The 72,089-nt window shown below is 43.2% G+C and overlaps 1 long non-coding RNA gene across 1 annotated transcript; it reads right to left on the bottom strand.

Moving 5' to 3' along the window:
- Positions 1 to 35,003: 35,003 nt before the first annotated feature.
- Positions 35,004 to 50,296, bottom strand: LOC115894333. Its single transcript, XR_004054440.1, has 3 exons — positions 50,164 to 50,296; positions 37,267 to 37,899; positions 35,004 to 36,306 (listed from the first exon to the last, which is right to left on the bottom strand). It is a non-coding gene; the product is annotated as an uncharacterized LOC115894333 (long non-coding RNA).
- Between the last annotated feature and the right edge of the window lie 21,793 nt (positions 50,297 to 72,089).

Raw genomic sequence — 72,089 nt, 5'->3', positions numbered from 1 at the left:
AGGCATTAAGTCAGCTTTCACATGGTCCATTTCCTGTATGATGTTTCCAGCCTCAACTCGACCTGGTGCTCCCAGCCAGAGACCTTCCATCCCTCTCCAGAGAATAAAACCTCTGATTTCTGCTGGGGAGGTGGTGGTGGGGGGTTGTATTGGGGGGGTCTGGGAGTTTTCTAGTCACTTTTTACTCCCTCCCCTCGACACTCCCTCTGCCATTTCCCTCCTTTCCTTCCCTCCTTTCTTCCCTCCTTTCCCTCCCCTTCCCTTCCCTTCCCTTCCTTTCCTCTGCTCTTTCCTCCCTCCCTTCCTTCCTGAATAAAGGGTCTGAAATGATTGAGTAGGTTGTCTAGGACAAGAGTCCCCAACGTTTTTGGCACCAGGGAAATCTTCTGTGGATTGGGGTGGGGGATGGTTTGGGGGTGATTCAAACGCATTACATTTTTTGCAAACTTTATTTCTGTTATTATTACACTGTAATATATAATGAATAATTATACAACTCACTATAACATGGAATCAGTGGGAGCCCTGAGCTGGTTTTCCTGCAACTAGACCATCCCATCAGAGGGTGATGGGAGACAGTGACAGATCATTAGATCATCAGATTATCATAACGAGTGCACAACCTAGATTCCTCGCATGTGCAGTTCACAATAGGGTTCCTGCTCCTATGAGAATGTAATGCTGCTGCTGATCTCACAGAAGGTGGAGCTCAGGTGGTAATGTGAGTGATGGGGAGTGGCTGTAAATACAGACGAAGCTTTGCTCACTTGCCTGGTGCTCACCTCTTGCTGTGCAGCCCAGTTCCTAACAGGCCACAGACCAGTACAGTCTATGTCCCAGGGACTGGAGATCCCGGTCTAGAATCTTCAAGTATACCATAGATGTCAATTATTTCTTTCTTTGCTAGTTGATTAAAATCTGTTTTGTGTGTTTTTTTTTCCCCACATAATTCTGACATGATCTCACAATCTTACTCCTTTTTTCCCCCAAACTTTTATTCTGAAATATCTTAGGCCATCCCCCAGGAAAGTTACTGGTATAATAAACACCCACATTACTTTCACCAGGTTCGTCAGTCACTATCATTTCATTATATTTGTGTCCCACTCCTTCTCTTCCTTGCTGAGCTATTTGTGAGTTAGTTGCAGAGGGCATGGGATCTTAGTTCTAAACAGGACCATATGTATTCCTGAAGGCAGGAGCACTCTCCTACATAGTCACAAAGTGATGAAGCTTCTTAGCTTGCTGTTGCTGTTTTAACAAATTGCCACAAACTTTATGGCTTAAAACACAAATTTATTATCTCACAGTTCTGGGGGTCAGAAGTCTGAAATGGATCTCACTGGGCTGTGCTGCTTCCTGGAGGCTCTTGGGGGAGACTCCCATTTCTTGGCTTCTGGGGGACGCCGGCATTCCTTGGCTTCTGGCCCCTTCCATATTCAAGCCCAGCAGTGGCTGAAGGACTTCTCCCACCATCTCACACTGACTGGGACCCTTCCATCTCTCTTTCATCTTCGTAGGCTGCTGATGATTATATGGGACCCACCTGGGTAATCCAGGTACAAAGCCCAGCTTAAGGAAGCTCAGCTGATGAGCTCTGTAATCTTAACTCCTTGCCAGGCAACGTCACATATCCACAGGTTCGGGGGATTGGGATTTGAACATCTTCGGGAGGCAGCATTGTTGTGTCTGTTGCACTAAGGAAATGTAATGTTGTTCTAATGTAGCTTTTTAATATATTTCCCCAGGTGATACAATAATGTTCTTTAAGGCTGGCTTTTAGAAATTCAGATGAACGGGGGGCTAGGTGTTGTGGCTCACACCTGTAATCTCAGTACTTTGGGAAGCTGAGGCAGGCGGATCACTTAAGGAGATCAAGACTAACTTGGGCTACATGGTGAGACCCTGTCTCCACAAAACATACAAAAATTAGCTGGACGTGGTGGTGCCCACCTATAGTCCCATCTACTCAAGAGGCTGAGGTGAGAGGGTTGCTTGAATGCAGGAGGTAGAGGCTGCAGTGAGTTGAGATTGCACCACTGTACTCCAGCTGGGGCAACGGAGCAAGACCCTGTCTGAAAACCAAAAAATCTGATGAACCATCGTGCAGTGCACTTCACTCTCGTGTCTCTTTTTGTGTAGGACGTTTCCTCAGCTTCTGTTGTCTTCCATGACTGACGTTTTGAGGGATGTAGGTCAGCTGTTTTACGGAGTCCCCAGCTTAATATTTTGATTTTTTTTTGTAATTGATTCAATTGTCCAGACATAAACCTGCTGTTGTTTATTTAGCTTTCAAGAAACTATATGCCTTTTCTTATAGGCATATATATAACCTGGAACCACTCCCCATGTGCTCACCATGCCCTGGCTAAGAAACGTGAGCAGAGTGCAAATTGTGGCAGTGAGCAGGGGTGTCTGGAGAGTTAGCCACAGTCAGGGTGTTTTATTCTATGTGGCTGAAATGTCCCTTTTGTCCCCTGAAGTAGTATGTTGTCAAATAGTACACAACATTGTTCAGGTTGGTTCCCCTGCTGTTCCACATTTTCACCAACATACTAGTAATTTCTTCAGATTCACAAGAAAAGCCAAAGAACTCTCACATTGGCAGTTTGCCTGATGCCACCGTATTCCCTTATCTCTTCTTCTCCATCCCCTCATTTTGTTGACTGCTCTTCTTGTTTTCAAGACTATTGGAGAGGAACATTTCTTCTCTCAATTTCCCATTTCTTTCTTTTTTTTGTGTGTGTCTTGCTGTGTTGCCCAGGTTGGAGTGCAGTGGTACGATCTCAGCTCACTGCAACCTCCGCCTCTTGTGCCTCCTCGGTACAGGTGATTCTCCTGCCTCAGCCTCCCAAGTGACTGAGACTATAGGCACATGCCGCTGTGCCCGGCCAATTTTTGTATTTTTAGTGGAGTTGAGGTTTTGCCATGTTGGCCAGGCTGGTCTTGAACTCCTGACCTCAAGTGATCCTCCCACCTCGGTTTCCCAAAGTGCTGGGATTACAGGCGTGAGCCACCTTGCCTGGCCTTCTCATTTCTTTATATGGTTAAAAATATCGTCCATGATTATTGATTTTATCTGATTCCTTTAACTGGCTAAATCTGTGTGTGTGTGTGTGTGTGTATAAATGATATATGCATTTATATATATATATATTTGTCTTTATACTTGTCACATATATATATTTGTCTTTTTTGGTATGGGAAAACTATTTGTCCTCCATGATTTGCTTTACTAAAATATTTAATTTGCATTTGTTTGATAAAGAAAGTGAAAGTTTTCCATGTTTTCCTCTCAAGGCTTAATGACAGTTAATGCTGAAGTGACACGTGGGGTGGGTTATTCAGGGTGACACTGGCTAGCAAGTTGAAACAATAGCTCACCTTTGCTGCAAACCTGTTCTGAGCGAAACACTGAGCTGTGAACCTGGCATGTTGTTTCCAGCCCTCATGCTGACCCTGCCAGGTAAATGTGAGCAGCTCAACCTTGCTCCCAGGTAGACGTAAAGAGGCTCCCGAGCTCCCACCAGGGGTTCCTCTAGTGAGTGGTGGAGCCCGGGCTGCCCCCTCCTCATAGGACTGCTAGCACCTGGCTGCCCCTTGCATGAGGGGCTTGTGTCACAGGTCTAAGGCACACACTTTTCTTTTTCAGTTGGGTTAAAACTGTTTCTTGATAACATAACCATTTTTTTTAGATATTACAGAGTTTATCACACTCAAAAATATTCCGCTAGATGAATTCTAACTTTTAAAAGCATGCATCTGTTTTTTGTTTTTGTTTTTGGTGAGTTGGGGTTGCTTCTATGATCTAAATCTTGACAGCAGTATGATTAGGTAGAACCCAGCCAGCACCTGCAAGTCAGGTCTTTCCACGGCCTTTGTTTTTTCATGGGAAAATGGCAAATTAGGAGAAAAGAACTCATGTTAGGAACTTAAATCGCTGTTTTGAGTTAGTCCTGTTCTGAAGACAATTTCAACTCCATTTCCCAGCTCCCTCGCTGTGCACCTAGAGCCTGGCTGGTCTTATGTATGGCTGAGGGAGGCTTTCCCAAGGCATTAAATAGGAGCTCCTAGCCTGGGTTCTGCCCAGAGCTGGTTAGAGACGCATGTCATGTTTCACATGCTCATATGCTGCTATGGCATTTCTAAGTAGAGGATGGACAGCTCTCAAAGACCAGAAGGCATGGGACCCCGAAAAGGTGAATGGTGACTGCATTTGAAGACACTGCTCTTCAGCAGTCCATGAAACTCACGATATGCTGTGTGTGAAGTAGGACAGTGCAGCTACACACTCCGGGGATGAAACAAAGTCACTTTACTGTGGCAACGCTTTCATCCGAATATAACTTTCCCTATCCACTCAGTCAACAAATATTCATCGAAAATTGTCTTGTGGTTTTCTTAGACCGCAGGCACTGAGCAGTGAGGATACAGTGGGCTTAGTTCTAATGGACCCATGGCCAAGTCGGGGACGAAGACAGGATCACATGGGGGCACAGACAGATGTCTCATTGCAACCTGAAATTAATGCAGTGGGGTGAGGCAAAGATGGCCTAATCTATAAGATAAGAAGAAAGGCCATGGAGGAAGTGACTTTGGGGTTAAGATTGATGAGGGTGAGGGTGAGTTAACAAGATGGGCAAGGGGGGCAGAAAGGACTTTTGACAGAGGAAGGAGATCAGTGCATAGGAGGAACCCTCCTACACTGACTCAGACTTGCTTTAACAAGTAGAAGTTGTCTGAAGCCACGCTGTACAGGTTCCCAGCCTAGGCCTCACGGAGTTCTGGACAGCTTCTGCCTTCGAGCTCTCAGAAGCCCCAAGTCTCCAACTAAGAAATCCAGCTGCACCACTGGGACCATGTGGAAAGTCCTCATAGAAAGAGCTGGGCGAGGGATTCCATGGGAAAGGGAGCCATTCCACTGTCCAGCCGGCCCTGCCAGGGGTCAAGGCACAGGACCCCACCATTGTAGACACTGCAGGTCACATGAGCCCCAGGTACCTGCAACCACCGCTGACCTCACATGGAACAAAAGTGCTGCCCAGCAGAGCCCAGCCTACCCAGAATCGTGAAAGATAACAAAATAGGCCAGGCACAGTGGCTCACGCCTGTAATCCCAGCACTTTGGGAGGCTGAGGTGGGCAGATCCCTTGAGGTCAGGAGTTTAAGAGACCAGCCTGGCCAACAGACACAACCTCACTCTATTGCCCAGGCTGGAGTACAGTGGCAAGATCTCACTGCAACCTCTACCTCCTGGGTTCAAGCAATTCTCCTGCCTCAACCTCCCAAGTAGCTGGAATTACAGGCACCTGCCACCATGCTGAGCTAATTTTTTGTGTGTGTGTGTGTGTGTTTTTAGTAGAGACAGGGTTTCACCATGTTGGCTAGGCTGGTTTTGAGCTCCTGACCTCATATGATCTACCCATCTCAGCCTCCCAAAGTTAGCTATATTTCTAAGTATTTTATTTTTTTTGGAGCTATAGTAAAAGGGGTTGAGTTCTTATTTTTTTCTTCATTTCTTCTAAAAAAAACAAAAACGCGATACATGTGTGAAATGTGCAGGTTTGTTACATAGATATATGTGTGCCGTGGTAGTTTGCTGCACCTATTGGCCCCTCCTCTACGTTCTCTCCCTTCACCCCCCAACAGGTCCTGCTATGTGTTGTTCCCCTCTCTGTGTCCATATGTTCTCAATGTTCAGCTTTCACTTACGAGTGAGAACATGTGGTGTTTGGTTTTCTGTCCCTGTGTTAGTTTGCTGAGAATGATGGCTTCTAGCTTCAACCATGTCCCTGCAAAGGGCATGCTCTCATTCCTTTCTTTGGCTGGATAGTATTCCACAGTGTATATGTGCCACATTTTCTTTATCCAGTCTATCATTGATGGGCATTTGAGTTGGTTCTATGCCTTTGCTATTGTAAATAGTACTGCAGTAAACATATGTGTGCATGTGTCTTTATAGTAGAATGATTTCTTTTCCTTTGAGTATGTACCCAGTAATGGGACTGCTGGGTCAAATGGTATTTCTGGTTCTAGATTCTTCAGGAATCACCATACTGTCTTCCACAAAGGTTGAACTAATTTACATTCCCACCAGCATTGTAAAAGCGCTCCTATTTGTCCACAGCCTTACCAGCATCTACTGTTTCCTGACTTTTTAATAATTACCATTCTAACTGACATGAGATGGTATCTCATTGTGGATTTGATTTGCATTTCTCTGACGATCAGTGATATTGAGCTTTTTTTCATATTTTTTTTGGCCACGTAAATGTCTTCTTTTGTGAATTGTCTGTTTATATCATTTGCCCACTGTTTTATTATTTTTTCTTGTAAATATATTTAAGTTCCTTATAAATTCTGGATATTAGACCTTTGTCAGATGGGGAGATTGCAAAACTTTTCTCCCATTCTATAGGTTGCCTGTTCACTCTGATGATAGTTTCTTTTGCTGTGCAGAAGCTCTTTAGTTTAAGTAGATCCCATTGGTCAATTTTGACTTTTGTTGCAAATGCTTTTGGCATTTTTGTCATGAAGCCTTTGCCCATGCCTATGTCCTGAACGGTATTGCCAAGGTTTTCTTCTAGGGTTTTTACGGTTTTGGGTTTTACATTTAAGGCTTTAATCCATCTTGAGTTAATTTTTGTATAAGGTGCAAGGAAGGGGCCCAGTTTCAGTTTTCTGCATATGGTTAGCCAGTTTTCCCAGCACCATTGACTGAATAGGAGATCCTTTCCCCATTGCTTGTTTTGTCAGGTTTGTCAAAGATCTGATGTTTGTAGGTGTGTGGTGTTATTTCTGAGGTCTCTGTTCTGCTCCATTGTTCTATATGTCTGTTTTTGTACCGTACCGTGCTGTTTTGGTTACTGTAGCCTTGTAGTATAAAGTCGGGTCACGTGACGCCTCCAGGTTTGTTCTTTTTGACCAGGATTGTCTTGGCTATATGGGGTCTTCTTTGATTCCATATTAAATTTAAAATTGTTTTTTCTAATTCTGTGAGGAGTGTCAATGGTAGTTTGATGGGAATAGCATTGAATCTAGAAATTACTTTGGGCAGTATGGCCATTTTCATGATATTGATTCTTTCTATCCATGAGCATGGAATGTTTTTCCATTAGTTTGCATCTGCTCTTATTTCCTTGAGCAGTGGTTTGCAGTTCTCCTTGAAGAGGTCCTTCACATCCCTTGTTAACTGTATTTCTAGGTATTTTATTTTCTTTGTAGAAATTGTTAATGGGAGTTCATTCATGATTTGGCTCTCTGCTTGCCTATTGTGGATGTAAAGGAATCACTGTGATTTTTGCGTATTGATTTTGTATCCTTAGACTTCGATGAAGTTGATTACCAGTTCAATAAATTTTGGGGCTGAGATGATGGGCTTTTCTAAATATACAATCATGTCATCTGCAATCAGAGACAACTTGACTTCCTGTCTTCCTATTTGAATACGCTTTATTTCTTTTTCTTGCCTGATTGCCCCGGCAATAATTTCCAATACTACGTTGAATTGGAGTGGTGAGAGAGGGCATCCTTGTCTTGTACCGGTTTTTAAAGGGAATGCTTCCAGCTTTTGGTCATTCAATATGATATTGGCTGTGAATTTATCATAAATAGCTGTTATTATTTTGAGATATGTTCCATCAATACCTAGTTTATTGAGACTTTTTAACATGAAGGAATGTTGAATTTTATCAAAGGACTTTTCTGCAGCTATTGAGATAATCATGTGTTTTTTGTCTTTGGTTTTGTTTATATGATGGATTATGTTTGTTGATTTGTGTATGTTGAACCAGACTTGCATCCCAGGGATGAAGCAGACTTGATCATGGTGGGTAAGGTTTTTATGTGCTGCTGGATTTGGCTTGCCAGTATATTATTGAGGATTTTTACATTGATGTGCATCGGGATATTGGCCTGAAGTTTTTTTTTCTTTTAATTATACTTTAAGTTCTAGGGTACATGTGCACAACGTGCAGTTTTGTTACATATGTATACATGTGCCATGTTGGTGTGCTGCACCCATTAACTCATCATTTACATTAGGTATATCTCCTAATGCTATCCTTCCCCTCTCCCCACTCCCCACAAAAGACCCTGGTGTGTGATGTTCCCCTTCCTGTGTCCAAGTGATCTCATTGTTCAACTCCCACCTATGAGTGAGAACATGCGGCATTTGGTTTTCTGTTCTTGCGATAGTCTGCTGAGAATGGTGGTTTCCAGTTGTGTCCATGTCCCTACAAAGGACACAAACTCATCCTTGTTTATGGCGGCATAGTATTCCATGGTGTATATGTACCACATTTTCTTAATCCAGTCTGTCACTGATGGACATTTGGGTTGATTCCAAGTTTTTGCTATTGTGAATAGTGCCGCATTAAACATACGTGTGCATGTGTCTTTATAGCAGCATGCTTTATAATCCTTTGGGTATATTCCCAGTAATGGGATGACTGGGTCAAATGGTATTTCTAGTTCTAGATCCTTGAGGATTCGCCACACTGTCTTCCACAATGGTTGAACTAGTTTACAGTCCCACCAACAGTGTAAAAGTGTTCCTATTTCTCCACATCCTCTCCAGCACCTGTTGTTTCCTGACTTTATAATGATTGTCATTCTAACTGGTGTGAGATGGTATCCCATTGTGGTTTTGATTTGTATTTCTCTGATGGCCAGTGATGAACATTTTTTCATGTGTCTGTTGGCTGTATGAATGTCTTCTTTTTTTTTTTTTTTGAGACAGAGTCTCGCTCTGTCACCCAGGCTGGAGTGCAGTGGCCGGATCTCAGCTCACTGCAAGCTCCGCCTCCCGGGTTTACGCCATTCTCCTGCCTCAGCCTCCCGAGTAGCTGGGACTACAGGCGCCTGCCACCTCACCCAGCTAGTTTTTTGTATTTTTTTTAGTACAGACGGGGTTTCACCGTGTTAGCCAGGATGGTCTCGATCTCCTGACCTCGTGATCCGCCCGTCTCGGCCTCCCAAAGTGCTGAGTTTACAGGCCTGAGCCACCGTGCCCAGCTGAATGTCTTCTTTTAAGAAGTGTCTGTTCATATGCTTTGCCCACTTTTTGTTGCTGTTTTTTTTTTTTTTTTTTTTTTTTTTGTCTTGTAAATTTGTTTGAGTTCTTTGTAGGTTCTGGATATTAGCCCTTTGTCAGATGAGTAGATTGCAAAAATTTTCTCCCATTCTGTAGGTTGCCTGTTCACTCTGATGGTAGTTTCTTTTGCTGTGCAGAAGCTCTTTATTTTAATTAGATACCATTTGTCAATTTTGGCTTCTGTTGATGTTGCTTTTGGTGTTTTAGACATGAAGTCCTTGCCCATGCCTATGTCCTGAATGGTATTACCTAGGTTTTCTTCTAGGGTTTTTATGGTATTAGGTCTAACATTTAAGTCTCTAATCCATCTTGAATTAATTTTCATATAAGGAGCAAGGAAAAGATCCAGGTTCAGCTTTCTACTTATGGCTAGCCAATTTTCCCAGCACCATTTATTAAATAGGGAATCCTTTCCCCATTTCTTGTTTCTCTCAGGTTTGTCAAAGATCAGATGGCTGTAGATGTGTGGTATTATTTCTGAGGACTCTGTTCTGTTCCATTGGTCTATATCTCTGTTTTGGTACCAGTACCATGCTGTTTTGGTTACTGTAGCCTTGTAGTATAGTTTGAAGTCAGGTAATGTGATGCCTCCAGCTTTGTTCTTTTGGCTTAGTATTGTCTTGGCAATGCGGGGTCTTTTTTGGTTCTATATGAACTGTAAAGCAGATTTTTTTTCCAATTCTGTGAAGAAAGTCATTGGTAGCTTAATGGGGATGGCATTGAATGTATAAATTACCTTGGGCAGTATGGCCATTTTCACAATATTGATTCCTCCTATCCATGAGCGTGGTATGTTCTTCCATTTATTTATTTATTTATTTTATTTATTTTATTTTTTGAGACGGAGTCTCGCTCTGCTGCCCAGGCTGGAGTGCAGTGGCCGGATCTCAGCTCACTGCAAGCTCCGCCTCCTGGGTTTACGCCATTCTCCTGCCTCAGCCTCCCGAGTAGCTGGGACTGCAGGCGCCCGCCACGTCGCCCGGCTAGTTTTTTGTATTTTTTAGTAGAGACGGGGTTTCACCGTGTTAGCCAGGATGGTCTCGATCTCCTGACCTCGTGATCCACCCGTCTCGGCCTCCCAAAGTGCTGGGATTACAGGCTTGAGCCACTGCGCCCGGCCTGTTCTTCCATTTATTTGTGTCCTCTTTTATTTCACTGAGCAGTGGTTTGTAGTTCTCCTTGAAGAGGTCCTTCACATCCCTTGTAAGTTGGATTCCTAGGTATTTTATTCCCTTTGAAACTATTGTGAATGGGAGTTCATTCATGATTTGGCTCTCTGTATGTCTGTTACTGGTGTATAAGAATACTTGTGATGTTTGCACATTGATTTTGTATCCTGAGACTTTGCTGAAGTTGCTTATCACTTAAGGAGATTTTGGGCTGAGACAATGGGGTTTTCTAAATATACAATCATGTCATCTGCAAACGGACAATTTGACTTCTTCTTTTCCTAACTGAATACTCTTTATTTCTTTCTCTAGCCTGATTGCCCTAGCCAGAACTTCTAACACTATGTTGAATAGGAGTGGTGAGAGAGGGCATTCCTGTCTTGTGCCAGTTTTCAAAGGGAATGCTTCCAGGTTTGCCCATTCAGTATGATATTGGCTGTGGGTTTGTCATAAATAGCTCTTATTATTTTGAGATACATCCCATCAATACCGAATTTATTGAGAGTTTTTAGCATGAAGGGCTGTTGAATTTTGTCAAAGGCCTTTTCTGCATCTATTGAGATAATCATGTGGTTTTTGTCTTTGGTTTTGTTTATATGCTGGATTACATTTATTGATTTGCGAATGTTGAACCAGCCTTGTATCCTAGGGATGAAGCCCACTTGATCATGATGGATAAGCTTTTTGATGTGCTGCTGGATTCAGTTTGCCGGTATTTTATTGAGGATTTTTGCATCGATGTTCATCAGGGATATTGGTCTAAAATTCTCTTTTTTTTGTTGTGTCTCTGCCAGGCTTTGGTATCAGGATGATGTTGGCCTCATAAAATGAGTTTGGGAGGATTCCCTCTTTTTCTATTGATTGGCGTAGTTTCAGAAGGAATGGTACCAGCTCTTCCTTGTACCTCTGGTAGAATTCGGCTGTGAATCCGTCAGTCCTGGACTTTTTTTGGTTGGTAGGCTATTAATTATCGCTTCAATTTCAGAGCCTGCTATTGGTCTATTCAGGGATTCAGTTTCTTCCTAGTTTAGTCTTGGGAGAGTGTAAGTGTCCAGGAAATTATCCATTTCTTCTAGGTTTTCTAGTTTATTTGTGTAGAGGCGTTTATAGTATTCTCTGATGGTAGTTTGTGTTTCTGTGGGGTTGGTGGTGATATCCCCTTTATCATTTTTTATTGCATCTATTTGATTCCTCTCTCTTTTCTTCTTTATTAGTCTTGCTAGCGGTCTATCAATTTTGTTGATCTTTTCAAAAAACCAGCTCCTGGATTCATTGATTTTTTGGAGGGTTTTTTGTGTCTCTATCTCCTTCAGTTCTGCTCTGATCTTAGTTATTTCTTGCCTTCTGCTAGCTTTTGAATGTGTTTGCTCTTGCTTCTCTAGTTCTTTGAATTGTGATGTTAGAGTGTCAATTTTAGATCTTTCCTGCTTTCTCTTGTGGCCATTTAGTGCTATAAATTTCCCTCTACACACTGCTTTAAATGTGTCCCAGAGATTCTGATATGTTATATCTTTGTTCTCATTGGTTTTGAAGAACGTCTTTATTTCTGCCTTCATTTCGTTATGTACCCAGTAGTCATTCAGGAGCAGGTTGTTCAGTTTCCATGTAGTTGAGCGGTTTTGAGTGAGTTTCTTAGTCCTGAGTTCTAGTTTGATTGCATTGTGGTGTGAGAGACAGTTTGTTATAATTTCTGTTCTTTTACATTTGCTGAGGAGTGCTTTACTTCTAACTATGTGGTCAATTTTGGAATAAGTGTGATGTGGTGCTGAGAAGAATGTGTATTCTGTTGATTTGGGGTGGAGAGTTCTGTAGATGTCTATTAGGTCCGCTTGATGCAGAGTTAAGTTCAATTCCTGGATATCCTTGTTAACTTTCTGTCTTGTTGATCTGTCTAATGTTGACAGTGGAGTGTTGAAGTCTCCCATTATTATTGTATGGGAGTCTAAGTCTCTTTGTAAGTTTCTAAGGACTTGCTTTATGCATGTAGGTGCTCCTGTATTGGTTGCATATATATTTCGGATAGTTAGCTCTTCCTGGTGAATTGATCCCTTTACCATTATGTAATGGCCTTCTTTGTCTCTTTTGATCTTTGATGGTTTAAAGTCTGTTTTATCAGAGACTAGGATTGCAACCCCTGCTTTTTTTTGTTCTCCATTTGCTTGGTAGATCTTCCTCCATCCCTTTATTTTCAGCCTATGTGTGTCTCTGCATGTGAGATGGGTCTCCTGAATACAGCAAACTGATGGGTCTTGATTCTTTATCCAATTTGCCAATCTGTGTCTTTTAATTGGACCATTTAGTCCATTTACATTTAAGGTTAATATTGTTATGTGTGAACTTGATCCTGTCGTTATGATATTAGCTGGTTATTTTGCTCGTTAGTTGATGCAGTTTCTTCCTAGCCTCGATGGACTTTACACTTTGGCATGTTTTTGCAATGGCTGGTACTGGTTGTTCCTTTCCATGTTTAGTGCTTCCTTCAGGATCTCTTGTAGGGCAGGCCTGGTGGTGACAAAATCTCTAAGTATTTGCTTGCCTGTAAAGGATTTTATTTCTCCTCCACTTATGAAACTTAGTTTGGCTGGATATGAATTTCTGGGTTGAAAATTCTTTTCTTTAAGAATGTTGAATATAGGCCCCCACTCTCTTCTGGCTTGTAAAGTTTCTGCTGAGAGATCTACTGTTATTCTGATGGGCTTCCCTTTGTGGGTAACCCAACCTTTCTCTCTGACTGCCCTTAACATTTTTTCCTTCATTTCAACTTTGGTTAACCTGACAATTATGTGTCTTAGAGTTGCTCTTCTCAAGGAGTATCTTTGTGGCATTCTCTGTATTTCCTGAATTTGAATGTTGACCTGCCTTACTAGGTTGGGGAAGTTCTCCTGGATGATATCCTGCAGAGTGTTTTCCAACTTGGTTCCATTTTCCCTGTCACTTTCAGGCACACCAATCAGATGTAGATTTGGTCTTTTCACATAATCCCATATTTCTTGGAGGCTTTGTTCATTTCTTTTTACTCTTTTTTCTCTACACTTCTCTTCTCGCTTGATTTCATTCATTTGATCTTCAATCACTGATACTCTTTCTTCCAGTTGATCAAGTCGGTTACTGAAGCTTGTGTATTTGTCATGTAGTTCTTGTTTCATGGCTTTCATCTCTATCAGTTCTTTTAAGGTCTTCTCTGCATTGATTATTCTAGTTATCCATTCATCCATTCTTTTTTCAAGGTTTTTAGTTTCTTTGCGCTGGTTACGTAGTTCCTCCTTTAGCTCTGAGAAGTTTGATCGACTGAAGCCTTCTTCTCTCAACTCGTCAAAGTCATTCTCCATCCAGCTTTGTTCCGTTGCTGGCGATGAACTGCGTTCCTTTGGAGGGGGAGATGCGCTCTGATTTTTTGAATTTCCAGCTTTTCTGCACTGCTTTTTCCCCATCTTTGCGGTTTTATCTGCCTTTGGTCTTTGATGATGGGTGACGTACTGATGGGGTGTTGGTGTGGGTGTCCTTTCTGTTTGTTAGTTTTCCTTCTAACAGTCAGGACCCTCAGCTGCAGGTCTGTTGGAGTTTGCTGGAGGTCCACTCCAGACCCTGTTTGCCTGGGTATCAGCAGCGGAGGTTGCAGAAGATAGAATATTGCTGAACAGTGAGTGTTGCTGTCTGATTCTTGCTCTGGAAGCTTCGTCTCAGGGGTGTACCCAGCCGTGTGAGGTGTGACGTGTCAGTCTGCACCTAGTGGGGGATGTTTCCCAGTTAGGCTACTCAGGGGTCAGGGACCCACTTGAGGAGGCAGTCTGTCCGTTCTCAGATCTCAGCCTCCGTGCTGGGAGAACCACTGCTCTCTTCAAAGCTGTCAGACAGGGACATTTACATCTGCAGAGGTTTCTGTTACTTTTTGTTTAGCTATGCCCTGTCCCCAGAGGTGGAGTCTACAGAGGCAGGCAGGCCTCCTTGAGCTGTGGTGGGCTCCACCCAACTCGAGCTTCCTGGCGGCTTTGTTTACCTACTTAAGCCTCAGCAATGGTGAGCGCCCCTCCCCCAGCCTCACTGCCACCTTGCAGTTAGATCTCAGACTGCTATGCTAGTAATGAGGGAGGCTCCATGGGCGTGGGACCCTCTGGGCCAGGTGTGGGATATAATCTTCTGGTGTGCCGTTTGCTAAAGTGCAGTATTAGGGTGGGAGTGACCCGATTTTCCAGGTGTTGTGTGTCTCAATTTCCCTTGGCTAGGAAAAGGAATTCCCTTCCCCCTTGCGCTTCCCAGGTAAGGCAATGCCTCACCCTGCTTCAGCTCTCGCTGGTTGGGTTACACCTGCAGACCAGCACTGACTGTCTGACTCGCCCCAGTGAGATGAACCCGGTATCTCAGTTGAAAATGCAGAAATCACCCGTCTTCTGTGTCGCTCATGCTGGGAGCTAGAGGCTGGAGCTGTTCCTCTTCGGCCATCGCCCCGGCCTGAAGTGTTTTGTTGTTGTTGTTGTGTCTCTCTTCCCTGTTTTGGTATCAGAATGATGCTAGCTTCGTAAAATGAGTTAAGGAGGAGTCCCTCTTTTTCAATTGTTTGGAATGGTTTTAGAAGGAATGGTCCCAAAAACTTCTCTTTGCATTTCTGGTAGAATTCCGCTGTGAATCCATATGATCCTAGGCTTTTTTTTTTTTTTTTGGTTGGCAGGCTATTAATTACTGCTTCAATTTCAGAGCCTATTATTGGTCTATTCAGGGATTCAACTTCTTTCTGGTTTAGTCTTGGTAGGGTGTATGCATCCAGGAATGTATCAATTTCTTCTAGATTTTCTAGTTTGTTTGTGTAGAGGTGTTTATAATATTCTCCGATGGTAGTTTGTATTTCTGTGAGGTCAGAATATATATATATATATTTTCCCCCCATAAAACTAGCTCCTGGATTCCTTGATTTTTTGGGAAGGTTTTTCATGTATCTATCTACTTCAGTTCTTCTCTGATCTTAGTTGTTTCTTGTCTTCTGCTAGCTTTTGGATTAGCTTGCTTTTGCCTCTCTAGCTCTTTTAATTGTGATGTTAGGATGTTGATTTGAGATCTTTCTAGCTTTTTGATGAGAGCATTTAGTACTATAAATTTCCCTCTTATCACTGCTTTAGCTGTGTCACAGAGATTCTGGTATGTTGTCTCTTTGCTCTCATTGGGTTCAAAGAACTTCTTGATTTCTGCCTTAATTTCATTATTTACCCAAGAGTCATTCAGGAGCAGGTTGTTAGTTTCCATGCAATTATATGGTTTTGAGTGAGTTTCTTAATCCTGAGTTCTAATTTGATTGCACTGTGGTCTGAGAGACTGTTTGTTATTATTTCCATTCTTTTGCATTTTCTGAGGAGTGTTTTACTTCCAATTATGTGGTTGATTTTAGAATAAGTGCTGTGTGGCACTGGGAAGAATGTATAGTATGTTGGCTTCGGATAAAGAATTCTGTAGATGTCTACTAGGTCCACTTGATCCAGAGCTGAATTCAAGTCCTGAATATCCCTGTTAATTTTCTGTCTCATTGATCTAATACTGACAGTGGGGTGTTAAAGCCTCCCACTATTATTGTGCGGGAATCTCTTTGTAGGTCTCTAAGAACTTGTTTTATGAATCTGTGTGCTCCTCTATTGAGTGCATAGATATTCAACATAGTTAGCTTTTCTTGCTGAATTGTTCTTTTTTACCACTCTGTAGTGCTCTTCTTTGTCTTTTTTGATCTTTGTTGGTTTAAAGTCTGTTTTTTCAGAGACTAGGATTGCAACCTCTGCTTTTTTTTTGCTTTCCATTTGCTTGGTAAATTTTTCCTCCATCCATTTATTTTGAGCCAGTGTGTGTTTTTACACATAAGATGGGTCTCCTGAATATAGCACACCATGAATCTTAACTGCTTATCCAATTTGCCAGTCTGTGTCTTTTAATTGGGGGCATTTGGCCCATTTATATTTAAGGTTAGTATTGTTATGTGTGAATTTGATCCTGTTGTCATGCTGCTATTTGGTTATTTTGCACACTAGTTGATGCAGTTTCTTCATAGTGTCATTGGTCTTTATATTTTGGTATCTTTTTGCAGTGACTGGTACCGGTTTTTCCTTTCCATATTTAGTGTTTCTTTCTTGAGCTCTTGCAGGGCAGGCCTGGTGTTAACGAAATCCCTCAGCATTTGCTTGTCTGGAAAGCATTCTATTTCCCCTTTGCTTGTGAAGCTTAGTTTAGCTGGATATGAAATTCTGGGTGAAAAAACTGTTTTCTTTAAGAATGTTGTATACTGACCCCAGTCTCTTCTGGTTTGTAGAGTTTCTGCTGAGAGGTCTGCTGTTAGTCTGATGGGCTTCCCTTTGTATGTGATCTGGCCTTTCTCTCTGGCTGCCCTTACCAGTTTTTCCTTATTTCAACTTTGGAGAATCTGATGATTATATGTCTTGGGGTTGATTTTCTTGTGGAGTATCTTAATGGTGTTCTCTTTGTTTCCTGAATTTGCATGGCCTGTCTTGCTAGGTTGGGGAAGTTCTCCTGGATAATATCCTGAAGTGTGTTTTCCAGCTTGCTTCCATTCTCCCTGTCTCCTTCTGGTACTCCAATCAATTGTAGGTTCTGTCTTTTTACGAAATCCCATATTTCTTGGAGGCTTTGTTCATTCCTTTCATTCTTTTTTCTATTCTTGCCTGCATGTCTTATTTCAGTAAGGTGGTCTTTAAACTCTGATATTCCTTCCTCCACTTAGTCGGTTTGGCTGTTGATACTTGTGTATGCTTCATGAAGTTCTTGTGTTGTGTTTTTCTGCTCCATCAGGTCATTTATGTTCCTCTCTAAACTGGTTATTCTAGTTAATGATTCCTCTAACCTTTTATCAAGGTTTTTAGCTTCTTTGCATTGGAATAGAACATACTCCTTTAGTTCATTGTAGTTTCTTATTACTCATTTTCTGAAGCCTGCTTCTGTCAATTTGTCCATCTGATCCTCCATCCAGTTCTGCGCCCTTGATGGGGAGATGTTGCAATCATTTGGAGGAGAAGAGGCACTCTGGCCTTTTGGGTTTTCAGCGTTTTTTTGTTGATTCTTTCTCATCTTTGTGAGTTTGTCTAGTTTCAGTCTTTGAGGCTGCTGACCCTTGGATGGGGTTTTTATGGGGGCCTTTCTGTTGTTGTTGTTGTTGTTATCGATGCTATTGTCACTTTCTGCTTGTTTTTCTTTCAATAGTCAGGTCCCTGTTCTGTAGGGCTGCTGCAGTTTGTTGAGGGTTCACTTCAGGCCCTATTCATCTGATTTGCATCTGTGCCTTGAGATGTCACTCAAGGAGGCTGGAGAGCAGCAAAGATGGGTGCCTGCTCCTTCTTCTGGGACCTCTGACAGCAAGGGGCACCAATCTGATGCCAGTAGGATCGCTGCTATATAGGGTATCTGACAACCCATGTTGGAGGGTCTCATCTAGTTGGGTGCCACGGGGGGCAGGACCCTTTGAAGGAAGCACTTTGTCCTTTGCTGGAGAGGGTGTGTTTTGCTGGGGGGAAACCCACTCACCTGGGATGCCTGGATTCCTCAGAACTACCAGGAGGACAGGCTAAGTCTGTTGGTCCATAGAGACTGTGGCCGCCCCTCCCTCTAGGGGCTCAGGCCCAGGGAGATCCAAATTCTGTCCTTGAGCCTCTGGCTGGAGGTCCTGCAGGGAAGCCCCATCCACCAGAAAGGATGGGTCAGGATTAGACTTGAAGAGGCACTCTGGCCACACACTGCCACAGCCGGTGTATTGAGTTGTGGGGACAAGTCTTGGGACCAATTTGTCCAGCCTCCCTGGCTTCAGCAGGGGAAAAGCACAGCCTGGAGCTATAGAAATGGGTGCTGCTCTTCTCCTGCCCAGGAAGCTTAGCATGTTAGGCAGTTGGGAGTGCCAGTGCTGGCTGCTGCCCTTCCCCCAAGGAGCTCAAAGGGCTTAGACAGCAGGCAGCCACAGCAGGTGCTGGTCGCCCCTCCCCCTGGGAGTTCTGCAGGCTTAAGCAGATTCCAGCTGAGAGACTGTAAGAATCTGTGAGTTCTGGGCCTTGGTGGTGTGGGTTTGTGAGTGGGATCTTTTGATCTGTGGGTTGCACAGTTTCCCCAGCTGGGTAGCATGCTCACTCACTGCTTCCCTTGGCTGCGGGCGTGGGGTCCTCTTCCCTGTGTGGCTCTCAGGTGGACCCCATACCACACCGCTCTTCTTCTCTCCATGGGTCACGTCAGCCTTCTAGTCAATTTTAATGAGAGAACCTGGATACCTTGGTTGCCGGTGAAAGAGTCACATGTTTATAACTTTTTTTTTTTTTTCTGATGAGAACCTCCAAATGACTCTGCTTCCAGTTGGCCATCTTGGCCCTGCCCCCTTGGGGTTGAGTTCTTAATGTGATTCTCAGCTTGGTTGCTGCTGGTGTATATAGCAGGGCTACTGATTTGTGTACATTAATTTTGTATCCTGAAACTTTACTTAATTCATTTACCAGCTCTAGGAGCTTTTTGGATGAGTCTTTAAGGTTTTGTAGGTATATGATTATATCACAGCAAACAGTGACAGTTTGACTTCCTCTCTACTGATTTGGATGCCCTTTCTTTCTTTCTCTTGTTTAATTGCTCTGGCTAGGACTTCCAGTACTATGTTGAATAGAAGTGGTGAAAGTGGGCGTGTTTGTCTTGTTCCAGTTCTCAGGGGGAATGATTTCAGCTTTTCCCTGCTCAGTGTAATGTTGGCTGTGGGTTTGTCATAGATGGGTTTCATTACCTTAAGGTGTGTCCCTTTTGTGCTGATTTTGCTGAGGGTTTTAATCATAAAGGGATGCTGGATGTTGTCAAATGCTGTTTCTGTGTCTATTGTGATGATCATGTGATATTTGTTTTTAGTTCTGTTTATGTGGTGTATTACATTTATTGACTTGTGGATGTTAAACCATCCCTGCATCCCTGGTATGAAACCACTTGGTCTTGGTGGATTATCTTTTTGATATGCCATTGGATTTGGTTAGCTAGTATTTTGTTGAGGATTTTTGCATCTATGTTCATCAGGAATATTGGTCTGTAGTTTTCTTTTTTTGTTATGCCCTTCCCTGATTTTGGTATTAGGGTGATACTGACTTCATTGAATGATTTAGGGAAGATTCCCCATTTCTCTCTGTTTTGGAATAGTGTCAATAGGATTGGTATCGATTCTTCTTCAAATGTCTGATAGAATTCAGCTGTGAATCTGGTCCTGGATGTTTTGTTGTTGGCAATTTTTAAATTACCATTTCAATCTTGCTACCTATTATTGGTCTGTTCAGAGTTTCTATATCTTCCTGATTTAATCTGGGAGAGGTGATACATTTTTTTTTTAAAGCAAATTAATAGATGTCAATGAACAGACACTAATGCATGCCATCATAGGCCTCCTATTGGCACCCACAACAAATGACTCTCGGGAACTGCATTCCAGATGTTGTTACTTAAATCCTGCTCTAAGTAACCCTGAAATCTGAAAATGAAAGGAGGAATAGAAAAAGGTTGAGATTTTCTATTTCCTGTTGTGGGTTGAATTAGAATCCCCAGAGGCAGCAGGTTCCACTACCACCATCATCTAAATTTCAAATATATTGTACTTAAGTCCTTTTTTTCTTCTATTAAGAATGCAAGGTGTTATAACAAACAGTAACACTGTTAAGGCAGGGTGAGGAAGCCCGACTCCAGGAGCCAGGTGGGCAGGTGGGCAAGTGGGCAGGGGCTGTTGGAGGCAGACAGGCTGCAGTGTTGCTTCCCGTGCTGCCTGCAAGGCCCGGGCGAATTCCCAGGGGTGCGCGTGCCCCAGTCCCTCCAGGCCCAGCGGGCATATGAGGCTGTGGGCCTTGCGTGTCCTAGGTCACTGCATGGGGCCACAGCTGTCAGCCCTCCACCGGGTCCCCAGATGGCTTGTCCTATAGGCTGCAGCTGCATACTCTCCCCCTAGAGCCTGGAATCGCGGACCCAAGGAACTGAGGACTGAGCTGCCGCCCTCCTCCCATCTCTGAGGGCCGCCGCGTCCACCGTGGGCTTGGTGGTAGTCTCTGTGCCAGGCCTGGAAGCGAGCCTTCCAGGTCCTGCTCTGGAGGTTGTGCTACCTACTGTAGGCACACGGAGCCCAGGGCATGGGCCCACCTCAGCACTGGAGCCTCCTGGCCTGGCACGCCCTGCCCCACCGCCCTGCTTGGATGGCCAGGACTCAGCCTAGGCTTCATGGCCACGCAGGGCTCTAGACAGCAGCGCTGCAGAGCTTCCTGAGGTCGGCGAGGGCCGGGGAGTGACGTACTTACACTTCTCCCTCTGCCCAATCGCTCCCTGCTACCTGTACCGATACTGACACCAAATGAAGTTCTACCCCGGACTCCCTCTCTGGGTGCCCACAAACAGCTAGACTTTTGCTTTCTTGTCCACCCTGTATTCTAAGCTCCCTGGGCCAGGGTCCGCCTGTTCCTCACCTGTGTTTCCTGTGGGCCCAGTGGCTGCTGTTGCACACCTGGGGAGAAGAGACTCCAAGAGGGGACACTCGCTGAGCTCCCTTGCAGTGCGCCCTTGGGGTGCGTTTCCTCACCTTGTCCTCACTACCCTCTGAGGTAGTACAATTAGCTGGATGTGTGGATGATCCAACTTAGAGTGATTAAGTAACTTTCCCAAAGACACAGAGCAGGTATAGGGTGTTAGTTTGCCTCTAAGTCATTCTGACTCCAACACACCCATTCTTAACCACTGGACTATTCCATCTCTTGCACTGCGGGCTGCCCAGATCTCTCAAATGTGAGCTGAGATCCACGACAGCTGACTTATTCTGAATGTGTACGTGTAAAAAGCAGGGTAAGTTTGTGAAACATGAAAGACCTGCTGGGGCAGCCAAAGACAAAAACACTCCTTTTAACAAAAAAAAGAAATACTAGACCCCTAGTGTCACTTCAACGCCAAACCCTCTCTAGACACGACAGCCAGACTGTCTCGATTTGATCAAAGAAAGTGAAATTTCATCCTCAGGTCTTCAGAAATGCAGTGTTGGAATTTGATTTCATAAAACAGAACAAAACAAAACAAAACACGTTCTTTATATTGAACCATAGAAATAGGAATATAGAAATCTGTCCATAAGTTTCTACCTGTAGAAAATTTATTTCAGCATAAGGCAATGGACAAGTTTTTAATCTTTGCCTTAAGAAATTCTAAGCCCAATGAATGAATCAAAACAACACCCCAAATTCCTTCCTCCTCCCCTCCTCCCTGAAGCCACGGCACACACAGAGAGCCCTCAGGAGGGGACTCACTGGAGATCAGGTTCCAGAGAAGGCACCTCCCTGTCCTTGCCATTTCCCTCCCATCCTTCCCCAGGCCATTGGTGTTTCCAGGCAATGCCAGAATTAACAGGGCCCCAGCTCTCCACTTAAGCAAGGTGCCCTCAGAGGACGGGGAGTTCTGAAGAGGAAGATTAAATCAGCAAGTGAGGATAACGTCACCGTCACTTTGCAACATAAAGTGAAGTGGTATTGAACCATTGCCAATTACCATGTCAAAAGCCTAATTCATTTTGTTTTATCACATTTTCATGGTGCAGTTGTCTCAATGCCTGCAAAGGAGCTAAGGCTAAATAAATGTTGATTTACAGGGACTAATATAATAGACCAAGAGGACTCAGAGAGGCTGTTTTGCTCCACTGGATACATCATATACATTTTCTTTTTTCAAAAGCCCCACACCTCCATCTATACATGATAGACTACAGTACTTTCAAAAGAGCTGTCGCAGTCAGTCTATCAGGTAGCTAATATGCATTTTAAAAGTTTTCTAAATATGTGCTCTTATGATAGATGGTACCTGACACATAAATAATTTCTGTTATGAAAGACCCTAAATGCACTACATAAATATGATGTTTATATTTTAGCTTTTTGTATCCAGCCAGGGGCTCATCATGATTACTTTGGTTGGAGAAATTGCCTTCCTAACACCTTGTCAGCACTAAGCACACATAGCTGCATGTGCTAGTTTATAACACGGCCTCCTTGGGGCCGCGCCTGCCCTCCTTTGCCCTCACATGCTGATTGGATCTTTTTATAAACAAAGAGCATATATCCAAATATCATTCCTGTCAGAATCAAATTGTTCAATATGGAAATGTGTGCATTGTGATAGTACATCCAGAGAGCTGGCCAATAAATAAGGAAAGATTTTGACAACTCTGGAAAGAAAATTAAATTAGATTGTCTGATGCCGAATTGGCGATAGGAATCACAATCAGGGTGGCGAGATCCATATTTTATTGTAAATACATTCCCCTGCTTTGTTCAAAATCCACAATATGTTGACTTTGTCACCAACCTTGCACCATAGCCAATATAAGGGAGCCTTTGATGTATAGAAGCCATAGCTTACCCAAACCCTGTCCACAGCCAGGCTGAGGCATTCTATTGTGATTTCCTGCAATCTCTCTTCATGGATTCCTGCCTCCTTTCTTCATGATAGCTCTGTTGCAGTTATGCCCCACCCACCCCGATTCGCTGGGATATCATGACTGGTTTCATCTTTCTGATACTATATGTATCAAGCCACACCTTTGTTTGCAAACGTCAATGAAGATTTTGCACAAACGAGGAAGTTCCTGTTACTTCACTTGACCCTCAAGGCTTTTCAGAATTTGAATTCAACATGATTTTTCAAGTCCAGCTCCTATTTCCCTGCTCTCCCAGCCACAGGAGAGAATCCATGTTGAGCATTCAAGCTGGTTTGTATGTTGGATGTCCTGCCTTCTCTCAGCTTTTCTACATCTTCCAAGGACTTGTACAGGTTCCTCTGACCAATATTCATTTAAGACACACTTTTGAACACCTGGAACATCTGTGTGCCCATCCATGCTGGATATCTGGAACACACACACACACACACACACACACACACACACACACCTCTGCAGGTCTGAGGGAAAGGCAGACACAATCATTATGATTCAAACATGGAGGGTGTCCGTGGCGCTGACTCATTATAATTCAAACATGGAGGGTGTCCGTGGCGCTGACTCAGGAGAGGAAGTGTGTTTTTCTGTTTTGAAAGATAGGGAAGATTTCAGAGAGGGGAAGTGCTTACCAGGGCCTTGAGGAACAAATGTAAGTTCATGAGGAGAACCCAGGTGAGGAAGAATGGTGTGCCATGCCAAGGGAAGAGCATGTACAGAGACGTGGAAGCTCAAAGGGAGTGAAGCGGAATGACCCAAGTTCCTTGGAAATGCAGGGCAGGGGCCAGGCCTGGAGGGCTTTGCGGATCAGGCTAAGTGGCCTGTGTCTGTAGACATAGGAAACAGTGAAAGTGAGAGGGAAAAATGACATACTTAGAGAAGTTTCAGAGAGCCAGTGTGTGATTATGGGAGGAGAGAATTGGAAAGGGATGGAGCTGAAAGCAGGGAGGTGGCTAAGAATATTCCGAGTGTCAACGTCTTACGGACCACCTCCCCACACCTGGGTTTTTCCTTCCCTACGTCTAGAGACCTGAGCTGCAGGGGGACAATTCACTCGGCGCTTTCTCTTCCTTCCTCTGTGGTGATGTCTTTCTTGCCCAGTTAGGTCATAGTTATTAGTAGCAATGAAGACAGCAATGAGCGCAAATTTTCTGAGGTCAGGGCTTTGCTCACTTTGTATTTCTTTGTATGATATCCTACAAAGTTCTATAAAAATAGTAGGTTCTAGAAAGTATTTGTGGTTGAAATTAAAGTGAGGTTACTTTGGAAAGCTCCCCATCGGGATGAAATCATAGAGAATTTTATTCTGTAGCAAAAACTCTTTAACCATGCATGCTATTTAGAAGTTTACCATTTCATGATAAGACATCAGTTGCATCTAAACAGAATGTAAAATATAAATATGTATGTAAAATATAAATGTGACTATGAGGCCTCCTATGAGAAGTGGTGGTGCAGGGAGATGGCTTTATAAGCTTCCCCTTTGACATTTAAAACCAACTTTAAAACCCATATTGATGTTTACAACCAATTTCAAACCAACATTTAAAACCAAGGACTCGAAATATTTCTAATTTTACATATTGGTTTGAATTTCCAAAAAAAAAGTCTTTAATGGTGGAGATGCAGTACTGCAACTCTGTATTTGCTTCATGAGCTGAGAGGCTGGCAGCCATCTGGAGTGCCCGCCCATCTCGGCCGCTGTGCCTCTCCTCCCCATGAGCCGAGAGGCTGGCAGCCGTCTGGAGTGCCTGCCCATCTCGGCCGCTGTGACCCTCCTCCCCGTGAGCCGAGAGGCTGGCAGCCATCTGGAGTGCCCGCCCATCTCGGCCGCTGTGCCCCTCGTCCCTTTCTTTTGCTCACAGACCACAGCTTCTCTTGTGGAAAATGTGTTCTGGATTCAAGGCATCAAGGTTATCTGCAAAGAAGCAGCAGAGTACCATTTGGTCCTTCATGCCAGGTAATAGAGAAGCGTGACCATGACATACATTTTAAAGAGGCTTCTTTGAAGTTAGAGCTTTGAGATCTGATTCCAGAAGGTGCCTGCTCTTTTTCACTATGGAGTTGAGGCTGATGGGCTCTTTCAAAACTCAACTCATGGCCACCCATGGGCAGCATTTGTGTTTTTTGTTGTCTTTACAATAGCAAAAGCTTGGAACTATCCCAAATGCCCATGAATGATACACTGGATAAAGAAAATGTGGCATATATACACTATGGAATACTAGGCAGCCATAAAAAGAATGAGTTTATGCCCTTTGCAGGGACAGGGATGAAGCCGGAAACCATCATTCTCAGGAAACTAACACAGGAACAGAAAACCAAACACCGCATGTTCTCACTCATAATTGGGAGTTGAACAGTGAGAACACATGGACACAGGGTGGGGAAAATCACACACCAGGGCCTGTTAGGGTGTGGGGGACAAGGGGAGGGAGAGCATTAGGACAAATATGTAATACATGCAGGGCTTAAAAGGTTGATGGGTGCAGCAAACCACCACGGCACGTGTATACCTATGTAACAAACTGCAGGTTCTACACATGTAGCCCAGAACTTAAAGTATAATTAAAAAAAAGAAAGTCGGTGGCATGGTTACCTATTCTGCTCTGGTCCTGGGTCCCTCTCAGATACTTTCTCATGAAACTTTTCCAGTTGACTGATGTGCCAAATGTTTAGTTTTAGGTGAGACTTTTCTTCCTATCTCCAGAGGCTGTACTGTGCTTTGTTTCCAGATGTGCTCAGTTTTATAAAAGGGTTCCCCTGAGGAGGGCCACATGCCCTGATGCATTTCATTTTTACGTGGGGCCAGGAAGCTGGGAAGCCTTAGCTTGCTCCCAGGTAGGAGCTTGCTGAAAGCTGCACTCATCTACTTGTCTCACATTGCAACCTACCCTGGCGTGTGTGACCGAATGATGGCATCGTGTTTCCTGGAGAGCTGTCTCACAGTGTCCTTTACATAGCTGACAAGACACGTGTTCAGGCCGTCAAGCCCCACGTTGTATGGTTTTCCTCAAACTTGTCTGCAAGGGCTGTGTTCTCGGTGTACCTCATGTTGTGTTTTCCTTCCTTCCTCCGGCTGAGATAAATATTTCTCTGCTCAGTTTTTATCTTTCTGACAGAGAAAGAACGAAATGTGTAGTCTGCTATTCATGAAGAAACATGTCCTGTAACAAGAATGAAGTTTAGCAACAGAATGGAAAATAGACAGAAATAAACATATTTGACCTTTGGATTTCTAAGAGAAAAACAAGAAAAGAACCCTCCCGCTGCCACTCTCTAACTGTGCAAGCTCGAGCACGCCTTTCCTGAGCCTCAGTTTCCTCGTCTATAGACTGGGGACGATAATGCCTGCTCCACAGGTTGCCATAAGAATGAAATGATCTAAAAATCCTTAGTGCACAGTTTGTGGCACATAGTGAGGGCTTCATAAAGGTTGACGTTAGACTCCATTTTCTTTTCCACAGTGGGGAAAACTGAAACCAAAAATCACCTTTCCTTCAATAGTTTTCATATAATTCCAAGGCAAATGTTTTGAAATATTCTTTGGTACAATTTCCACGAGTGTCTAAGAAACCCATACGGCAGTTCAACAGTGATTCATAAAAGGCAATGTGAGGACCACAGTTAGTTCTGCTGAATCAGGATTGCTGATCAATTAATGTTAAATCTACCTAAACATGAATGTTTGAAAACCAGGGCAATTCAAGGACTGATTTATAGAAACTCATATTAAAAACAATGACTACAAAGAATTCCATGGCATTATCTGACACTGCATGAAGATGCTTTCAGTGAGCACCTGAAGGCCTTGCTGCTGTTGCTGAGCTGACACTGAGACTCTGAGGACGGAAGGCAATGCTGCTATGCCGCCCGCCAGCCCGGGAACCGCAAGGAGCCTCAGGAGTCTTCCTGATGGAAGATCAATGGCTTCTGACATTTATAAATGGCTGGGAAACATGTGTTTACTGACTGTAACAGGCACGTTCCTACTTTTTTCCATGTTGAGTTTGTTGGTGAGCAAGAAGCTGCCATCTTCTAGGCTTTGGGCTTTGGCTCAGATTTCAGTGAACCAAAGAAGAGGCAGTAAACAATATTAAAATTTTCTTTATTTTTAAAGAAAATAGACACTGACTTACAAATGGAGTGAAATATAGAAGGCTCATAATATAGAGAGCCTCTATAGCATTGCTTTTCTTGTTTTGAAATTAATATATAGACATGGTAGAGAGTTTGGAAATTGCATAAAAGTACAAGGAATAAAATGTCACCATCCAAAAGATTAACACTGTTAAAATTTTTCTGTTTTGTGTTCTGGGTTTCTATGTATATACATGCATATTTTTACAAAGCTGGGGTTGTGCTGTTTATACTCTTTGGTTATTTGTTTTTGACCTAGAACATATTCATGGGCGTTTTTATAGCGTCGAAATTTCTCTTAAACCATGATTTTTCTCAGCTAGCTGGCATTCTATATGGTAATGATTTATTATTTACTTATTTGTAGAGAGCACCAATTTTTTATAGGGCTTCTTTCCTTAGAACCTGAATAATATTTCTGCTAATTTATGTAGCTGGCAAAGTGTAATTCTTTTCCAGTTCAACCACTGGAATGTTCAAAGCTCCATTTTTAATTTACATGACAGCTCAAATATGACTTTCTAAGACCTGCCACATAACAAGCTTGCACCCACTGGTTCTCTATCCAGCGGCACCAGAGGTGAGGGGGTGCCTGACCCTGCTCCCTGGTCCTCTTGGTTGACCTGTTCAGCTCCAGCTGAATGTAGGAATATAGGCTTCACGTGGCCAGCTTTTGTTTTCCAAAACCAGAAATTCAGATTTTTATAAAACAAATGTTATTTTATATTGACAACGATTTACATTTGGAAATAAAATCACTAGGGGCAAGCAAAGTGCATCTGCAGCTGGAGTTGGTCCTTTGTTCCCGGCCAGTGTGTCTTCTGCAGGTGGGCCCTCTGGGCACGCTGCTTCCTGCAGAGCCTCCAGTGAACCTTTCCTGCTCCCACAACCCGTGAGACCTTCATGCTTTTCGTTTTTGGGGAAATTGTGCTTAGAGTCTACCGTGTCCCGCAAGGACTCAGCTGCTGGGGGAAGAAGTCAGAGAGACTGGAGAGCCTTCCTTCGTCCTGCCCTGTTGCCTGCCTGCTCTGATGGGAGAGAAGAAACGGGCCACGTCTCATAGGAGCATCCTGCCAAGTGATGATACTGGCAAGCAAGTGAATACGATGGTGGGAAGGCACATGACTGGTTTTGGGTTCCTATTTGCTGCTCACCGTGCTCGGTTTTGCATCCATGGGATCTAATCTTTATCAGAACTCGAAGAGGAAGGTATTCGTGTCTCACTTTCTGTGAGAAAGCTGAGGTTCAAATCCATTTAAACTAACTTTCCTGGGGCCACATAGTTCTTGGTGACTGAAGTGGGATTTGGCATCTCGTGTCCCCACCTGCAAAGGTCATGCCTTCTCTACATGCCTTACTGCTGCCTGCTCTTTTTTTTTTTTTTTTTTTTTTTTTTTTTTTTTTTTTTGAGACGGAGTCTGGCTCTGTTGCCCAGGCTGGAGTGCAGTGGCACCATCTCGGCTCACCGCAACCTCCGCCTCCTGGGTTCTAGCGATTCTCCTGCCTCAGCCTCCCTAGTAGCTGGGACTACAGGCGCCCGCCACCTCGCCCGGCTAGTTTTTTTCTGTATTTTTTTTAGTAGAGACGGGGTTTCACCGTGTTAGTCAGGATGGTCTCGATCTCCTGACCTTGTGATCTGCCCATCTCGGCCTCCCAAAGTGCTGGGACTACAGGCTTGAGCCACCGCGTTCGGCCTGCCTGCTCTTAGATAAATGTAGCTCACAAATAAAATGATGTCCCAGATGCTGTGCACACTATAACTTGTTGGGCAAACGTTTTTTATTATTTCTTGAGGGACAGAATCTGAGAAAATCCTGACTGGAAAGTTGTTGTCAGGGTGGTACTCCCAATGCAGGATAGTAACCTGGGTGCAGGATGGTACCCCGGTGGAGGACAGTACCCCCGTACCCCGTGTAGGACAATACCCCTGGTATAGGATGATACCCTGAGTGTAGGATGGTATACCTGGTGTAGGATGGTGCCCCTGGTGTAGAACAGTACCCCCTGTACCCCCGTGGAGGACAGTGCCCCCTGTGCCCCCCTGTGTAGGACAGTACCCCTGGTGTAGGACAGTACCCCCTGTACCCCCGTGGAGGACAGTGCCCCCTGTGCCCCCCTGTGTAGGACAGTAGTCCCAGTGCAGGATGGTATCCTTGGTGTAGGACAATAGCCCTGGTGTAGAACAGTACCCCTCATGCAGGACAGTACCCCCCATACAGGATGGATGGTACCCCCAGTGTAGAATGGTACCCCCTGTGCAGGACAGTACCCCCCGTGCAGGATGGTATCCCCAGTACAGGATGGTACCCCCATGCACGATGGTACCCCCTGTGCAAGACAGTAACCCCCATGCAGGATGGTAGCCCTCTGCAAGATGGTACCCCCCATGCATGGCAGTATCCCCAGTGAAGGACAGTACCCCCCATGCAGAATGGTACTCCCCATGCAGGACAGTACCACCCATGCAAGATGGTACCCCCCGTGCACGATGGTACCCCCATGTGTGCTCGTGGCACAGAGGTAGAACAGGGGCTGCTGGCAGGGACTGAGTGGAGAAAGTCAGAGACTGTGGAAGGTCATTGGCCTGGGGTGGCCTGGACATGGCCAAAGAGAAGCCAGCCACAGGTGAAACAGAAGGAACACGAAGACAAATTAGGGTATTTAATTATCTTAGTGTTATTTCAGAGCTAACATTCATTTAATACATTTTATTGAGAATGATTATGTGTCAGACACTGTTCTAGGGCCTCAGAACCAAATAAAAAAGGCTCCTGCCCTTGTGGAACCCACAGTTTAGTGGCCTCTCCCTCACCTTCCTGCAACTAAAGGCATATTTAAAATATGGTAGCAATTTAGATTCTCCAGATAGCATAGGAAATGCGGACCTTCCCCGTGGCCTATACCCATCCCTCAACAGAGACAGGCAATTGCCAGCACCTAGGCAGTTGTCTGACGACCCCAGTGGCCCACTCTGATCTAAAAGGCAGAGAAGCCCCGGCAAGGTTTGCTCTGACGACACAGGGACTGTGGGGCTGGGTGGGTGAGCGGCTCAGTCCCTGCTGGCAGTCTGCAAATCGCTCCCTTGCTTCTAATTATGTTTTCAGCCAGGAGTTCTGTTCACCACAGTTAGTGCTTTTTTTTGATTTTTTATTTTTTTTTGACGGAGTCTTGCTCTTGTCACCCAGGTTGGAGTGTAATGGCGTAATTTCAGCTCACTGCAACCTCTGCCTCCCAAGTTCAAGCGATTCTCCTGCCTCAGCCTCCCTAGAAGTTGGGATTACAGGCGTGCACCACCATGCCTGGCTAATTTTTGTAGTTTTAGTAGAGATGGGGTTTCACCATGTTGGCCAGGGTGGTCTTGAACTCCTGACCCCAGGTGATCCGCCCACCTCAGCCTCCCAAAGTGCTGGGATTACAGGCGTGAGCCACCGCACGCGGCCAGTTAGTGCTTTTTCTCGCGGGAATTCTGTTCTGCTGAAGTTTGAACACGAATTTCCTGGTAATACTGTGATGGTAAGGGGGGAACTGCATTATGACTGTTGGTCAAGTTATTAGCAATGGTTTAAAAATAAGCACAAGATGGAGGCTGACACTTAAACTATGTGGTCTGAGCACAGGTGTCACTGAAGTCACATGTGCACACTTCCCTCTTCCAGCTTTTCCCCCTCACTCACTCATAGTCCACCCATAAAGGCCACGGCTGCAATCCATAAACGCGGGGCTCTGCTGCAGAGCCAATGTGAAGGTGACTGGAATGTCTGGAGGCAGGAGAACCATGGGGTTCAGCAGCTGTTGCTCAGCTAAGGGAGGCTTCCTCCACCAATGGAAAAGCGCCTCTGCCAGTGGCCCTTCCAGAAGCAATTGCAGAGGTTTTCGCTTTGTGTGGCTACAGGTGAGACAGCGCTGCGGTCCTGCACAGGTAGCCAGGTAGCCAGGCAGCGGGATGCCCTGCAGGGGCCTGGCTGTAGGAGGCCTGGATCTGCCCAGCAGCTTCATCCAATGCTGACTGTGAAGCAGGCTAATGGTGTGCACCTTCAGGTGGTTAGTGAACCCCAGTCTGACATGGGCGAATGTTTAGACTATGTGGCCATTACGATATCGTAATCATGATGTCTCAGAGGCTAAAGAAATGGTATTTATGATTCTAACTCCATTCAGCGACGTTCTCATGTTGATTCAGTCTGTGCTAAGACCTGGGGTGCTGACAGGAGGATGAGAGAGATTCCAGCCTTTGGAGTCACAGTGATGGGAGGGGCTTGCATCCACGTGAGTGTGTAGCAGACACGGTTGGACTTCCCTGACATTCACTTTCCCCTTCCTACATTGTGGGACCATCCAGAGTTTCACCCTGAACCCAGGGACCAGCCAAAGACCCTCCTTCCCAGGTTCCCTGGAACAAGGTATGACCCTGGCCCTGAGTTCTCCCAGGGATAGGGAGGAAGGGTCATGTCCTCAGGGAGTGAGCATGTCCTCATCCTCTTTCCCTCCTCTCTTGGGGCTGGAAAATATTTCCTTAGTGTGATTAGGCCTTTTGCAAATTAGCTTACCATGAGAAATGCACAAGCGTATTTTTCCTGTGTCAATAGCAACGCAATATCCTTTCTTAGGATGATTTCCCACCAAAACAGGAGCTGTGCCTCATGGTAAGAATGGGAAGGTCAAGGGGTCTTCCTTCTAGGGACGCTCAGGTGGCTCTGCTGGCAGTGGCGTGGAATGGGCTGACACACCTGCACTCCATGCTAATGCCGTTGGTTACTGCTACAAGGCTCTTGGACGTGCCTCCAGGTTAATGGACACATTCTGGATAAGGAAAGAAATTGTTTTTCCTTTTTCTGTGTGTGGTGGATTTTTTTGGTGAGTCTTGGATCTGTGACTTGACCTCATCAACATCAGGCTGCCACATCTGGAGCTGGGAGCTGTTGCTGGGATCACAGGCTGGTTGGACTGTCTTAGTCGTGTTTCATTCAGGGAGGAGGATGGGGCCGCTCCACCTTCCCGGTGCCTTTCTCCCATGTGGGAATTAGACTGAGAGAGATTTTATAACAGAAGTTGCTGTTTGGCGCTGGTCCAGTTTGCAACTTGATAATCAGATGGAGATGAATGTAGTGAAAGTGAAGATGCAGGGAAGTGGGAGTGTGCATCTGTGTGGATCAGCAGTAACCCCGGTGGGGTGTGGGGTGGGGCGTTCATTTGATTCTCTATGTAAGCATTGCCGGCTTAGAGCTGGAAGGGAGCTTTCAGATCATCTGGTCAGATTTTACAGAACAGGAAAGTGAGATGCAGAGCCCGACAGCAACTGGACCATCATAGCCTCAAAGCTGGGCTGCAGCCTCCAACCACTTTCCTTCCCAGCCCAGCATGTTTCCCTCTGCAGATCATCTTGGGTTTCACATAAAATGTTTGCTCTTGTTGGTAGGCATATCTTTAAAATCCCTGTGAGTAGGTATATTTTATGCTCCTTCTCATATTTCCACTTGATGATTTTGTGCATAAGATCTAAAAATAAAATATGTATCCATCATTATAGATATAAATATAATGTTAAAAAATGATCACTCTTCCCCATCCCTTTTGTGAGCATGAAGTTAGGATCTACATGAAACTCAGGAAAGTTTACTCTTCTTGTTACTGTAGCAAAAAAAAAAAAAAAAAAAAAAAAAGCTCTTGTAGTTTGAAAAATATAAAATATTTATCTCATTTTCCTTCTTCCTGAACCCCTTCTTTCTTTATTCACATTCATATAAAAATGTAAAATTCCACTCTGAGATTGTATGATTGTATTAGTCTTCCCAAATACTTAATTGAGTTGAAAACACAGATTTATTTAAATATGTATATATCAGTATTGTTGCTTTTTAAGAATTAAAAATATATTTTAAACCTAAAAATATAAGGTGTTGATCCATTATATGGTGTGAACCACTGCACACAAGCACTTGATAGAAAAATGGCTCTTCTTATATTGAAAAATCTGATTTGGTTGTAAGTATTTTGTCATTTGAAATTGTAGTAGTTTCTTATCCATCAACATGTAGGTTGTAGAAGCTAGGGCTGTTCTAGGGACTACAAGATATATATATCTGAAAGCCCATATATATTTCATATATATATGAAATTTCATATATATATTATTTCACCCATATATGTTATTTCATATATATATTATTTCATATATATAATAAAACAGCCTTATCTGCTAGGGACCTATGTTCTAAGCAGATGACAACTGAATTTACAGAAAACATTTGTCTTCCCCATGAAACTACAGAGATATGAGCAACATCATTACTGAATATTCAGAAATACTATTGCAGGACATTAATTTCCTAATTCTGTTTTATAGAGTTGGGCCAGAAATATTAACCACCTGGGTTTACTATGAAAATGCAGAAGCATTCTTTTACTCAATTCTTAATCTATGGGACAATAATTCATGATAATTTCAAAAATTTGAGTGTTAATCATTTAAAAATGTCCTACTGTGCACATTCAAGAGCTGTGCACATTCATTAAAAATTGTGACCATTTCTGCAGTCCAGACTTTCTGGGGAGATGGTCACAGGTAGGTTACCCCACGCCGGTGCTCACCTGCTGAGAGGTCATTTGTTCAGCTCTTTGCCAAGGTACTGGAATGGAAAGGACTAATGAATATGTTCAACTCAGAAACATATACTATTCAGGAAATCAGTAGTAAACTTGGAGAATTAAATAGACCCATTCATAATTAAAGAGCTGAATTACTGTACTAATGAATTTCCTTCCTGGAAAGAGGAATCTGATGGTCTCATCCATCTGTTCCTTCTCCCCTCACTTTGTTACTTTTCTTTTCTTTCTTTCTTTTTTTAAAAAATATGTAGTGTGTTATGTTTTCTTAAATCGAGGTTACTCCAGCTCATTCTCCTTCATACTTTTTGATTGTTCTCACATTAAAAAAAAAAAAAAATCACCCATTGATTAGAGAAGAATTTTTACTGCACTTCCCTGAACTCCTTGTCAATTAGATTAGAAAACAGTAAGAGGAATAAAAAGAGATTCTCATCTTGCTTTCCATACATTACAGATAATCACCCAGCACCCATTACATGGCTGCATTCAGCTACAAATGACACTGGGCATTCACTCAGCACTAAGGTCTGAATTTCTCAGCGCTGGCTGATTGACTGATTGGCTGAGGTCAGTCTACCCAGCACTTTGAAGGGCTGCAGCTTAGGGCTGTTGGGCAGGGGGCTTGGCACTAACTACTTTGAAAGCAGGCAACCGAGTGCTTTTGATTAAATATGGAAAAGCCAGCAGGGAGCCTTGGCAGCATGACATTTGAAATGAGTCCTCCAAAATTTTTTCAACTCTCGAGTGCTTTAATGTCTTGAGCAGGTTGAAATTAATGCAAAGCCTAAAATGAAACGATGAACATGTGTTAGGATTCCGTGGAACCCCGAGGAGGGCACCAAGAGGGCTGGGTGAGGCCTCTCTCAGCGGTGAACCCTGAGTTTCGCCTGAATCGGAGAAAGCACATCTGAGTTCCAGGGCAGGTTATGGCTCTTAGCCCACTTAGATTTCTTCTGACCATGCCAGCCACAGGGCTCTTTTGCTCCCTCCAGCTGCTGCAGAACAGGCAACCTTCTTGGGCTTCCAGTGTCACCCGGTAGCACCAGGGGCTGTCCCCGCTTCCTGCCACGTGTCCAGCATCACAGGAAATCCGGCCTCCTGTGCCCTCGCCCGCTTCAACTTCCTTGTCTCAGGGCAGGGCCAGGACATGCATTTAGCACAAGTTATCTGTTTCGTTTTAAAATGTGAAATGACTTACATCCTTCATGACTGTGCTCTTCAGACCCAGAGAACAGGACAAACGTTCCCGCCCAGCCTTATGACTCTGTGAGCCTCTGTTTTCTTAACTGTAAAATGGAGCCAATATTGTCGCCCCTCCCTACCTTAGAGGTTGCTTGAGGAATGAGAGAACCTCTGCAAAGAACTGAGTTCAGATGTTATTCAGACATAAGATATTATTATCGAAATAATAATAATAATATTTTTAGTTTTTGGACTTCTAAGCCTCAGCCTCCTCACACAGTGTTTGCTGTGGAAGCTCAATGAACAATTAAATTTGTAGATTTTCGTGATTAGTATTTTTTGTTCCAGAAGACAAACACTATAATTTCAAGAATATTCTCTGTATTTTTTGAGGGCTTACAAAGAAAAACACCATGTAGAAATAGCCTGATTTTCTAAAATGCTCAAAGAATGATGTATTCTCATACACCTAATTTCTGGCTAAGTGGCTAAACAAATATTCCTTTTCTTTAAACTTTATTATTGAATATGGAAAGGCCTTATTTGCTTTTCTTATTGCAGCATGATATGTAATACGAATCTTTAGTGCATTTCATCTTCGATGAAGAATTGCTTTTGAAAATAGGAACCATTCTCAGGGTGGCCATAGGTTTAACTCACAGGTATTGGTTGGAAACTCAGTAACAACGGGTCTGAACTCTGATTTCTGTTACTTATCTTTCTTAAGATGGAGTTTTTAATAACTCACATCTCTTTTAATTTAGTTAGTAGTGAGTACATATTACAATGAAATGCCACACATATTAACCCTTTTGTGACTTCCTTCACCCTCCCCAATCTGAATAAGCAAAATGTTCACTTGAGTTGATAGGAGTGCAAGCTCAGTGTTGTGGGGGAATGTGTCCCTCAGGGCTGCAAGTGCTGCATACTCAGTCCAAAAATGAGTTCGATTAGATCATTGATTCACTAAATTAGAGAAAGGAGGAATTTTGTTTCGTTTTGCTTTGAATCAGCTACTGGTTCCAGTAAGGTGATTAAAGAGTCCAGTTTTGGAATAGTTGTAGGTATTATAATTTTGAGCTAGGCACTCTTAGATTTGAAGAATCTGAATTATAAATGAAATAATAGAATTTGGTGCAAGACGAAATTCGTAGAGTCTAGGAATTACAGCCCTGTGGGATTTAATGTCTTTTCACAGGCATAATTGATATCTCTATATTTGAACTATAGGCTTTCTAATCTAGATAGTGACTGGAAGCCATTTCTCAGCTCGTCCTTGTGGCCTACAATAGAAACAGGGAATTTCTCAGAGGCACAGCTGACCCAAGTGGCAAAGTCTTAAAGGGGATCCTGGTGCCACCCCCGGACTGCAGAGTAAGCTGCAGTGCGGAGGGGAGGGGAGAAAGCACCGTGTATTTACTGATGATAGGGCTCAAGCTGGTGTGGGGCTTGGCTCAGGGACGCTGCTCCAAAACTCCAAGAAAGAAAAAAGAAAAGGTTTCATTCAGTCCTCACAACAGGCTTGCGAGTAAAGTGACCTCGTTTGATATCGAGGACACTCATCCTCAGTGAAGTTGACAACCCTCGCCCGAGGGTTCAAAGGTCACGGTGGAAACCAATTCTTTCAGCCCCTTCTTCCCTGGTTTCCTTTCCTTCCCCAAATCCAGCTACAAAGAAATGATGAAAACGACAATTTACTCATCATAAAAGTAGAAGATAACATGGCTTAACCAAGTTATGGAGATTAGTCGGAGAAAGCCAGGAAGAGCAATTGTCCTTGTATTAATACTATGATCAACGCCTGCAGTGCTCATGTGGCCTGAAATCAATGTGCACAAACCCTTTCCCGTGGGAGCCCTGAGAGAAGCCTCTGGAGACTCGCGCTTGGCTGCCACATGGCACGTTGATTTGATTGTGACCCCGGGAAAAGCCCTTCATCTCCTTTGGAATTTGCTGACCCTTGTTTGTGGGTCTCACCTTGAGCCTTTGAAAGGGGATCTAAAGCCCCAGATAGCTTTTCTTTTGTGAGGGTCGGTTTCGGTGGGGAAACATCCGTAATTTGAAGAGTGGTATAAAATGAATAGAATACCATCTAGCATCTTCCAGTTATTCAGTAAATATCTGTTGAATAACAAAATGCATACTACTTGACCATTTTTTAAAAAATGTGGATAGTTGAATTGGGAGAATGCACAGCTGATTATCTAAGTGACCACTGGGTGTCACTGTTTACCCACTGACCGACCATCAGTTTTTTTTTTTTTTCCCCCCCTCACCTGGTCAGGACGAAAGCCTCGGGAAGCTGGTCCAGATGCAGAGATTTCAAGTTTGTTTCTTATAAGTAACCTGTTATCTCAGGGGGAAAAAGGGTGATTCCTGTGTTATTTACTTCAGGATATTTTCTGCATTCTGTAATTTAGATGGAGAGCTGATGTGGTTTCTGTTTCTTCATCTCCCTTTCGTCCTCCTAAAGAAGTTTTCTTTTGCCAACAGAAACAAGAGATTTTATTTTGCAATTTATCTTGAAAATAGGAACGCTGGTGTGAACATTAGTTGGTACAAGACGGCAGGGTTTCATGTGTAACTTTAATAGGAAACTATTGCAGGTGCTGAAAGTAAATTCTCACCTTGTCAGGCTCAGTGGATCATGATTATTGTTGCAGTGAGCTTCCTGGAAATAGAGGCCGTTCTCACTCTCTGGTGAAAGACGTAGATTGGGCTTCAAAGGCCACCTCCACTGTTCTGATCTTTGGCCTCTAAGGTGATGCTCAACATCTTTGATCCTCAGAGTTCTTTGCCCCCCAGAGTTCTTCTGACCCCACTCCCAGGGCTGCTGGGAAGTACCAAGTTCAAATTCAAAATGTCTTGTTTTCCTCCTCAGGGGTGTTCTGCTAACATCTGAGCTGATGGGCCTTGAAGGAATCTTGTTTCCTCTGCTCTTCCCTTTGTGATGTAATTTACCAATTTTTTATAACACAGTCTAATATGAGTTGGGCCAAACAGCTGGAATTCCTAAGTCTAGAAGTTTTCTCTGAAAGGCACATCATTGACTCACTTGTCCATGTCTGTGGATTTCACTGCTGCAACAAGAGGACCTAGAAAACAGCCATCTTAAGACCTGAAGAGGCCTCAGAATTTATCCAGTTTAGTTTTTTTTTGGATGCAGTTTGCTCTTTCTTCAACATTCCATAGAGGGCTATAAAACCTTACAAGTGGGAGGTCTTAACATTTCCCCATAAGACCAATAACGTGAGTACAACCTGCAGAAAACAGAAAGAATCCAGTTAGACAGTCCCTGGCCACTCCTTTCTCAGCCCTCCTTTCCTGCCCACACCTCCCCTGCAGGAGCTCTGCTAATTCTTCACTGTATCTTGGTATCCTCTCCTTTAAAGGGAGAAGAAAAAGACGAGCACTTATGTTTCCTGAATCAAATGCATTCCAGGCTGATGAAGAGTGATGGCTACCATTACTTGACTTCTTTCTCTGACCAGGACTTGTGTTCAGTTTTTTATTTTCACAATGTCATTTAATTCTCACTACAGTCCCATGAGATGCTCCAAGTTTTCCCTAATTTACACATGAGAAAACTGGAGCACCAATGGTGGTTAAATGGCCTACACAAACTCACCCAACTAACACCTGGTGATTTCTGATTCCCCTGCTTTTTAAAAATTGATACATGATATTTTACGTATTTATGGGGTATATGTGATATTTTGTTACATGCATAGAATTCGCAATGATCAAGTCAAGGTATTTGCGGTGTCCATCACCTCAAGTACTGACCATTTCTATGTCTTGGGAACATTTCAAGTCCTTTCTTCCAATTACTTTGAAATATACATTGTTGTTAACTATAGTCACCCACTCTGAATTGAACATTGGAACTTACACCTTTTGTCTAACTGTATGTTTACACCCATTGACTCGTCTCTGTTCACACTCCCACCCACACACCCTTCCCACCCACACACCCTTCCCACCCACACATCCTCCCACCCACACACCCTTTCCACCCACACATCCTCCCACCCACACACCCTTGCCAGCCTCTGGTATCCATCATTCTATTCTCAAATTCCATGAGATCAACTTTTTTTTTTTTTTTTTTTAATAGTTCCCACATTTGAGTGAGAACTCGGATATTTGTCTTTCTGTGCCTGGCTTATTTCACTTAACACAAGGACCTCCGGAGACTCATTTGCTTTTAACCACTCACCTACTTAGGGGGATGTTGGGTTCAGTGTTGTGGTCTGTAATAGAGAGGGTTTTTCAGTCAGTCACTGCCTTGAGCTCATAGTGGAGGCGTTTGGAGCCACATGGAACTAGACCTGACTATCAGCTGCAAGAACAGGAGGATTTCACTCAATTTCTCTTTTGCTCCTGAAAGCATTTCTCTAGATGCCTCATTTATCCGCATGTGGCTATTGCACATTGTATATGATATGGTTTGGCTGTGTCCCCACCCAAATCTCATCTTGAATTGTAATAATCCCCACATGTCAAGGAGGATGGTCAGGTGGAGGTAATTGAATCATGGGGGTGGTTTCCTCCATACTGTTCTTGTGTTTGTGAATAAATCTCATGAGACCTGATGGTTTTATAAATGGGAGTTCCCTACACACCGTCTCTCTTGCCTGTTGCCATGTAAGATGTGACTTTGTTCCGCCTTTGCCTTCCACCATGATTGTGAGGGTTTCCCAGCCATGTGGAACTGTGAGTCTATTAAACCTCCTTCCTTTAGAAATTATCCAGTCTCAGGTATGTCTTTATTAGCAGCGTGAGAACAGACAAATGCAGTATGCCTGTGTCAAAATCTCTCATATACCCCATAAATAAATGCACTTACTGTGTACCCACAAATACTAAAAATGAGATTTTTTTTTAAAAAAAGATTTCTTTAGCAGCTGTGGGTGGCTGGACACTGTGCTAGCGGAAGGCATCCTTATCTTCCCCCTTGCTTAGCTTCATGGAGACCATGAGCCCCCCAGTCCTCACCCCTCCCCTGCAAGTTGGAATTAGACTTATTAGAACTACCTGATGGAGCTCAGTTAAACTTACAAAAAACGAAAGACAAAACTAAAATAGCCTGCTCAGTTTATAACTCTCAGCCAAAATCTCCGATGAGTGGTGGGCGAGGTACATTTCTGTTAGGGAGGCTGAGGGTTTCCCATGTGAATCAGTGTATATATGTACAGAAGGCAGCCCCATGCAGGTGTTTTGAAGACTTAGTGTGTGTCAAGGAAGTGTGTGACGCCTGGGTTTAGAGGGTGGGAGGGGCCTGCTACCATTTGCAGCAGAAGCTACCCTGGGGAAGGCTTACCCTCTGCATATTGATTGCCTGAGGGTTTCCATGAATATTGATTTAGGAAAGGCCAATGGTGTTTATGCTGCTGAATATGCATCATCATGGCCATTGGAAACATGTCAGGCTATATTGAGGCAGGGCAGCTCTGGGATTTCATGGGCTTGGGGATAGCAGGGTTGAACTGGTTCAGTATCAACTTGAACTTTCTGCTTGAACTTAATTGCTTTTTGGAGGTAATCAGACATCCAGTTAACCTCGTCTTTCTAGGAATTTTGTTTTCTTGACTCTGCTGTCTTACAAAATGGTCAGGAGGAAGATATTTTCAGAAGGCTTAGGAGCTTGACACGCAGGCCGGATGCATTGTAATTGCATCTGGGGGACAGAACACATTTCTAAACTTATCTCCAAAGCCTTATCTACATTTTAAAAATATTGTGGTTAAGTCTAGGGTGGAGGGAAGCGGCATAAAATCACATATGAACACTCTTGGTAGGATAATGTGCGCGCAGGCGCATTTGACTCTTCCCTCTCCTGGAATGAGCAGCTGGAAGGTGAGTCTTTAAGACTCATGTCCTCGCTTTTCTACAGGATGGTGCAAAGGAGGCTGCATGACAATGTTCTAGCCCTGGGATAGAGAGAGCTGGAGTGTGGTTCTGCCGTGAAGTATCAGAGCATGGAGATGACCCAACTAGAAACATACGCCTCTTGGCTTCCGTTTCTTCACTCCCCAAATGGGCAGATTCTTATTCTAACTACTACCTACAGTTAGTAGGAGGATAAAATGTTATAATCAATGTGAAGTGCACACAACATTTGAAAGTATTTTGGAGTCACTGATGATACAATGGCATGTTTTGGAGAGAAAACCTTAGGACTTAACCTTGGATGCATCATTTATGACTTCTTCTAGTGCTAGGATATTGGCTGAGTTACTTATTCCTGTGCCTGGGTAAAATTAGTCTCACCTATAAAATAAGAATAATGACCCTATCCCATAGATACTGTATGCAGAATACTCTACAAAGCATCACTTGAAGCACGACGTGCATTCAAATAATGAGAGTTTCCATCTCTGCTTCTTCCTCCCCCTTAAAAAATTAATTTATTTTCCCTTTTATTGACTAGTCTTTTACAGAGATGATTAGAGTGCCTGGCAATGCATGGGAATGTGGGTCCTATTTATAGATTATTAATTCAGTGGTCTTTTGGAAAATCACTAATGCTGTTTTCCAAATCATTTGTCTTTTTTCAATGCTAAAATTGTGATCTGATCTTCCCAACATAATTTGTTACCTGTTTATGAATTTTGACATGACTAAAGGAAGTGTGGAATTTATGGCAGTGTTTGGGTAGCTAGCATGGCTTTTCTTGCTCAGTAGCTCTAATATAGTTTGATATTTGTTCTATTTTGGTTTGTGTATTATTTACTGCCTTTATACTTTCAAAAGGAACTACAGGCTATTTGCAAAAACACCAGTAGAGAATATAGTAAAACAACAACCACCAAAAAGAAATGAGAGTCTGGGCGCGGTGGCTCACGCCTATAATCCAGCACTTTGGGAGGCTAAGCTGGGTGGATCACCTGAGGTCAAGAGTTCAAGACAAGCCCGGCCAACATGGTGAAACCCCATTTCTACTAAAAACACAAAAATTAGCCAGGCGTGGTGGTAGGTACCTGTAATTCCAGCTACTCAAGCTACTCAAGAGACTGAGGCATGAGAATTGCTTGAACCCAGGAGGCGGAGGTTGCAGTGAGCACCGATATAGGGCCACTGAACTCCAGCCTGGGTGACAGAACAAGACTCCATCTCAAAAGAAAGAAAGAAAGAAAAGAGAGAGAGAGAGAGAGAGAGAGAGAGAGAGAGAGAGAGAGAGAGAGAGAGAAAGAGAGAAAGAAGCCAAGTAGAAGAGAGTTGGCAATACTTAACCAAGAACTGGAGATCATGGGGTACTGACCACTCTTGTACATTGTTTTGCTCTAAGCTTTCTAGCACATTAGGCAAAACTGGGTAAAAATAGATTTTTGTGTTTTTCATTGTCAGGTAAAAAACAGCTAAGTATACTTTTCATGAAAGCCACCTTTTCCTCAACATAAATTATGACATAATTATTTGCAGAGAGTGATGAAAATAACAGATCACAGCAGCTGTTTTGAAGATTCTGAATCCTGTGTTGTTCGGCCTCACATTAGCAGAGATCCTTCACATTGAGGGGTTTTGGGAGGGCTCATGAGAGGGGCTGTGCCAGCTGGTCCAGGAGTACCTTCTCTCCATTGAGAATGGGGTTCGGACGCCTTCCTGGGTGGGAAGGTGGTTAGTGCACCTGTGGACAGGCAGCCTGGTTTAGTTTGCGGATTGTTCTGTCCCAAGCATCTCCTGATCCCAGGCTTGCTTGCGTGTTGGCCTGAGGCATTTCATCTGGTAGAAGAGGAGGGAATTTGGACTTTGTTACTTAGCATCTAAAATGGAAGCCTACAGACATCACGTGCCATTTAATTTCATTACATTTGATCTAATTCAGTTCAACTCCATATTGTTCAATTTCAACCAGTTCAGCTGAGGGCTGCAAGCACCTCCTGTGCCCTGGGCAATACAGGGGATATGGTTGGGTCAGGCTCGGTGCTGCCCTCAAGGGTGTGGCTTGCTGGCTTGGGAGGCAGATGTGGGCCCCACTGCCTCCACAGAGAGCCAGGGGAAGTGCTGTGGGGGCAGCCAAGAGGAAGCAACAACTCTGTGGAAATGTTCTTTTATTTATCGCGATAAAGGTACCCGTCTGTGTAATGATCTCTTTTCTGTTATATATGATTCTGGAGTTTCCAATTATGCTGTAGTTTAGAAAATATTTTTCCTGAGGGTTAATGTTTACATTTACAAATATGTACAGCTTAACAGTTTAAATGGAAATTTTAATATATTCTATGATTTGTTGCTTCATTTGCATATTTTATCAATTCGCCATCATTCTGGGTTGTATATAGTGCAGTAATTAGAAATTGAATTAAAGAGGACTGTGCATTTTTAATTTTCACTTCAGAATGTAAAATGCTAGTTGTTTAACGTCTGCCTTATCAATGTCATGTTGTATAGATATGTGAGTAGAGGCCAGGACATTCCTGGAGACCTGAACCCCAGAGAGAGGATAAGCATGGATAGGACGGTGAGTCAACTTACACTGAAGGGAATGTGGCAGTTGTGAAGGTGATAGGCAGCTGTGACTTGCTGCTCACTGCTGTGTTTCCTTGGTGTTCTCATTAGCATCACTGTTTTCCTTGTCTTGGCCCAGACCCAGAATTGCAGGCTTAACAAGCCAAATAGCTAAGCAGTGAGAAGGCTTGGCTAAAAGCATGAATGCTGCATATAGGTAGTCAGTTTCATTTGCCCTGAATGTGCACTAAGGACCCAGTCTGTTCTGTCTACAGCAGATGATCCACTCAGACAAATGCCTAAGGGACTGCGTGTAAGAGCTAATCACACAGTGGCCCTCCCTTCCCACCTCCTTTGTGTCATTATAGTCCTTATGGCAGACAGGACTGGCTGCAGGTGGCATTCACACACACTGACAGTCCCTTATGATGGAGTCAGTTGGCTTTGCAGTGTGACATTGAGAGGGTGCTGGCATGTCCTGACCATAGAGCTCCACTGTGGACTATCTCAGGATGTCTCTTCCAATCTCCTATAGCTTTTTAACTGTCTTCCTGAAAGAACTCAGGTATTGCCTGACAAGGGGGTGCTCGTCAGCAGCAGCTGCCCTCACCAGCTGCATCTCCTGAGCCTGGAAGTGTGCCTGGCACTTGCAAGCTGCTCAGTGTATCAGTCAGGAGAGCCTGTGTATGCTACAGTAACAAGCAAGCCCCAGCTCTCAGGGGTGTATCTCTTATTCATTTGTATGTCTCTTTATGGTGGGCAGGAGCTCTGGGACATCCTCTGTCACCAGGCAAGAGGAAGAGGAAATGGTTTATGTGCATTCATTCTGAAAGGTATCTGTCTAGAAGAAACACAAGTTACTTCTGCTCATATTTCATTGGTCAAAGCAAGTCATGTGGCCACGTCTAACTTCAGAGAGGTAGGAAGTACAAGTCTACATTTCCCGAGGGGGCGAATTGGATGCATTAGTGAGCAGCATTTATCTCTCACACACTCCATGTATTTATCAAGCTGCACTAGAGGTGTGAAATGATGTTTGCCGATAATGATGCTGGTACCTCCCTGTTCTTCCTCTAAGGGAAGATATTGATATTTAGTTAGGTGAAGGTCTCTGGATGTAAAAGTAGAAGTTTCTAAAAATCTAGAAGTCTTAAAAACCTCAGAGATTGTCCAACCCCATTTAATATTAGCAACGAGACCAAGTGATTTGCCAAGTGCCTTTCATTCTGTTGATGCTAAACCTGGGGCTTGTGTCTTGGCCTGCCAACTCACCCACTAGAGTTCTTGCCACTTTCCTCTTGTACCTGTAAGAAGATGATGTAGGTCTTACTGCAAAGACCATTTCCAAACACTCTCTGGTTCCTGAGGCTCCCTGGAGTAGCCAAGCACTCATTACTATCCACTGTAGCATGGCAGTGCTTGGGGTCTGCCTATTCAGCCTCTAGATGATGAGGATTACAGATAATAATTTACCCAAAGTGCTTTGGATAGTGCCTGGAACAGTCAGTGTGTAATAACTGTTTTTTTTTTTTTTTTTTTTTTTTTGAGTTGGGGGCAGGGTCTCACTTTGTTACCGAGGCTGGAGTGAAGTGGTGTGATCATGGTCCACTGTAGCATCAAACTCCCCAGCTCAAGTAATCTTCCTGCTTCAGCCTCCTGAGTAGCTGGGACTGCAGGCACGCACCACTATGCCTAGCTAATTTTTGTATATTTTGTAGAGATGGTGTCTCCTTATGTTGCTTAGGCTGGTCTTAAACTCCTGGCCTCAAGCAGTCCTCCTGACTCAGGCCCACAAAGTGCTGGGATTACAAGTGTGAGCCACTGTGCCTGGCCTATAACTACTGATTTATTATTATTCCGTGTGATTGTTGTTGTCACTATAATTGAATTCTGTAGTGATGTCCCTTCTGGCCTGGCACAGGATGGCAGAGGGCTTACAGTTTTCTCCAGGCAGTGCTCCCAGCTCAGGGTTCAGCCACCAGACAAGTCATTGGTTATCTCTGGCCATGTTTGGATTTTGGCCTCCCATGTTCTCCAACAAGGGCACCCTTGAGAAGAGGGGAGAGGAAAAGAAGGAAGGGGAGGGGTGGGGAGAAGAGAAGGTGCAGTGAGCATGAGAAACAAGCACTGAGAGGCAGGATGGGTGATATGGTTTGGCTGTATCTCCACCCAAATGTCACTTAGAATTGTAATCCCCACCTGTCAAGGGTGGGACCAGGTGGAGGTGATTGGATCATGGGGGCAGTTTCCCCCATGCTTTTCTCATCCTAGTGATGAGTCTCGGAGATCTGATGGTTTTATGAGCGTCTGGCATTTCCTCACTTGCACTTCTCCTTCCTGCCGCCCTGGGAAGAAGATACTTTTCTTCCCCTTCGCCTTCTGCCATGATTGTAAGTTTCCTGAGGTCTCCCCAGCCATGTGGAAATGTGAGTCAATTAAACCTCTTTCCTTCATAAATTACCCAGTCTCAGGTGTGTCTTTATAGTAGCGTGAAATGAACTAATACAATAAGCATCTGGAGGGGATATTGGTGGAGGAGACAGGAGCTGAAGGAAGATACCACAGGTCTTGGGGCCAAAGACAAGGAGTGGCTCAGGAGCTCCAGGTCTGAGGGCAAGGCAGGGAGCAAGAAGGAGACAATACAGAGGTGCTGAGGCATTAGGGGTGTTGATTGAGGAGTGGCAGGCATCTCCTCGCAGAACATGCTCAGGCTGGGGGGTTTCAGTAAGTGTCCAAGCCCCCCGGCCCGGTCTTTCCCTTCCAGGCAGGTGCTGTCCTGCCTCCTGCCATCTGGACTGGCCTTGTCCAGAGCGTTGCCTCTCCCTCTGGCTCTGATCTCCCTGCAAAGGGGCTCCCACTAAAGAGAAATGACGCAATTTACAGAGGGAATGCTGGCCTCTAGCCAGCCATGGAGGGCTATGCAGGGAATAACGAGATGCTCTGATAATAAGAACAGCCAAGGTTTATGGAGCGCCAGGTCCAGGAGTCGGCTCAGTGTGTTTTTGCTTCTTTATGTCTTAATTATTTGGGTTTGTAATCATCATCATCGTGATAATGGAGATGTCAATAACAGCAATAACAGCTATCAACGAGTGAGCTCTTATTACTGTGTATTTTATGTCTATTATTTGTTTCCATAGCAATGGTTTCCGGTAAGGGGATTTTCAAAAGGGGACAGTGAGGCTCAGGAATGTAAACCAGTTGCCTGAGCTCCCATGTCTGGTAAATAGCAACACAGACCATGGCTCAAAATGTATCTCTCTGACTTCAAAGCCCTATGCCAAGGCTTTAAAGATAACTCAGGATTATGCTCTTTGCAAACAAAGGAAATTGGAACTCAGGGAGGTCCAATTTCAGTTTCTAGAACATCCACACCTCTTTGGAATGAAGGTGCACTTGGATTAGGGTCCTCTGAGCCCTGGTTAGCACTTTTCCTCCTCATGTGCCCTGCTGCCCCCACAGATGCAGGACAGTCCTTTCTATGGGGTAGGGGCCTAGGTGAGAACACTGCTGCTTCCTGGTCCTTTCTGTCTGTAGCCAAGCTAAGTTTCATTAATGCAAGGGCACCCAGATGGTGGGAAATTCTCAAAAGAGCAGCTTTTGGAGTCCCTGCAGAAGGGGAAGGAAGATGCATGTCCTCTTATTTCTGGCCGTGCAACGGGCTTGGCCTTGGTAATAGAAACTGTGGTCTGGTGTGTTTCTTGCTGCCTTTGCTTGTTTAGAAACCGCCACTTGCAGACACTGCCCACCCTCACAGGGTATGGGTCAATGGTCAGCTTTGTGGTTGGCGAGTGTCTACCTTGTGCCTGGCTGATGCCCACACCCTGAGAGATAGGACTATTATTCTCTCTTGTAGAAAAAGATGAATTTAGGATATTTGAGTAACTTCTCCAAGGCTTCACTGCTAATTCAGTTGCTCAGTCAAGATTTGAACCAGGTGTGTGTGACTCCAGACTGGAAATACTTGGTTTATGAGGACTGCTACTTTACTACGCAGGTACTTCCAGAAGAAAGGGAAAGACAAAGGTATTTAAGCATTGTTTTTTAAAAAGGTAGTATTTCTATTTTCCTCCTCCTCCCCGCCTTCAGTTTATTCCTACAAAAGGTTGATGGAAGGAAAATTGACATAAATCATAAAATCCCAAATGAGATTTGGGAACTTTGTGGTTTTGACTTGCCTATACTGATCTTTCCAGGAATGCAGATCATCAAAGTTTGGCTTTTTCTTTCTGTTTATTGACTTGTCTATCCAAGTGCTTATCTATCTGTGTTCCGTAATGTGGAAAGCGGCCACAGCGCCTAAGACTGGCCTTGAAACCTCTGGCCATGTCATACGTGTATTGGTTTTGGATTGTTCTTAAATGGATCATCTGGTACCATGGAGGACTTTACCTTTCTCTGACATTCTCAATTGCTCCGAGTTAAAAAATAAAAAGTTGTATGAAGGAATGTTCAGTGTCCAAGAAAGACATTGGATGAAGTGGGAGTGAAGGGTGAAGAGCAGCATTTTAAAGAGAAAAACTCACACAATTTAGGACAGGCGAACACGGTGGAAGCAGCCTGGTGTTCCCACGCCCACCCTGCTCCCTATTACAGAACACCAGGCTAGAGCCACATCTTGTAGTGTCAGTTTCAGACTTCTATCACGTTTTCAAGTGGGGCCAACTTATTGACATTTTGTCCCCACAGCTCTGGCCAAAGCACTCCTGAGCCGAGGCTCGGCACTGCCAGGCAGCCCTCACTGTCAGACCAGCGGAGGCCACGTGGGCTGTGAACGCAGCCTTGGTATAGATGCAGCGGGGCCACGGGCCTCTTCCTCTGGTTTAAATGTTTATCCAAGAAAGAAAAACGTAGCCTGAGATTTCACTCTGTGTGGCTGCCAGACACTTGTTTCTTTTCCAACTGGCTTCCCCATTGAGGGACTTTTCCCTGAAGGTCCTGGCGGTTTGGGCTTAGATTACAGGGAGCATGGCTGTCTTTTTTAAGCAGGCCATGAGGGGAAGGGGGAAGACAGGGGAGGACACTGGGATGGTGTGTGTGTGAATGCGTGTGCTGTGTGGATGTGTGTGCTGTGTGGATGTGTGTTGTGTGTTATGTGTGTATGTGGTGTGTGAATGCATGTATGTTTGTGTTGTGTGAATGTGTGTTTTGTGTGTGTGTTTTGTGTGTATGTTGTATGTGTGTGAATATGTGAGTTGTGTGTAGTGTGTGAATGTGTGTGTGTGCATGTGTGTGAATGTTGTGTGTGATGTGTGCATGTGTGAATGTGGTGTGTGCATGTGTGGTGTGTATATGTGGTATGTGAATGTGGGTGTTGTGTATGTGTGTGTTGTGTGTGGTGTATATGTGTTGTATGCATGTGTGACACTGTTTTGTATGTGTGTGAATGTGTGTGTTGTGTATGTGGTGTGAAAATGTGTATGTGAATGTGAGTGCATGTGCGCATGTGTGTATTGTGTGTGTGGTTGTAAATGTGTGTATGTGGTGTGTGTATGTGCGTGTTGTGTGTGCATGTGTGTATGGCTTTGTGCATGGTGTGTGTGGTGTGTGCATGTGTGTGTGTGAATGTGTGTGTGACTGTGTTGTGTGTGTGCTGTACATGTGTGTTGTGTGTGCATGTGTGACTGTGCATGTTGTGTGTGGTGTTTGCATGTGTGTGCTACATGTGTGTGTTATGTGTGCATGTGTGACTGTGCATGTTGTGTGTGATGTTTGCATGTGTGTGGTACATGTAAGTGTGTGTGTTGTGTGTGCATGTGTGACTGTGCGTGTTGTGTGTGGTGTTTGCATGTGTGTGGTACATGTAAGTGTGTGTTGTGTGTGTGACTGTGTCTCTGCCACACAGAGTGAAATCTCAGGCTACGTTTTTCTTTTCTGGATAAACATTTAAACCAGGGGAAGAGGCAGGTGGCCCTGCTGCATCTATACTGGGGCTGCGTCCACAGCCTGCGCGACCTCCGCTGGTCTGACAGTGAGGGCTGCCGGGCAGTGCTGAGCCTCGGCTCAGGAGTGCTTTGGCCAGAGCTGTGTGGACAAAATGTCAATAAGTTGACATTGTGTATGTGTGTGTTGTGTGCGTGTTGTGTGTGATGTGCATGTGTGTGGTGTGTATGTGTGTGTTGTGTATGTGACTGTGAGTGTGTGTGTTGTGTGTGGTGTGTGCGTGTGTGTGCCTGTGTGCTTGGAACCTTAATCCTAAGTCCAAATGCTGATGGCACCTCTGGGAGGTGATTAGGGTTAGATGAGGTCATCAGGGCGGGTCGCAGTGGGGCTGGCAGCTTTGTGGGAAGAGGAAGAGAGACCTCAGGGCAACACCCCACCCTTTGCCATGTGATGCCCTCGGCCAAGTCATGGTGCTGAGGGGAGGCCCTCATCTGATGCGCCCCCAACCATGGAATTCCAGCCTCCAGAACTGTCAGATGTAATTTTTTTCTTTATAAATTGTCCAATCTCAGGTATTCAGTTATTACAACAGAAAGCTGACTCTGATGGGGGCTCTGCGGCAATGCAGAGCTGGTCCCAGAGGCAAGATGGACAGAGCTTGTGCAGCTCTGGGCGTCCCTGTGGGCACCTCTGGGCCAAGCCCAGCTGCACCTTCACCCTCCTGATTTCCCACAGTGGGCAGGAGGGTGGTGGAGCCCACAGTCTGGGGCAGGAGAGTCTCTCAGATTCCTGGGGAGGAGCACGGAGCCCAAACGAGGACAGACAGAAGCTGCTTATCTCCAGCTTGGGTAAGAACAAAAGAGCTGGCCATTGTCACTTGCATTTTTGCAGAGACTCAGGCAGGCTGGGCGTGGGAGCTTCCCAGTGGAAGGGAAGGCACTGGGTGAGCCCCAGTGGGGGCTGCTGGCTTGGAAGCTGGGGCAGCAACTAGAACCGGGGCATCCCGTGTGAGTTTAAGGGGAGCACGTTTGTCTTTCTCAGTTTGTCCTCAGTGGGACGTCAGGGCAGGAGTCGGGGCAGCTGTGAGTTATTAACCAAGTCTTGGGCATCTGGGACTGACTCTTATGGGTTGCTTGATTCCTAGATTGGGGCGAGAGGTAGCGGCCTGGCTTCCCACAGGTGTGACTTACCGAGGGCAGGCCAGCGTCCAGCCTGGCTGCTGCAGGTGACGTGTTGGCTTTCTGGGCTGGCTGCTGCAGGTCGTGGGCCACAGTTCCATTTGTACAGATGGTCACACCATTGTCTCTTTGTATATCCAGCGTCTCAGACCACATTCTGGCTCCAGCCCTTCCTAATGTGGGACCTTGGACACGTCCCCTGACTGTCCTGTGCCCGTCTTCTCAGCAGTGAAGGGAGCAGTGACCATGCACACCACTGAGGACAGCCGTGGGGATGAAACATGGCAGGCCAAGGTACACCTCGGTGTACCAAAGTACCAAAGTGCTTAGGTGTACCAAAGTAATTCAGAAAAGGCCAGCTGTCCCTCCACGGGCCTTCACTCCATGCTACCTTGGCTGGAAGGTGGCCAACGTTTGATTTGAGGCTAGGGCTTCTTCTCCAAACACATGGAATTAATCTTTGAATCACACATTTGGCAGCTCCAAGCATCCCCTTTAAGATGGTCTGCTGCCAGTCTCCTCTGCTGTCTGCTGCCTGGACTCTGGGATGCTTTGTGAGGCAGTTGTGGGGTGGAGCAAATAATAAAGGTTTTGGAATCTGAAGATTGGAATTAGAATCTTAGGTCAGTAATTTGCTGCCTTGGTAACCTCCATCAAATTGCACCCCGCTGAGGATGAGTCTCGTCATCTTTATGAAGGGGATGTGGTATTGGCACCCCTGGCTTGGGTGACGTGTGAGGCAGCTACACGGTGCTGGGTGTGGTGTCCATCTCTCCCTCTATCATGATCTGTTCTCTCTCTTTTTTTTTCTTATTTTCTTTCCCTTTTCTGTGAAAGTTACCCCGTCCCATTTAGCTTTGTGAATGACTTGTGCTTCCCAGCATTCTTTACTTACAAAACAGTTGGGATTGCTTTTCTTGAGAAGCTGTTTTGTAAAGAAGTTTGCTAGATATCTGTCTACATGGACACAGATGGATTGATATCGTATCTTGTTTCTTCTTTTGGAAAGGAGGCAAAGAGCCTCCTGTCATCTTGCAGGTAGGTGGGCAGCCCGAGATCTAAACTTCCCGTGGGAAATCTCCACGTGGAAAAGCCCCACTCAGAATCCCAGGCGGCAAGGGTAGGTTAGGACTTACCATGGCGTTCCAAGCTCCATGGCCATGGGTGGGTTGCTCTTGGTCACCAGGGGGCAGGAGCATTGATGGTAAGAGCTGCTCTTCTTAAACCTATCGACAGAAATTATAATCAAGGATGCACTACTGGCTGTTTTGGATCTACTTTTGCAAAGTTGGAGTCCAAGAGAGTCCCCGAGAGCCACCAGGATGACATATGGTCTCTGTAAACTTCCCATGATGAGGCACTTCATGAACCATCACAGTGAGGAAGGCCCAAGTCACAGCACCCCAGCATGAACCCAGCAAACACCACACCGCTCCATTCACCAGTGAGGAAGGCCCGAGTCACAGCACCCCAGCATGAACCCAGCAAACACCACACTGCTCCATTCACCAGTGAGGAAGGCCCGAGTCACAGCACCCCAGCATGAACCCAGCAAACACCACACTGCTCCATTCACCAGTGAGGAAGGCCCGAGTCACAGCACCCCAGCATGAACCCAGCAAACACCACACTGCTCCATTCACCAGTGAGGAAGGCCCGAGTCACAGCACCCCAGCATGAACCCAGCAAACTCCACACTGCTCCATTCACCAGTGAGGAAGGCCCGAGTCACAGCACCCCAGCATGAACCCAGCAAACACCACACCGCTCCATTCACCAGTGAGGAAGGCCCAAGTCACAGCACCCCAGCATGAACCCAGCAAACTCCACACCGTTTCATTCACCACACAGAACCAGAAGTTGACTGCCGACGGCCATCTGAGAGGCTGCCACAGTCTGTCCAACACTTTTCAATCAGGAAACACACTCTGAGCTGCCTTCTGTGGCTGGGTAGGTGCGGAGTTCCAGAGATTAAAAGACAAGTATGTGTTAACGTTCTGGAGGTTGTAGCATGCTCACAGTTAAATGGATTTCATTTCAGAATATTACTTATCCCAGATTGCACATGGCATGTGTGTATTACATAGACAGAAAGACAGATTAACATTTGTGGAAACAAAACATTGTCTGCATTATCAGGTTGTCGTAAATTCTTAAAATTTTGCGTGGCCTCAGCATCTGTTTTGAATACAAGTTTAACTTTCGCAGACCAGAAGTAAGGCTCGGTCATTCTCGACACAGTTTCGAGTTGTACACCACACCAAAGCTGGTGGCCCCAGATTCAGAATTCAGAGGCATTTCCCACCCAGCCAACGGCGCTTCTGCTTTCCTGCCCAGGCTTCCTGTTTAGAGAAAGTCTCACTCTGTCACCCAGGCTGGAGTGCAGGCATGAGATCTTGGCTCACTGTACCCTCTGTTTCCCAGGCTCAAGTGATCCTTTCACCTCAGACTCCCCAGTAGCTGGGACTACAGATACGCACCACCACACCCAGGTTTTTTTAAAAATTGTATTTATTTTGTAGAGATGGGGTTTTGCCATGTTGCCCAGGCTGGTCTCAAACTTCTGGACTCAAGTGATCTGACCTCCTCAGGCTTCCAAAGTGCTGGGATTACAGGTGTGAGCCACTGCACCCAGCGCAGTCTTCCTTTAAATGGACCATTCATACCTTTGCCAAAGAACTTAAAGTATGTAAACTATTCCCACACCCTATTCCCTTACACACACACCCACACACAGCCACACCCACCCACATATATATATATATGTAAAGATACTGTTAGTTCCCACTCACTCTCTCTGCCTGACTCTCATCCCATTGCACGTGTCCCGGAGGTGGAGGACTGCCCTCCAATTTCTTATGCCCTCCCGCCTGCATCTGTAAGTAATAAATCTTTGAGCTAGTTTCCTGTTGTGTGGATTGATTTCATGTTTTCCAACTGAAGAACCAGGGACTGCCTCAGGCTGGGTTTTGCCTGGGATGCCAGGGAGGCAGTTAGTGGGGACAGAAGGTTGGACTTCTAGCACCACAGCAATGGGCAGACAGGCATAAACTGAGCACAGGTCAGACAAGAGCCACAGGGGTGTCTGCCAGTATAAACACGTTTCCCGTGTGAGGGACTCCCTGGTTGTGAGTTGAACAATGAGGCATGAGGCCATCCACAGGTAAAAGAGGCATTCTACGAAAGGTGCTCTGTAAATGCTGACACCCAGCTCCCCCTTCATCTCCCATTAGGGCAGGGTTGCCAGCCACTCTGGAATGAGAACCTCAATTTAGCTGGGGCTCTGAAAACACAGGTACACTCTGGTGACTTGCCAGCAGACAGTGTTTACATAGCAAGTGCCATATTCATGGGACTGAAATCACAGCTGGAATTCAGGGAGTGACTCCCTGTCCATGTGTGGCGCTGAAATCACAGCTGTAGTTCAGGGAGTAATTTCCTGTCCATGAGTGGCACTGAAATCACAGCTGGAGTTCGTGGAGTGACTCCCTGTTCATGGGTGGCGCTGAAATCACAGCTGGAATTCATGGAGTGACTTCCTGTCCATGGGTGGCGCTGAAATCACGGCTGGAGTTCATGGAGTGACTCCCTGTCCATGGGTGGCCTGGGCAGTGAATCTTCGGCTGTGCCCCATGCCCTATGTATTGTTATTACATTCATCCTTGGAAGCCACTTCAAAAACATTTCTAAACAAGGCAGATAATTGGTTGCAAGCCATCTGTTGTATGTAAACCAGTAAATGAGAGATGTGTACATCTTCTTCAGTTTATTATTTTGAAAATTTTAAAACCACCTTTCCAGTAAAAATATTCCAAAGACTTAAAGGAACAGTGATAGTCATGCTACTGCAGAAGAACAGCAGATATTAGACTGAAGTGTGGCCTGTGACCTCTGAGAGTCTGCAGTTGGAAACAACTTTCCTGGAAAGTTATGTCCAGTGTAGACTGGATATATTCAGTCTTCTTTTGGAAGAAAAACAAAATTTCCAAAAAAAGAAATGTTTTTAAAAATAAAAAGTAACCAGTGTCATACCTTTTTGTAAATTTTTTTTTTTACATTTACATTTTATCTGGATATTTCTTTCTTTAATCCCTTGAGCTCCCATGAATATTTCTCAAGCCACACAGTCACTCTTTCTGAGTTAAAAACCAAAGAAATCAAATGTACTGCAATTCCGAGATGAAATGATTTTTGTTTCCCTCAAAATAAAACTAATGGAAAGTAGCAGGTACTCCCTAGCAAAAACATGGTTGTTACTTAACGTAGTCTCAACAAATAGACTTCCATTGGAGCTGGTTTGAGCCCCACACAATCCGAAAGCTCTTTATGTCAGTCCATCATGACGAATAAGCAGCCCAGTAGATCTTAGAACCACCGGAAAGAAACAAATAGAAATAAGAAAAAAAAAATCAAAATATTACGGAATAGTTTGCATTTCTTTTCTATCTCCAATTTAGCAGCATGTTCTCATTCTGTAGAAATATCACCTTTGAAGTTTCCATGTTGTCAAACTATTTAAAACTCCACTGCTGGGAAATCAGAATGATCCATAGGGCATAGGGTGCAGTTTTTAACTCAAGCCCTATGAAATGAGCTAATGTATAGACACCTGAACCATGCTGGGAATATCTGTAGGCCTTGTCAGGTATGCAAAAGAAAATGACACTTCTATTTTTGTCTGGATAAGTCAAATAGCAACCAGACGACCACAGCATGAGAGTGAGGAAAGTGCTCAAAATATTATGTCATTCTTCAGCATATAATAAATCCCTCCTGCAAATTAAACTTAGAGTTATCAACTGGACTCATAGCTCTCAGTGGTGATTTCATCTTAGAATTTGGTAGCCAGTGGTACCTTGTGCTTGGCTCTGGATGCTGGGATGCTTAGTCATTAGTCTGTAGCATCTGGCTAGCAAATTCAGACTTTCTGGGCTTACATTTTGTGAAGTGATTTGACTTGCTTTACTTTCTTCCATTTTTTTCTAATTGCGTTCATTTTTAATTCACTTTTTAAATACATTTCATCTCAGTCTGTTACATTTACCCTTGGAAGTCACTTCAATGACATTTTAAAATAAGGCAAAGAGAAAATGTTAGTACTTATTCTCATTACTAGTTGTGTTTGCTTCTACATATGAGAAGGCGAATAGCCTGGAGGTAACCAATGATGTAGATAGCACAAGGTTTCCTGTTTAAAGGCTTCTCCTCTGTGCAGCTCTTCCTCTTTCCTCCAAGTCCAGGTCACAGATAGTAAAGTATGAGACAATGCTTTCAAAATGTGTCAAGCAGCTTATGCTAAGTAAGATGCAATGCCATTTCTCTGGGGACCAAAGAGTTCTTTTCCACTTTGCCCAAAGACAAAAAAAGTAGCTATCTTATTCAGATACTTTGTTTTCATCCCCTTTGTGGTATCTTCTGTGGGAGGCAGGAGGCAGGTAATGTTTGGACATCCTCTCTGTGCTGGGCACCACCAGGCTGAAGTTTTTGTATACATGGTCTTACTGAATCCTCCCAACTTTGCAAGGTTGTTTCACTGGTCCTGTTTCACAGATGAGAGAACAGAGACCCAAGTTGTTAAATATATTGTAGAAATTTCATTTAGCTTTCGTGTGCACAGTCTGCACTCTGTGATGCTGTCTGAAGAAATCGCATTTGCTGTGGTCAATGTTTGTGTTTCCTCAAATGCCTACATTGAAACCTGAAAATCCATATGTTGAAATTTAATAGTGTTAGAGGTGGGTTTTTGGGAGGCAATGGGTCATGAGGGTGGGGCCCTCATGAATGGGATTAGTGCCCTTTTAAAAGAGGCTCCAGAGAGCTGTGTTGGCCCTTCCACCCTATGAGGACACAGCAAGAAGGCACTACCTGTGAAGCTGAAAGTGAGCCCTCATCAGACACTGACTCTCCTAGTGCCTGGAGCTTGAACTTCCCAGCCTCAGAGCTGTGACAAAGACGTTTCTGTTGTTTATGAGCCACCTAGTTTGTGATGGTTATAGCAGCCCTGATGGACTAAGACAGCACTGTTTTACTAGTGACTGACAATGGCTGACTCACAGGACACAGGACCTGGCCCATATCTTTCTAGTACTGTAGGGCAGGGGATAGAGGATTTGAACTGAATCTAGGATCTAGAAAGATACTCATACTCAGCGCTGGAGGCAGCCAAAGCTTCCTCTGGGAAATTGAGCCCCAGGGAGGGCCAGTCTGGAGTATCCACTAGGCAGGTAGAGTGCTGCTGGGCTGCGGCTTCTGCTACTACTGCTACTACTGCTGGCAGCAATCATTCCTATTTAAATAGAGCTTTACTTTCGTTAACATTATTTGGTTGATTGGGAGCTATTTAGTACAGGTTTTCATTCTAGTACAGGGTTTTCTTCTCTTTTCCTCCCTTTCTTCCTCCCTCGTCCTTTCCTTCCCTTCATAAACAGTTTCTGGGTCAGCCTCATTTCAGACATCGTTTTAGATGGAAAGGACAGGACAAGGGACTGAAGTCTTGGACAGAGCAGAAGAGAAGCTCGGTGTGGACATTACTTGCAAATGCGAGTTGTTAGGGTCTATTCAAGCTTGGAAACCATATAGATGGGTGCAACAAGAAAGGTGTTTCAGCTGATTTACATGACAAAGAGCAGATATAGGCTGCATCTTCCCAGCGCTTCCCTCCAGCTCTGTTGTGGCCACCTCACTAGTGTTTTCTTGGGAGCAGATGTGAGGTCTGGACCCGGGGAGACCTTTGGCTCTGACTGTAGGAGGCACTCTGGTTTCTGCCCCTGCCACAGTAAGCAGCCATAGCTGCTGCTGGAGGACCCGAGACTGGAACGATGACCACCAGCTCTGCACGCAATGCTCCGTGTAATGGCCACTCACTGCAAACGTTAGACGGTTACCCTCTGACTCCACATTTTAAATCCTGGCAGGAAACTCCTGCTTTATATTTGCTGTTATGTTTAATGATTTGTAAAATCAACAGCTATACAAATCACTACTCTGCCAGACTTGGGTTGTGATTCCTTTTTTCTGTGTCCACTGCCTGGCCTCGTTACCTTCCCTGAACAAAAGATTTGTTTCTCTAGCTGTGTTATTTCCGAAGTCAGATGAAGCGCTGCCCGGGAAAGCACTGGCCGGCATCTCTGGTGACCTCTTCAGTGCTTTCCATGTATGCGTCTTTTGAGAACTTACCTCTTATGTACATGTTAGGAAGTCACTGCATTTTGATGACAGCTGTGTGGAGGAGCCAGGGTAGGCTGTAATCTTCCCGCTTTTACAGATTAGCAAACTGAAGCTCAGAAAAAATTAAGTGGTGTGGCTGGACAATGGCAGATCCAGGACATGAGGCCGAGTCCCAAATCTCAGTCCAAAGTGGGGACATTGTAGAAGGAGCATGGACTAAAGGGGTCTGGAGCTCAGAGCTGTGTAGACCTATTTGCCTCCTGCACAGATCTGGGCTCGCATCCTAACTCTGTCATCTAAATAATGGCTATTTGTGCAGGCCCATTAGCGCCACTCTGAGCTTCAGTTTGTCATCTGTGAAGCGGGACTGACAACACGCACGCATAGTGTGTGGACTCTGTGGTCAAGTGAGCATCAAAGACAGAACACAGAAGAGTGGCAGGTGCAAGGCAGTTTGGCAAATGCTAGTGCTGTGTCTTGCCTTCAGATTCTTAATTCTGATACCCCAACTATCCAAAAGTTTAGTGAAACAAGCCACAGTTAGTGCTAGACAGCTGAACCCATTCTTAAATTTATTCATGGGGATACAGATTTTTAGAGAGAGAGTGATGGTTTGGAATTTAATCTGGAAGTTGTCCAATTTCTGGATGAACTCAGAGATATTCAGGACCCAAAGTGGGTTTGGCTATGCCAACACAAGCAACAGCACCTCCAGCCCGTGGTGGTTCCCAAAGTTACTCCCATTTCGGATAATGCCGCATTCCAGCTGGGGCTCCGGGCAGGCAGAACTCATGGTATGGACTTTTGCCCTCTACTTGGTCCCACTCATACTCTGTCAGTTGCACCTGTGTCCCCATGTACAGCTCTTGCAGGCTGGTGGGTGGTGCAGGAGTGCGCTTGTATCAGTGGACTTGCTTCGTGAAGGGCCCTGAGGAACCTCCCAGCTCTCAATTCTCTGCCTCATCCCATGATCTTCAGTGTCTTCCAGTGCAGCAAATTCCGCCCACCACAGCTGTTTTGACAGTTGGATAAGGGTTAGGAAAGAGGAAGAAAACGAAAGAAATGAAAGAGAACAAGAGAGGTAGGGAGTTAAGTGAAGGCATTCTGGAACGAAAATAGTCACAAGACCCATATATGTCTGTGTGTGACTGTAAAGCAAATTGAAAAATAAAGATCCCAGGCACAATTTTTAAAGAAAGACAATTGCTTTGAAGAACCATATTTATTTGGAATTGTCAGTCCTTGTAGATACGTGAGGAAAATCTGTCAAGACTTTATACCTGGTATTCACAGTGGCTGATAAAAAGCAAGCTCGTGCTCCAGGATGGATGCAGCTGCTAGAATGGGTGCTCTTGTGTCTAACCCGGGGAGACTTCCGATTTGGAGGCTTGAGGGTCAAACTCAGTATGATGTGCTTTTGAACTCAGACACCATTTAAGTGCAAAGCTCAGAGGTTCTATGCCGTTGTGAAATAATAGCATAATGATCCAAATAACAAAAAATTAAGTGCATGCCTTGGTTTGTGTATATTATTAGGATACAAAGTGAGCTAGGGCTGCTGACATGGCAATTTTAATAAAACAAAAATGTATTTTTCCTCTGCATCTGGGAATATCAACAATCTATGTTCTACAGGAAACTTGATCTGAGATTAGCTTATTGGAACAGGTGCCCTCTGCAGTTCTAGGCCATGCTGTCAATGACCATAGATGATGATAGAGTGGAATGTCTGGGTACAGGCAGGTGTGGGTCCTGTTTCTTCAAAATCACTTCTTTAGTTTGGAACTAAGGAATTTATGTAATTGACAGTTTAAAAAAAATTTAAAGTGGGCACATGTGGATTTAATCATGATAAAATAAAGGTGTGATTTCATTTAATCTGTTCCTTTCAAAAAACACTTGGGGTACTCCTGAATGTGTCAGGTATGGTGTTAGGTGCTGGGGGTATAAAAAGAGGTCACAGACATGGCAGTGGGGAGGGCTACCTATGAAACACTTAGAAATATTTAATTAAATATTGAATTTTTAGTGAGTAGCTGAGATCTCGGGAAATGAAATGAAAATATCCAAGGCCAAAACAGAAGAGGAACTTGAGCCCCGGAATGACAGCACCGGCTTGTGCCCAGGCATCCTGAGCTGGGGGTCAGAGGGTGCAGTGATTGCCGCCTGCTCCTTTGGGCCCTGGGCTGCAATGCTAATTCAGGGAAAATAAGTGACATCCTGGGCTGATGCACAGTGGGGAAATGGATTTCTTATCTCTGAATGAAGCCTCGTGAAAAGATAAACTAAAAATAAACCCACCTTCCTTCATTAGGAGATAAAAATAAAGATGATTTACTATCATATATAGTGTGTAAACCTTGATGGAATCTGGTTAAGAAAAAGAAAACAAAGACCAACGTACAGAAGAACCTCAGACCCTTTGTGGGTCCTTGGGGAAATCGAATATAGACTGGATAGTAGATCAAACTAATAATTTTTTGTTAATGTTCTCAAATGTAATAATATTGTCAGAATATTCTATTTTTAGAATTTGCATGCAGAAGTATTCAGGGTTAAAATATTATTCTTTAACTTTCTAGTGGTTCAGCAAGTATGTATACATACAGTCGAACATGTAGATGGGACCATTATGACAAAATGTTGATCATCCACGGAGTGGGTATATGAGCAGTCATACTGTTCTTCCTACTTTTCTGGAAGTTTGAAAATTTTTGAAATAGGAAATTGAAAAATGAAGGAACATTGTTTTCCTTGATCTAGGTTTGGGGATGGAAAATAACCTCCCTGAGATTTTGTAGCCATAAACTATCCTCATGAAGATTAGAGGTTGACTTTCTTCTTTCTACGTGACATGAGAATCCTTGGCCTGAGGAAAATAACGCAAAAGTAATAGAGGCTGGAGATACTACTGGATGCCTGGCAGAAGGAAACACAAAGTGCCTGGAGGCACAGATCCTCGGCTGAGAGTGCACAGTCCGTTCTAGATGAAGCCCAGCACAGTAGGCCTGCAATCCAAAATTACAAAACAGGAAGAAAATTACTGTGCCAAGAGTCAAACGTGAAAGACAACAGGATCCAATCCTTAAGGATGTTTAAAGATGTCAAAGTCCTGGAATTGTAATAAAACATGCAAGGTAAGCCACAGAACTTTTAGAAATACAGTGTCAACTCACTGAAACAAAAAATACTGATCAGATTATTAAGTGGAATGAATAATTGGGGATGTGAAATGTGAAACTGAGAAAATTACACAGAATGCACTGCAGAGCAGAGAAGAGATGGGAAGTACCAGAGTGAGCCTGGGACACTGTGGACAGCGAGATGATCAAATGCACGTCTAACGGAAGTCAATGCAGAACAGGAGGAATGCAGAGCACGCAGTGTGCAGAGAGCCATGGCCACTCAGATTCTGTTATTTCAATGAGCCCAAGGAAGGGTCTGCATCTCGATATGTGCGAATGAAACGGAAGAACTCCAAAGCACACTGTTAGAAGAGAGAATAGGTAACAGCTGCAGTTAGAAGGACAGCAGTGTCAACAAGAAACAAAAGTAGATATGAGATAGAATTCAGTATGTAGGAAAACCATTCTTCAGTAATAAAACAAAAATGAAATGTTTTCATTTACTTAGAAAATTAAAGGTTTACCCAATGTGAAACAAGAATAGACAAACATACTTCTTACATTAAAGCCATTGTATTAGTAGTTTAAATTTCCTCCAAAAACAAATTACCTCTCCCAATCACCAGGCCTAATGGCTTCTATAAGCAAGTTCCAGCAAATAGTTAAGGAATTCAACATCTCAATTTGGAGAGAGCAGCATAACAAGAGATATGAACCAGTTCATTTTGTGTGCTTTATATGACCTTTTATCAAAATCAGAGAATAAAAAGTTATATACTTCTTTTATGTATACAGACTGAGACATCTCAAATAAAATATTAGCAAATCAAATCCAGAAACATGTATAAAAGTGCAGGCTGACAAAGGTGGGATTATCATGGGAATGCTGAGTTGTTTGCAACTAGAAGTGTAGATGTAACTTACTAAATGATTAAAAGAGAAGAAAGGATATACCACTTTGAGAGATACAAAGAAGAATTTGGCTGATTGCATATCATGTCAGGAAGACTCAGTATTGGAAAGATGTTTGTGTTTATCTCAAATTCAAGCAATTCTATTAAATATTTTCCACGGGTTTTTTTTTCTTCTGTAATTTAACCAGCTGATTGAGCAGCAAAAGGCCCAGGATATTGTTCCTGTTACTAGGGCTGTGTAACAAATGACCCCAAAGCTCAGCGCTGCAAAACCCTTACCTTGTAACCCTTATAAAGTCCTGGAGGAATCAACTTTAGAGGATATGTCACTCACATTGGATCTGGGCGGGGTCTGGTGCGTATAGCTCATTTCTGCTTTCCTTGGCATCAGTTCTAGGGCTTCCAGGCTGCTGGCTGGGATGATCTAAGTCACTTTCACTCATGTGCGCAGCGTCTTGGCTGGGAGGACTGCACCCTGCGGGGGCAGTCGGGGGGTGTTGGGGGTGCTCCTTGTGTGTTTCCCTCTCTGTAGGTCATCTTCCCACACTATCAGGGTGGCTGGACTTTCATGTCAGCTCAGGGCTCTGAAGGCGTGTATCCCGAAAGAGTCAGGCTGAAGTTGTATCCTTCTGTGACGTAGCTTTAGAAATCACAATCGCATCATTTGCACCACTCTGTATTGGGTGTTAGTCAAAGGACCCTGCACAGATTGAAGGGAAGGGAATATGCATCCGCCTGCTGGTGGGAGTAGTGTCAGCAAGATGCGGCATGGATGTCATGTGTATGGATCAGTGTGAGTGTGTGTGTGCATGTAAAATATAACCTGCCACAAATATTCCAGACAATTTGAAGAACAAGGATTTATTCCGTTAGACCCCATGAGATGATAAAGCTGAATGAGTTTGGAGGTATGGTACCGGTACATGGGTAAAAGCCAAAAATTGGAACAGTAGGTAGAGCCCTGAGATAAGCCCAGACACGTAAGGGAGCTTCTTTATGACCAATGTGGAAATGTGAACCATTGAGGAAAAGATACACTATTAAATGATGAATGATAAAGTGACTGAGGACCAAGTCCTGGTAATTGTCCAAGCATGTGGAGAAAAATAGGCATCCCTACACCTTACTAATAGTAATAGTCATAGCTAACATGGATGGAATATCCAGTATGTGCCAGGTATTTTGCATGTGTTATTTGTAATCCTTATAAAATCCTTGAGGAATCAACTTCAGAGGTGAGAGAATATGTCACTCACATGAGATCACAAGGATGGTGAGTGATGGAGCTAGGATTTGAATCCAGATCTGTGTGAGCCAAGCGTTTTGTAACTTCGTTTAGCTCAGATGTTTGTTCTTGCCTGGGACTTGTCTAACGTTGTTCATTTCCTGAAATCTCTTTGGTCTCAAACACTTCCATCAACTCACTTTGCCACATTACTTTCTGCTCATCTTTGAACCACGAGTTTAGTCATCAGCCCCAGAGGGAGTTGTTTCTGACCCTTGTCTTCTCCAGGATAGAATTTATACCCTCGGCCCCATTCTTTTAAACCTGTGTCTATCATCACATTCATGACAATGTGGGGGATAGAAAAGCAGGATTCACATGCTCTTCTCCTCCCCCAAAAGCAAATATTTGCCTGTCAGAAATAAGATAAAACTGTCAAAGGTATAAAAATCACTGTTTAAAAATTAGTGTAAATTGTAAAACAGAAGTAACTGTTCTGTTAAATAATAATGAAAAAGCAATATTAAAAAATATAAAATGAAGATCGAAATCAAGAACAGAGGAACACTGAGCACTTTGGTGTCATGCAGGTTAATTTGTAAGACACCGTCTCTGTGAGCTTCCCTCTGTTCCTGGAGCCTGGGGAGAGGGTTTTCTACTGTCAGTACTTGCCCAGTATTGGGGGCATTCTTTCCGTCACAGACACTGTGGCTCTTTGTGGCTCCTTTCTTGGAAACTGTAGTTATTTGAAAACAGTGCCAGACTTAAGGTCTGTTTTTTTTTACTCTCAGGCATTTCAGTGTTTTCTATATTAATTTATCTCCCTTTTCTACCAGAACTGCCTTTTCCCTCACTGATTCAGAACGTCAAATAAATTGGAGAGAATGCATAGAAGAAAGACCCCAAACTGAGAAGATAGAACCTCATATTTTCCTGAAGTTCATGAAAATACTCCTCTATTAGGCAGTTTCCCCTTAGCCACAGCTTTGCTTTCTGTGGTTTCAGTTACCAGCAGTCCGAAAACGTTAAGATATTGAGAGAGAGAGACAGAGAAAGAAAGAGAGAGAAAGAACACATTTACCTTTTATTACAGTATTTTGTTCTATTTTATTATTAGTTATTGCTGTTAGTCTCTTTCTGTGCCTAATTTATAAATTAAACTTTATCGTAAGTGTGCATGTATGGAAAAAACATAGTATATATAGGGGTTGGTAGTATTCCTGATTAATGCCTGCGGGTAAGGGGGAATATTGCCTTTTGCGTTTCGTATGCCTTGACTTCACACTAAGATTGTTAATTGCACCGAAGTAGATTTTGTGCATGATTTGAGGTAGGGATCCAATTACATTTTCTTTCATATGCATAATGGATAATTGTCTCATTGCCTTGTTTGCATTTGTAGCTCTGTCATAAATTGAATTTTAATATACTCACTGCTGTGTTCCATGACTTTCTACTCTGTTTCATTGGTCTATATTATTCACTGCATCAAACCCACACCATCTTAGTTACTATAGTTTTATAAATGTGGTCTCTCTTAGGGCAGTTCCCCCAGTTTCCTTGACAACCATAGCCCCTGCAATTGATCTTCATAAGAGTTTAGCTATTCCTGAACCTTTGTCTGTCTTTATCTGCTAATAATTAGCTTTGTAAGTTGTGCAAAAGTCTGTTGGAATTTTGATGGAGACTGCTTTAAACAGAGAAAAATTGGGAAGAATTTATGTTTCCTATCCATGAACATGAACATTTCTCTCAATTAATTAGATATTTCATGTATTAAAATATATCATAAAAAAGATATCCTCAATATTCACAAAGATACTTCCCAAAAAGATGACCAATATCTTTCAATGGCATTTAGTATTCTCTGTAAAGATCTTGTACATCTTTTGTTAGATGTTTTTCTTTGGTATTTTTGTTATTGTTGCTATGGAGAATCATAAGTTTATCTTTTCTAATGTTTTTTACTGGTTATAGAAATAGCGTTGACTTTTGTATATTGATTCTATGTCCAGCAATCTTGCTAAACCCTTATTAATTCTAATAATTTAACTGTTGATTCTTTTGGCTTTTTATGTGCAATTTTGTTTCTCATATACTTTTATAACTTTTAGTTTTTTATTTTACAGTTCAGCTTTAAATAAAAGTGGGAACAGTGGATGTTTTTGTCTTGTTCTTGCTCTTAAAAGGAATGTTTCAAACATTTTACTGTTGACTTATTTTGAAGCAATTTTTAAAAAACCTTCAATTAGGTTGATCCTAGTTGGTTAATAATTTTTATCCTTAATGGATATTGAATTTTATTAAATTCTCTAATGGCATCTATTGGGGTAGTCTTGTGAGTTTTGCCATTTATTCTGTTATACCAGGATTTACATTAATAGATTTTTAAATGATAGATCAATGTTGTGTTCCCAGCATAAATCTAATTTGGTCATACTTTATTTAGTTTTCTATACATTTCAGATTCAATTTTAAAAAATTACTTTCAATTCCCTGTTAATGAATAAAATAGGCTTGAGACTTTTTCTTTCACATATTGTTTTTGTCTAGTTTTGGCATCAAGGTTTTGCTGAACTTATAATGAATTGGCAAGTAAATTCTTGGAGATAGTTTAAGTCAAGAATTATTTGCTCTCTTATAATTTGTTAGAACTGTCTGGTAAAGTTGTTAGGCATGCTGTACTGTTTATGGGGAGATATTTAACATTTAATTTGCTTTATTTAATAGGGTTATTCAGGTTTTAATTGTTTAAAGTAATTTCTCCAGTTATATTTTATCTAGGAACTTGTCCGTTTCCTATCTTTTTATTTTTTGGCAGGCAATTATACATAGTATTATTTTTAGGCACTGTAGCATGGATGTATACCCACTTTGCTTGTGTCTTCTCACTTATTTTTTTTATCCTGTAGAAGTTAAACTATTTTATTTTTTAAACTTTATTTTTAAAATTAATTTTTAATTGACAACACTTGTATGTAATTATGATGTACAACATGGTGTTTTGAACAATTTTCTTAATCTTCTCATGGAATGGTGCTTTGGCAGTGTGGAATTTCTGCTGTGTGCACCTTTTCTCAGTCCTTAGTTCATGCCCATCCAGCTATTATTTTCTTCTTTCTGCTTTATTTGGTCTTTTGCTACTCATTATGCTATTCTTGTTTTGAACTTATTAAGTAAGGTGTTTATATGATGTATTAGTCCATTCTCACCTTGCTATGAAGAAATACCTAGGCTGGGCGGTGCGGTGGCTCACACCTGTAATCCCAGCACTTTGGGAGGCCGAGGTGGGCAGGTCACGAGGTCAGGAGATCGAGACCATCCTGGCTAACACAGTGAAATCCTGTCTCTACTAAAAATACCAAAAAAAAAAAAAAAAAAAAAAAAAAAAAAAAAATTAGCCAGGCATGGTGGTGAGTGCCTGTACTCCCAGCTACTTGGAAGGCTGAGGCAGGAGAATGGTGTGAACCCAGGGGGCTGAGCTTGCAGTGAGCCAAGATTGTGCCACTGCACTCCAGCCTGGGCGACAGAGAGAGACTCCATCTCAAAACAAAACAAAACAGCAACAAAAAAGAAATACCTGAGACTGGGTAATTTATTAAGAAAAAGAGGTTTAATGGACTCACAGTTCCACATGGCTGGGGGAGGCCTCACAATCATGGCAGAAGGTGAAGGAGAAGCAAAGGCACATCTTACATGGGGGCAGGCAAGAGAGAGCATGTGCAGGGGAACTGCCCTTTATAAAACCAGCATATCTCATGAGACTTATTCACAATCCCACAGCATGGGAAAAACCCACCCCCATGATTCAACTACTTCCTACTGGGTCCCTCCCATGACATGTGGGGGTCACAGGAGCTACAATTCAAGATGAGATTTGGTCAGGGGGACACAGCCAAACCATATCATTCTGCCCCGGCCCCTCTCAAATCTCATGTCCTCATATTTCAAAACCAATCATGCCTTCTCAACAGTTCCCCAAAGTCTTATGTCAGCATTAACTCGAAAGTCCATAGTCCAAAGTCTCGTCTGAGACAAGGCAAGTCCCTTCCACCTATAAGTCTGTAAAATCAAAAGCAAGCTAGTTACTTCCTAGATAAAATGGTGGTACAGGCATTGGGTAAATACATCCATTCCCAACAGGAGAAACTGGCCAAAACAAAGGGGCTACACGTCCCATCTAGTCCAAAATCTAGGAGAGCAGTCAAATCTTAAAGCTCCATAATGATCTCCTTTGACTCCATGTCTCACATTCCAGTCATGCTAATGCAAGAGGTGGGTTCCCATGGTCTTGGACAGCTCTGCCTCCATGGCTTTGCAGGGTACAGCCTGCCTTCTGGCCACTTTCACAGGCTGGTGTTGAGTGTCTGCAGCTTTTTTAGGTGCATGGTGCAAGCTGTTGGTGGTTTTACCATTCTGGGGTCTGGAGGATGATGGCCCTCTTCACACAGCTCCACTAGGCTGTGCCCCAGCGGGGCCTCTGTGTGGGAGCTCCAACCCCACATTTTCCTTCCACACTGCCCTAGCAAAGGTTCTCCATGAGGGCTCCAACCCTGCAGCAAACTTCTGCTTGGACATCCAGGCACTTTCATACATCCTCTGAAATCTAGACTTCAGTGTACCCACAGGCCCAACACCATGTGGAAACTGCCAAGGTTTCCTATTTTTTTCCTTCTAGGCTTCTGGGCCTGTGATGGGAAGTGCTGCCGCAAATGTCTCTTGCATGCCGTGGAGACATCTCCCCATTGTTTTGATGATTAACATTCAGCTCCTTGTTACTTACACAAATTTCTGCAGCCAGCTTGATTTTCTTCCCAGAAAATATTTTTTTCTTTTCTATTGCATCATCAGGCTGCAAATTTTCCAAACTTTTATGCCCTGCTTCCTCTTGAACACTTAGCTGCTTAGAAATTTCTTCCACCAGATACCTTAAATCATCTCAAGTTCAAAGTTCCACAGATCTCTAGGGCTGGGGCAAAATGCTGCCAGTCTCTCTGCATAGCAAGAGTGACCTTTACTCCAGTTCCCCAAAAGTTCCTAATCTCCATCTGAGACCACCTCAGCCTGGACTTTATTGTCCTTATTACTATCAGCATTTAGGTAAAAGTCATTCAATAAGTCTCCAGGAAGTTCCAAACTGTCTCCAATTTTCCTGTCTTCTGAGCCCTCCAAGTCTCTAGGAAGTTTAAAACTTTCCTACATTTTCCTATCTTCTTCTGAGCCCTCCAAACTGTTCCAACTTCTCCTTGTTACCCAGTTCCAAAGTTGCTTCCACATTTTTGGGTATCCTTATAGCAGCACCCCACTTCTTGTACCAATTTACTGTATTATCCTGTTGCCATATTGCTAATAAAGACATACCTGAGAGTGGGTAATTTATAAAGAAAAAGAGGTTTACTTGACTCACAGTTCCACATGACTGGAGAGGCCTCACAAGAAGGCAAAAGAGGAGCAAAGGCATGTCTTACATGGCAGCAAGCAAGAGAGCATGTGTAGGGAAACTGCTCCTTATGAAACCATCAGGTCTCATGAGACTTACTATCATGAGAATAGCATGGGAAAAACCCACCCCCATGATTCAATTACCTCCCACCAGTTCCCTTGAACAGTACATGGAAATTATGGGAACTACAATTCAAGATGAGATTTGTGTAGGCACACAGCCAAACCACATCAGATGATTACTTTCAGTTTTTCTTATTTTCTAATAAAAGTACTTAGGAATATAAACTTCCCAAATACAATATTTTATCAGCATACCACAAATTTAGATACATAGTATTTTCTTAAGTTCAATCTTAAGTAGTTTTTCATTTTTATTATGATTTTTCTTTACGATTTATTAAAAATGTTACAAGAAAAATAATAAAAAACAGTGTTTGGGCATTACTGTGGCTTGTCACTGATTTCTAGCACCACTGTACTGTAGTTAGAAACTGTGATCTGTAAAATATCAATTCTTTGCCATTTGCTACAACTTGCCTTGTGGTTTTTTAGGTATTTTTATAAATTAAATGTTTCATGCATTAAAAATATTTATTCTATAATTCTTGGTTAAAATTCTCTGTGTATGTCTATTTAGTTAAGATTGTTTATGAGTTGTTCAAATGTTCTCTACTGTGGCCAACAGCCTTTATATAAGAATGTGATTCCTATCAAGAATTGAAGACACAAAAACACCTTTGAGAAACTTTCTTAATGACTTCCAATTGTCAGCACAGAAGGTGTCCAGAAGTCTATAGGAACTTGCCAGCATTTGGCATTGTCAGTTTTTAAAAAAGATTTTGGCCTTAAGTGTGTTGTCTAAATTTGCAGTTTTCTAATGCAAGTGATATTGAGAACATTTTATATGCTTATTTGCCATTTGTATGTTGTCTCTGGTGAGATATCTGTTCAGATATCTTGTCTACTTTTTCCTTGGGTTGTTTTGTTATTATTGAATGTAAAAGTTCTTTATATATTCTGGATACAAATCTGTAATTAGATATGTGGTTTTTATATATTTTCTCCAGGTTTGAGGCTTCTGCTATCAATCACTTAATAGTATTTTTTGTAGAGCAGAATGTTTAAATTTTAATTAGTCCAACCTAAATGCTTTCTTTCACGAAAGTGCTTCTAGTGTTGTAGCTGAAAATTTATCACAAAATCCAAGGAAACAAAGGGTTCCTTTGAGAGTTTTTTAGTGTTGTATTTTTCATTTAGGTGTATGACTCATTTTCAGTTAATTTTTGTGAAAGGTGTAATGTCTGTGTATAGGTTCTTTTTTTGGTATGTGGACATCCAAATGTGAAAGCACCATTTGTTGAAAAGATTACCCTTTGTTCACTGAATTGCCTTTGCTCCTTTGTCACGTATCAGCTAATTATATTTATGTGGGTCTATTTCTGGGCCCTCTATTCTGTTCTCTGTTGATCTATTTGTGTTTTCTTTCACCAGTATCGTGTGGTATTGATTACCATAGCTTTATAACGAATCTTGAAATTGGTAGTGTTAAGTATTTCAACTTTTTTTTTCTATTTTATTGTATTGTTGGTTGTTCTAGGTCTCATCTTTTCATATAAACTTTAAAATCAACTTGTTGATTCCTATAAAATAACTTTCTGAGATTTTGATTGGAATCATGTTGAGTCCATAAGTCAAGTTGGGTAGAATTAATACATTAACAATATTGAATTTTCTGATGCATAGATACTGAATATCTCCCCAGTTATTTAGATTTTGTCATTTTTTATGTATAGATTCTGTACATACTCTGTTGGATATATATGTAAGTATTTAATTTTGGGAGAGGAGCGGGTCATTGGAACAGATGTATTTAAAAATTTCTTGAATTCCAGTTGTTCATTTCTCATATATAGGACAGTGGTTGACTTTTATAGGTTAACACTGTCTCCTGTGACCTTGCTATGCTCATTTATTAGTTCCAGAAGTGTTATTGTTGATTCTTTAGCATTTTTTTACATAGATAATCAAATCATCTGTGACTAGAAATAGTTTTCTTTCTTTCTTTCTTTCTTTCTTTCTTTCTTTAGTTCCTTTCATTTATTTCATGTGCTAGGTAGGAATTCCAGTATGATATTAAATAGGCGTGATGAGAGGGGACATTCTTAACTCATTCCCAGTCTTAGCCTGAACAAGTTCAATTTCTCACCATTAAGAAAACTATATTTTTTGTAGATATTGTAACAAGCTGAGAAATCTTGTTAAATATACAGAAACTAAGGGAATTTGTTTATTCTAACAACATTTGGTGGCATCTTTAGGGTAGGGTTTTCTACATAGAAGGTTATGCCATCTGCAAACAGAGAATTTATCTTCTTTTCCAGTATGGATGCTTTTTAGTTCATTTTTTTTACACTGTCTTCCACAATGGTTGAACTAATTTACACTACCACCAACAGTGTAAAAGCATTCCTATTTCTCTGCAGCCTCATCAACATCTGCTGTTTCTTGACTTTTTAATAATTGCCATTCTAACTGGTGTGAAATGGTATCTCATTGGGGTTTTGATTTGCTTTCCTCTATTAATCAATGATGTTGAGCTTTTTATTAATATATTTTTTGGTCCCATGAATGTCTTCATTTGAGGAGTGTCTGTTCATATCCTTTGTTTCTTTCTTTTTCCTTGTAAATTTGTTTAAGTTCCTTGTCAACCCGATATTAGACCTTTGATGGATAGATTGCAAAAATTTTCTCCCATTCTGTAGGTTGTCTGTTCACTCTGATGAAAGTTTCTTTTGTTGTGCAGAAGCTCTTTAATTAGATCCAATTTGTCAATTTTTGCTTTTGTCGCAATTGCTTTTGGTGTTTCATCATGAAATCTTTGCCTATGCCTATGTCCTGAGTGGTATTGCCTAGATTTCCTTCTAGGGTTTATTATAGTGTTGGGTTTTACATTTAAGTCTTTAATCTATCTTGAGTTAATTTTTGTATAAGGTGTAAGGCAGGGATCTAGTTTCAGTTTTCTGCATTTGGCTAGCCAGTTCTGTCAGCACCATTTACTTTCCCCATTGCTTGTTTTTGTCAGGTTTGTCAAAGATTGAATGGTTGTAGGTGTTTGGTCTTATTTCTGAGTTCTCTATTCTGTTCCGTTGGTCTATGTGTCTGTTTTTGTGCCAGTACCATGCTGTTTTGGTTACTGTAGCCTTGTAGTATAGTTTGAATTTGGGTAGCATGATGCTGCCAGCTTTTTTTTTCTTTTTTTGCTTAGGATTGTCTTGGCTATTCAGGCTCATTTTGGTTCCATATGAATTTTAACGTAGTTTTTCCTAATTCTGTGAAGAATGTCAATGATAGTTTAATGGGAATATCATTGAATCCATAAATTATTTTAGGTAGTGTAGCCATTTTTATGATTTTGAGTCTTCCTCTCCATGAGCATAGAATGTTTTTCTATTTGTTTTTGTACGCTCTGATTTCCTTGAGCAGTGGTTTGTAGTGCTCCTTGAAGAGGTCCTTTACTTCTCTTGTTAGATGTATTCCTAGGTATCTTTTTCTCTTTGTAGCAATCATGAATGGGAGTTCATTCATCATTTTATTTTTAACATTTTAAAAAAGTTTTTTCTTATAATTCTAATCTCTCTGGTTACATTATCTGTCTGTGTGATGTCTACTGTCTTCATTAGTGCACTTAGCATATTAATCTTAGTTACTTTATATTCCCTATCTAACACTTCCAACAGCTGTGTCATATCTGAATCTGGTTTCAGTGCTTGTTTTGTCTCTTCAGACTGGCTTTTCTCCTCTTTGGTATGCCTTATACTTTTTTGTTGGAGCCTGGGCACGTTGTATCAAGTAATAGGAACTCGGGTAAATAGGCCTTTACCGTGAGGATCTATGTTAATCTGGTTAGGTCTTGGCCTGTGTTTTATGTTTGTTATGACTAGTTGCCAGAGGCTTCAAGCTCCTCTAGTGCTCTTGTTCCTATCTTCTGTCTTGTCTCTGGGCTTAAGTGCTCCTCCTCAGAGAGTGCTGCTATGTTTTGTTACTCTTTCAGCTGCAGTCCAG

Source organism: Rhinopithecus roxellana, chromosome 17, assembly GCF_007565055.1.
Source record: "Rhinopithecus roxellana isolate Shanxi Qingling chromosome 17, ASM756505v1, whole genome shotgun sequence".
NCBI classification, from domain to species: Eukaryota; Metazoa; Chordata; class Mammalia; order Primates; family Cercopithecidae; genus Rhinopithecus; species Rhinopithecus roxellana.
The sequence above is the reverse complement of the archived record's forward strand: the minus strand, read 5'-3'. Positions and strand labels throughout refer to the sequence as shown.